The sequence below is a fragment of the Oryctolagus cuniculus genome, chromosome 10 (genome assembly GCF_964237555.1).
Source record: "Oryctolagus cuniculus chromosome 10, mOryCun1.1, whole genome shotgun sequence".
In the NCBI taxonomy this organism is placed as follows: domain Eukaryota; kingdom Metazoa; phylum Chordata; class Mammalia; order Lagomorpha; family Leporidae; genus Oryctolagus; species Oryctolagus cuniculus.
Genome location: NC_091441.1, coordinates 53,297,037 through 53,352,067, shown reverse-complemented (window position 1 = coordinate 53,352,067; position 55,031 = coordinate 53,297,037). Strand labels below are relative to the sequence as shown.

Below are 55,031 nucleotides of genomic sequence, written 5' to 3'. Positions count from 1 at the left end.
TTATTAATCCTTTATCAGTTGCATAGTTTGCAAATAATTTCTCCCATTCTGTCGATTGCCTCTTCACTTTACTGAGTGTTTCTTTTGCTTTTATCTTTGTACTGTGCCTCTGTAGATTAGTGGGGTGTCTGCTTTCAGTTAATATCTAGAGGCATGTAGTGGGTGTGGCCATGGAGCTCTGTTCAGTTCTCCAGGGTGAAGGGCATGTCTAAGGTGACACACCCAGGTTTGGCGTGGTAATTTTTTTTTTTTTAACATAGGATCAGAGAGGAGGTTTATTCTACCCAGCCGAGCTCCTTTCCTCAAAGGAGACCAGTGCTTGAGCACTATCCCCAGTGGGTATAATTTTCGTCTGCTCTGCCACAAGGACCACACAAAGGATCTGTGCAGACCTCAGTGTAAGCTCAGATTTCCCAGAAGTGTCCCTCACCAGGTTACCACGGAGCCCTGAGCCCTTGGATTCTTGCACATTGACTGGCCAAAGTCCCAGCCACACCCTGAGCCCTCCCACACAGCCTCAGTTTTTTTACAGTCCCAGCACAGAAGCCTCCCACAGTCAGAAGCACCCAGCCCCCTGTTAACTCTCCCCACCAGATTCAGGCGTCTCTACTTAGCTGGGTGCAGACACGAGCTGGTGCAGCTGTTACATATGTACAAAGTGGTACTCTAGTGGCTTGTTACAGGATGCCGTTGCAGGGTGAACTGGGGAGAGAGAAATGTGCCCACCCCCCTTTTCTCTAGTTTTGCAGGTACACTGTCCCCTGTGGGGCTCCAAGCCGGGTTCCCTCTAGGCTCTTCCTGCAACTTTATTGCCAGTGGCTTGGGCTGCTGCAGTCTGGTTTCACCTCACTCTCCAAATGCTGGTGTGGAAGCTCATGGCTACTAGGATCCTGAGTTGTGGGCATCCATGTCCTTCATGTAGGTCCACCGTCAAATTTGTGTAGTGTTTTGTCTTCCATTTTCTTCTTAACTCTTCTCAGACACTGCACTCTCTCACTTTTTTAAAAACTATCTTCTCCTAGACTAGGGCAGTAAGCTCCCTCCCTACTCCACCATCTTGGAAGCCCCCACTCCCCAACTTTAAGCAATTTATTAATTCATTAGGAGTCTCAAGAGTCACAGCAAGTATATAATTACTACAACAAAATTCTAATCAATTTCTGTTGATGTGATAGTAACACAAAGAAACAGATTCATCATAGGTTTCATGAATTTCATAGACATGATTCCAAGAATATAATGGTACTTTTCTCCCTCCTCCCTTCCCTCCTTCCATTTTAACTTTTGTTGAAAAACATTTTCAATGTTCCTCTAAACAAAGAGCTAGGTAAATGAAAGGTATATAGACCACTGTACTGTAGGGATGTAGACAGGAGTTACAGGCAACAGTCAAATCACAAGATATCTGTTTAGCCTGATATTCATTGAGGGTTTTTGGTACTTCCCTTCTTTCTTCTCCCCCTCTCTTCCTTCTTCCTTTGTTTAGTTTTTGAGATAACATTTTTAATTTACATTATAGTGAAAGATTTAATGCTCCACTAAATAAAGAATTCAACAAATAAAAAGTAAAAAGACCTTAGTTCAGCAGGAATAGGCAATGGGTATAGCAGTACTTAAGTGAAAAGTCCATTTTGCTCATATAGTAATTTTTAAAATAATCATAGATCATTAAAACTATAGTGTGTGTATATGTATATATATGTCTATATAATAAATGTATAAACTACCATAAATAAGTGAAAATGTGAGATTTTTCTTTTTGGGTCACTTTATTTCACTTAGCATAATGATCTCCAGTTGTATCCATATTGTTGCAAATGTCAGGATTTCATTTTCTTAAGGTTGAGTACTATTCCATCATGTACATATATCACATTTTCTTTGTCCAGTCATCAGATGATGAACATCTAGGCTGGTTACATATCTTAGTTATTGTGAATTGAGCTGCTATAAACATAGGAATGCAGGTAACTCTATTATAACTGCCCTATAGTATGTCTTGACATCTGGTATTGTGATGTATCCAGCTTTGTTTGTGTTGTTTAAGATTGATTTGGTTATTCAGGGTCTTTCTGTTTCCATATGAATTTTAGTATAATTTTTTCTAGAAAAGAATGTCCTTGGTATTTTGATTGGGATGGATTGAATATATAAGTTGCTTTGCTTGGATGAATTTTTTTAAAGATTTATTTATTTGAAAGAGTTATGCAGAGAGAGAGAGACTTTTTTTTCTTTTTCTTTTTCTTTTTTTTTTTTTTTTTTGACAGGCAGAGTTAGAAAGTGAGAGAGAGACAGAGAGAAAGGTCTTCCTTTTTTTTTCCGTTGGTTCACCCCCAAATGGCCACTACAGCCGGCGCGCTGCACCAATCTGAAGCCAGGAGCCAGGTGCTTCCTCCTGGTCTCCCATGCGGGTGCAGGGCCCAAGCACTTGGGCCATCCTCCACTGCCTTCCTGGGCCACAGCAGAGCTGGACTGGAAGAGGAGCAACTGGGACAGAATCTGGTGCCCCAACTGGGACTAGAACCCAGGGTGCTGACGCCTCAGGCAGAGGATTAGCTAAGTGAGCCATGACGTTGGCCCGAGAGTCTTCCATCTGGTAGTTCACTCCCCAATTGGCCGCAATGGCTGGAGCTGCACCTATCTGAAGCCAGGAGCTTCTTCTGAGTCTCCCACGTGGATGTGGGGGCCCAAGGACCTGGGCCATCTTCTGCTGCCTTCCTAGGCCATAGCAGAGAGCTGGATCAGAAGTGGAGCTGCCAGGTGTGAACTGGCATCCATATGGGATGCCGGTACTTCAGGCCAGGGCGTTAACCCGCTGCACCACAGTGCCGGCCCCCGGATGAATGTTTTGATGATACTCTTCCAATCCATGAACATGGAAGACTTTTCCATTTTTGTATCTTCTATTTCTTTCATTAATGTTTTATAATTTTCATTGAGATCTTTCACATCCTTGGTTAAATTTATCCCAAGGTATTTAAAAATTTTTTGTAGCTATTGTCAATGGGACTGATCTTACAAGATCTTTCTCAGCCAGGTCATTGTTGCTATTGATTTTTATGTGTCAATTTTGTATTCTGCAACTCTGTGGATTTCATTTGAGTTCCATTAGGAGCATGTCGCATAATCATATGAGTTTTATCCTTTAATTTGTTGAAATAATGTATCCCATTTATTGATTTGTGTGTGTTGAACCATCCCTGCATTCCTGGAATAAATCCCACTTGGTCTGGTTGGATGATCTTTTTGATGTGTTATTGGATTTGGTAGTGTTTTGTTAAGGGTTTTTACATCTATGTTCATCAGGAATATTGGTCTATAGCTTTCTTTTTTGGTTGCATCTTTCTCTAGTTTTGTAATTAAGGTAATGCCAGCTTCATAGATTGAGTTTAGAAGGGTTCCCTCCATTGAATAATTTAAGAAACATTGGAAATATTTCTTCCCTAAAAGTTTGGTACAATTTAGCAGTGAAATCATCTGGTCCTGGTCTTTGCTGGGAGGCTCTTTATTACAGATTCAATTTCAGTCTTGGTTATTGATCTATTCAGGTTTTATTATGCATTCATGCCTCAATTTTGCTGAATTGTGTATTTGAGAAGTGTGTCCATTTCTTCTAGGTTTTCCAATTTGTTGACATATGCTATTTGTAACAATTCCTAGTTCTTCGTATTTCTGTGGTATCAGTTGTAACATCTCCTTTTTTATTTCTGATTTTGGTAATTTGGGTCTTCTCCCTTTTTGATTAGTTAGGCCAATTTGGTTTATCAATTTTGCTTTTTTTAAGTCTTCATTTCTCTGAACCTTTATACCATTTTTAAAATTTCTACTGTGTTTCTTCTCTAATTTTTATTATTTCATTCTTCCTAGTAATTTCAGGTTTAGTTCTTCTTTTTCTAGGTCCCTTGAGGTTTATTGTTTGATCATTTGATAGGTTTCCTATTTTTTTTTTAGGCACTTATTGCTATAGCCTTCCCTCTTGTCATCACTTTTCTGTATCCTTAAGTTTTGATATATTGTTTTCCTTTCCACTCAAAGAATTTTTTTACTTTTCAGTTTCATCTGTGACCCACTGTTCGTTCAGGAGCATATTGCTCCATCTCCATATATTTGTATATTTTCTTATTTTTGTTGTTAAATTCTAACTTCATTTTATTGTGGTCAGAAAAGATACATGATGAGATTTAAAATTTTTTGGATTTGAGACTTGTTTTAAAGGAATAGTGTATGGTCGATCCTAGAGAACATTCCATGTACCAATGAAAAGAATGTATATTCTGCAGCTGTGGGATGAAATGTTCTATAGATATATATTAGGTCCATTTGATCTATAATGTAGGTTAGTTTTATTATTTATTGATGTTTTGTCTGGTTTATCTGTCCACTGATGAAACTATTATTAGAGTTTATGTCTTCCTTTATATCTATCAACATTTATTTTAGAAAACTGGATGCCTGGCATTAGGTGCATCTACATTTACTATAATCACCTCTTCTTGTTGAATTGACCCCTTAAACATTACATAATGACATTCTTTGTCTCTTTACAGTTTTAAAGTCTGTTTTGTCTGATAGGAAAGTAGCTAATCCTGTTTGTTTTTTATTTCCATTTGCATGGAACATCTATTTCCATCCTTTCACTTTCAGTCTATGTATCACTATTGGTGGAGTCTCTTGTAGGCAGCATATAAATGGGTCTTTTTTTTTTTTTTTTCATCCATTCAGCCAATCTGCATCTTAATTGGAGATGTTATTCCATTTACTTCAAGGTTGTTATTGATATGTGTTGACATGGTCCTGCATTTTTTCTATGAATATTCCTGTTGTGCTTTGAATCTCCGTTCGTTCTGTTACTAGGAGGTTTTCTGCCTTCGTATCCTTGCATGATGATGAATGTCTTTCTCTACTACTATATGTAGTACATACTTAAGGATTATTTGCAAGGCTGGCTGGGTCAAATTCTTTCAGTTTTTGCTTGTCTTGGAAGGGCTTTATTTATTTCACCTTTACTTACGAAGGAGAGCTTCACTGGGTAAAGTATTTGGGGTTGGCAGTTCCTTTCCTTTAGGATTTGGATCTGTTAATCTGTTAGGAGATCCTTTAAAAGGGATCTGGCATTTCTCTCTTGCATATTTCAGGGTATTCTGTTTATGTTTTACTTTTGAAAGTTTGATTATAATGTGTCATAAGGATCTTTTCTGATCATGCCCATTTGGGCTATGTGCTTCCTGTATTAGATGTTCATATCTGTGTCCAAATTGGGGAGATTTTTGTTATTTAACTGAATAAGTTTTCTAAGCCATTCTTTTCCTCCCATATCCTCAGGAACTCTTAAGACTCCTATATTTGGTCATTTCACAGTATCTCCTAAATCCTGAACACTAATTTCTATCTTTCTAATTGTTTTTTTCTTTTTTCTTGTCTGACCAAGATATTTCAGAAGACTTGTCTTCAAGATCATATATGCTTTCATCTGCCTCCCCAAGTCTGTTGTTAGGGCTTTCCACTATATTTTTTGGCTTATAGAATACTTCATTTTTCATATTTCTGTTTGATTTTCTTCAGTATCTGCCTTTGCATAGTTTCTCATCCATGTCATGTATTAATTTCCTTATTTCATGTAACTGTTTGTGTCCTTGAATAACCTTAAAAATCATTCTTTTGAATTCCTTTTCAGGCATTTTGTCAGTCTCCCCTTCTTCACAGTCCAACATTAATGTATTGTATTCTTCTGGGAAAGTCATATTGCCTTCCTTGTTCAGATTTCTTGTGTTTCTGTGTCAGTTTTAGACATCTGGGGGATCTCTCCTTTTTACCTCCTTGGGGGATTTTTTTAATTGTAGGTTTTGTTATTGGAGATGCGCCCCTTTAGGTTGGTGGGATCCCCGAGGCTTATGCTGGAGTTCAGAGGTCTGTGCGGGGTGGGGCCAGCACACTGAAGCCTCCATTTGTGGGTGGTGTAAGAGTCCTGAGTGACGGCCAAGTTGACCTTCACATATAGAGATGTTGGAGCTGACTGGTGTGTTTACAGTCCCAGGTCTTCTCTGTGCCAAGGTGAACCAGCTGATTCATAGCCTAGAGTGAGTCGACAATGTCTGTGTACTCCACCTACCCAGCCATGCACACCACTTTAGGGAACACAGACCTACTTTATGCTGTGTTCCCAGAGCCCTCCATGAGGTCTGAACACAGTCGGACTGCATAGACGCAGAGGAATCCAGCCGCAACCCGTGTCCCTCTCAGCTCCATGGCCTATGGCCACAGTGTTCACCATCACAGGGTGAAGGGAGTTTGCTGCCTGCCCTGCCCCCAGCACAAGCTGCCTGCCATTCCCCGAGCCAGGACAGAGATCAGCTATAGCTCCACCACAGCAAATTGAGACTGGCACTTTGGTGATGGGAGAGCAGAGAAGAAACAGAATAAAGTAGTTGCTCAGCCCACTGCCAGTTCCCAGGCTGGACACAAAGCTGGTGAGGACTGTGGAATTCTCCCTCCATGAGAGCCACCAGCAATGTAGGCTGTAGCGGCCCCCTCCGTCTTGCCTGGGAAGATGGTGCTTCCCATCAGGGACCAGCCATGAATGTGCAGGAGTCACAGTGTTGCATGGCCACCAGTTGTGTGTCTGTCCTCTGTCTTCCTCACTGTTCCAGGAAGTTTCAGTTCTGTCCATTCTCCACTGAAAATTCTTCTCAGTCCCCTGGGAACATGGTCTTCCCGTTGTTTTTCTGGTATCTGTTTGTGTACAATTTCTCCCTCATCAGCCCTTGGTATCTTCCCCAGCTCCACTCTTGACTCAGGCTTCCTGCTAACGTAGACTATGGGAGGAAAGAGTGGTAGCTGAAATAATTGGGTTCCTGCCACCAACGTGGGAGAGCTGGATTGGATTCCCAGCTCCTAGCTTTGACCCCAGTCAGAGGCTATTGCAGCCATTTTGGGAAGGGAATTGTCAAATTTTAAGTTATAGATTTGTGGTTTTCATTTAGATCTATCCATTTTTAGTTTTTGTATAATGTATTAAATTTAATTCAAAGCTCCATTTATGGAAGTGACAGTTTAAATTGAAGCTTTTATTGATAAGTTTTCACAGAGCCAACACAATTATGTAATCAACACTTGGATGGAAATAAAGGACAATACCAGCACAGCACAATTCTTGTGTATGATGCAGTCATTACCTGTTCCTCTCCCTGCCAAGTCACCCCTTCCCTGACTTCTGACACCAGAGATTAGTTCAATGTGTTTTGATCTTTATGTAAGTGGAATTGCACAGCATGTGCGATAGTAATAAAGCTGCTGCCTGCTGTGCTGGCATCTTATATGGGTGCCAAGTTGAAGTCCTGGCTGTTCCACTTCCGATCCAGCTCTCTGCTATGGCCTGGGAAGGCAGTAGAGGATGGCCCAAGTCCTTGGGTCCCTGCACCCATGTGGGGAACCTAGAGGAAGCTCTAGGCTCCTGGCTTTGGATTGGTCCAGCTCCAGCCATTGAAGCCATTTGGGGAGTGAACCACAGATGGAAAACCTCATTCTCTGCCTCTGCAATTCCACCTTTGAAGCAAACAAATCTTTGAAACAAATGCATAAGGTATTATAAGTGACCTAGATCTGATTAGAAAACATGGGAGAATGTATGTTATATGCAAATGCTATACCATTTTGTGTAAGGGACTTGTGTGTCCTCAGATTTTGGTATCTGTAGGGGTTCTGGAACCAACCCCCTCTGATGAATTTACATTGTCAACTGGATTAAGGAATACCTGGGAGCTGGGAAAGGCAAGCATGATTTTGGTTACATCTGTGGGGTGTGTGCTAGCAAGGTTAGAATGTGGGCCTGAGTGGACTAGGTGGGAAGCCCTGGCTTTAATGTGGGTGGGCACTGTCAGTGAGCTGGGGCCAGGAGAGACTAAGGGAAGGTCACTTGTTCTTAGAGAGGACTGGGACATATGCAGCTCCTGCCTTGGATGTCTGATTATAGCCTTTGTACTCTAGAACTTACCCCTGCAGCTTGCCTGCTGGCTGGCTTTTGGCCTTGAACTGAGACTCACATCCTCAACTTTCCTGGTACTGAGGCCCTTGGACATGGACGGAGCTGCCAGCATCCCCGGGTCTATGTTGTGGGACTTCCTAGCTGTCACAGTTGTATGAGCAAAACCCCCTAATAAATCCTCCTTCATATGCCTACATATGTATCTTATCAATTCTTCATCTTTATAGAACCCTGGCTAATACACTGGGGGACAATTGTAGTTGGACCTTGCATGGTCCAGGATAATATTGGCTGTGTACTAACTGTGGTAAGTGGTAAGGCAAACAGGAAGAAAGCACCAATGGGAGTAGCTGAAGGAAGTTGTCCAAAGGCATGGTGCTAATGAGTGAAAAAACAAACCCACCTGAGATACAGGGTCTGAGGGATGGCACTGGTATGATGATCAACCTTACAGTTTAGTTTTCCACTAAAAATTTGTTAAGAACTTTTGCATAGAGTCAATGAAGGGATGGTGTGGCTGGTGTGCAGGGGGCTAAGACAAGAATCTTGTGAGATGAGATGGAAAAGGTAAGCAACAGCTCAGTCATGAGGGTTCTTCCAGATCCTGATAAAAAGAGCAGTGTGAAACAACTGAAGGATTTTAAGCAGAAAAGTGATGCGGTCAGTTTGCATTTTGTGGAGAGAACTCTGCTTGCTAGGTAGAGAATAGGTTGAAAGGTAACAAAGTGGATGATGAGAAACATTTAAGAAGCTATTGCAGTGATGCTGAGATGATGATGGGTTGGACTAGGATAAAGGCAACAGAGATGAAAATTTGTGGATGGGTTTGAAAAATATTTAGGAGGCAAAATAAGAATCTGATGATAGATTGGATAATAAGGAGAACCATATTCTGATGCATTTTCATAAATATACCTATTGGCTTCCTTGGTTTATTTTCTGAAGTTTCCTTTGGTACTCCTCTTTCATGACCAAGAAGTGCATGAAAAGATGTTCTATACCATTAGCCATTGGGGGGGAATACCAATCAAAACCACAGTGACAAAGCACATCATGCCTGCTGGGATGAGCATAATGACAGTATTAAAACAGATCATGTTGGCAAGGATGTAGGTAAATTGAGACAATTGTACATTAAAAAAAATTTGACACAGAGAGGAAGAGAAATTGTCTGTCTACTGGTTCACTCCCCAAATGGTTGCAATAGCCAGGGCTGGTCCAGGCCAAAGCCAGGATCCAAGGTCTCCATCTAGGTCTCTGCCACATGGTTGGCAGGGATCCAAGTACTTGGGCCATCTTCTGCTTTCCCACACACATTAGCAGCGAGCTGGATTGGAAGTGGAGCAGCTGGGACTCAAACTGTCACTCTGATATGGGTTAGGCATCATAAGCAGTGGCTTAACCTGCAGTGCCACAACGCTACCCTCAGTATCACTGTACTTACTGATGAGAACATGAAATGGTACGGTTGCTTTGGAAGACAGTTTGGCAGCAGTTCCTCAAAACATTACACAGGGTTACCATTTAACCCAGGTTATCATTTAACCCTTGGCTAAATACTCAATAGGAATGGAAATATAAGGCCCCACAAAACTCATAATAAAATTTTTTCAAAATAGCTAAAGAAATGGAAACAACTAAAATATCTGTTGATGGATGAGTGATAAAATGTGGCATATTGGTACATGGAATCTTAATAACAAGGATGAAATGTTAACTCACGCTACAACATGGATGAGCCATTGAAAGAAGCCAGTCACAGAAGACCGCGTATTGTAAGTTCTTTTTCATATGTGGTGTCCAGAATAGACACATCAGTGGAGACAGAAAGATTTGTGGTTACTCTGGGAAAGAAGAAGGGGGCTGGGGGGAAGGGAACAGAGAATGACTTAATGGGTATGAGGATTCTTTCTAGGTTGACGGAACTATTCGGGAATTCAGTTGCAAAACCAAATATATCAAAACCATGGGGTTGTTCACTTTCAAAGGGTGAACTTTATAGTTTTTTAATTATACCTCTAAAAAGTGAAAAATGAGGATAGCTATATGTGACTGTCAACATGTTGGACAATGGTTTTATAAAACATGGTGTCAGAGGTTCCAAATATTATTTGTGGAGTGCATTCTTTAAAATATATTTTTAATTAAACTATAAAATCAAAGCAGACTGAATAGTACACGTTATATCTGATATTTGAAACAATTTCTTTTGTAAAAAATACTCATTTGAAAGGCCAGAGAGACCCTGAGGGAGAGGGAAAGACAGATGAAGAGAGATCTTTCATCTAGTGGTTCACTTCCCAAAAGGCCACAATAGTTGGGGCTGGCCCAGGCCAAATCCAGAAGCTCCATCCAGGTCTCCCACAAGGGTGACAGGGACTCAAGTACTTGGGCCATTTCCCACTGCTTTCCTAGTTGCATTAGCAGGGAGCTGGATCAGAAATGGAGCAGCCACTATTATGGAATGCCACTGTTGCAAGCACAATTTTAACCACAAAAATGGCCCCAGCATTGATTTCTGAAAAGTTAAAATGATTTAGAAGTTTAAGCATGCATGTAGTTTTACAATATTATCTGTAAGAGAAAAATGAATCATTATTTTAGCAAAGAATTTACTTTTAAGAATAATGTTGTGAGTTCCTTTGGTTTTATATCAATATTTTGAAAATGAGACCTAAATATGTGCATTTATAATTGCACACACCTGTGGAAGAGTGAATGTAGAGTCTATTTTACAAAATGAGCTAGCATATTGTAGGCCTGCTTTAGGGTTATTCCATGATATGTAATCTCTATCATTTGTTTCAATAAAATTATTAATGTTGTGTACCTGGACATTAACATTCGTAATTCATTCTATAGAAATTTGTGAAAACATAAATCAACTAATATACCAGAAAGATTATAGGGTTTTGATATTTGGGAAGTAGTTTTTAATGAATGACCACTAGTAAACTTTAGTAACAAATTTGTATGACATTCAACTTCCAATAACATGTTCATTATAGGTTTCAATAATTTGTTTCAAAATCCTGATGAACTTCCTGTCTTATGTATATAGTATGCTACATTTATGCAACTGGAAATCTTCATGCCAAATGGTATTTGTGGTTTGAAAAAAAATGTGTCTCAAAGATAAGATACACATTACACAGAGAAGTATGACTTAAAATGGGGCTGATTATTTTCCTATTCATTTAAAGTATTGTTAATATTTGTATTTTATTATGAAAATTTCTGGTCTTTTCCTGAAATCCGAATGAATTGGAACTCAATTGCCATTTCCCTCCAACTTCGCTTTTCTTTGTATCACTCATTCTTCATTCCCTAAAGAGAAGTATTAGGATATTTTTATATTCTTTCATGAAGTCCCCTCCCAGAATAGCTGGTGTTTATGCCTAGTCATTTTTTTCTTCTTAAATTTGTAGTTATTTATTAGAGACAGGCAGGGAGAGGGAGCCTTGCCTTATTAAGGCATGGCTATGTAAAAAGCAATGTAGCAGTTGTTCTCTGCAGTTTCTGCAGCCCCCAAGAGAGTGGAGCCCAGCAAGAGAGAGATGGGAAGCACAAAGTGGCTGATAAGTATGTTGCTGACTGTGTGCGTAAGAGAAGATGCGAAAGTAAACTGGCTGCAACCATCATAGGTGAGATTGCAAAGGGGTGCTGGGGCTGTCAGACCAGAGAGTCGTTGGGTATTGCTTCTTGGGCCCGTGTGTGGCAGTCTGCAGTATTTCTGCAATGTGAGATCAGAAGTGAAAGCCCCTTGGCCCTCCTGGGTACCCTGCCTGGGGCCCTGGCCTGGGGGTGGGGAAGCCTGATGCAAGTGGGCTACCAGGCAGAAACCGTTGGGGAAAAAGAGCAGTGACGAGTCATGGGGGTCATGTTTACTCTGTCCTGCCTTGTGTGAAAACAGGGTTGCTTAGATGCAAAGCTCAATTCCATGCTAGGTATTCTACTTGAATTTACCTAAATGTACTGAACCTCACTACTAAATGTCAAATCTTTTTCTAACTTGTATGGCAGGGCCTTCCTTTCTGTCATACTTGCTATGTGTCTAAATGTTTATTTTGAAATATCTATGACACTTCCAAAATTCAAATTCTGTAAAGAAAAATATAGAGTATCAATATCCTCCACCCTCTGACTGTTACCAGTAATCTTAATTGGAGAGTTCATCGTTTAGCACCAACTGTTCACAGAGATTGATCCAGAATCATGGACTTCAATGTGCAAAAGACCACAATGAAGGCCTTCATATACACCAATTACCAGTTTGCTACTATATAATGAAATAAATTAGTTTCTTCATGATCCAAGGTCTTTTGGCATTGCTCACATCCTTTAACTTAATCCGTAGAATATTCCATAGTTGTTTTTTTTTTTTTTTTTTTTTTTTTTTTGACAGGCAGAGTGGACAGTGAGAGAGAGAGACAGAGAAAGGTCTTCCTTTGCCAATTGGTTCACTCTCCAATGGCTGCCGCTGCTGGCGCGCTGTGGCCAGCGCACCGCGCTGATCCGAAGGCAGGAGCCAGGTGCTTCTCCTGGTCTCCCATGGGGTGTAGGGCCCAAGCACTTGGGCCATCCTCCACTGCACTCCCGGGGCACAGCAGAGAGCTGGCCTGGAAGAGGGGCAACCGGGACAGAATCCAGTGCCCCGACTGGGACTAGAACCCGGTGTAGCCGGCGCCGCAGGGGGAGGATTAGCCTGTTGAGCTGCGACGCCGGCTGAATATTCTTCCATAGTTAAGAACAGAAGTAAACCTCTCTTTGACCAGTCACAGAACAGCACATGCAAGGCAATCAAACACTGAGCCAACCTGCTATAGTTTCAAGAGGGACATAGCAGGAGTCTTAACTCCACCTGTCTCTGCCTGCTGGTCTCCAGCATGTTCCATGTCCCTCCACAGGTAAGGGATCAAACCATCTCCATGCAGAGGTCCCATCTTCCACTACTTTCTAGGCTCCTTAGCAGGGAACTGGATTGGAAGCAGGGAAGGCATGACTTGATGCAGGACTCTGATAAGGAATGCCAGCATCGCAAGTGGTGGACAATCTGCTTCTCCACAACGCGGGCCCCCACCATCTAGCTCTTGACTGTTGTTTTTCTGCATTTAACTATTGTTTATCCCTCCGTCATTCATGGAGTTCTGGAGAATCAACAAAGGTATGTAAGAAGTGAAGAGAAATTCAGTGGACCTGATTTGTCTAAAACCTGCCTATTTCAAAAAAGTTTGGCCCTTGATCAACATTTAAGCTCTTGGAATAGAGGTAACATTTAAGCTCTTGGGATAGCTTGTTAGGTTTTTTTAAAAAAATTAATTTTGAAAGTCAGAGTTAGAGAAAGAGACAGATCTTCTATCTACTGGTTCACGCCCCTGATGGCCGCAATGCCCAGTGCTGGACCAGGATGAAGCCAGGAGCCAGGAGCTTCATCTGTGTTTCCAACCTGGGTGCAGGCGCCTAAGCACTTGGGCCATCTTCCACTGCTTTTCCCAGGCAGCCGGATCAGAAATGGAGTAGCTGGGACACGAACTGGTGCCCATATGGGATGCCAGTGTTGCAGGTGGTGGCTTTACCCACTATGCCACAGCACCGGCCCCTGTTTTGTTTTTTCAACCTGGGACCTTTGCTACCAGTGTGATTTATAGTGGGGGCCTTGAGCCATGGATAGCAGTTTGATGTCTGGAAGAGCTGGAGACTGATTATCCTGAGCCACGTGGGCACTGTGTGCCCGAACTTCAGCGAAACCCTGGATGCAAGGGCTCAGGCAAGCTTCCTGTTTGGCAATACTTAATGCCTGTTGTCACACATCATTGCTGGGGGATTAAGCATTGTCTGCATGACTTCTCAGGGAAAGGACAACTGGAAGCTGTGCATGGTCTCTCTTAGGCTCTGATCCATATGTCTTTTGCCTTTACTGATTTTAATCTGCGTCCTTTTTCTGTAATAAACACTCAGGTTTCTGAGTCCTGAGGCCTAGGAAGTCACTGAACCTGAGGATAGCCTTGGGGACCCCTGACAGGAGTAAGGTAGCTCAGTCTCTCTGGCTCTCCCTTGAGGTCCTTTCTGCTGGGGCGAGGTAGTGTGGTTTGAGCAGGCACTTATCACCTGTAATACTAGGTTGATGCTATGAGACATGGAGTTGGTTCCAGTCAACCCAATAGCTTCCTGTTATAGCTAAGGGTATGGACAAACAATTTTTTTTTAAATTTTTTGACAGGCAGAGTGGACAGTGAGAGAGAGAGAGAGACAGAGAGAAAGGTCTTCCTTTGCCATTGGTTCACCCTCCAATGGCCGCCGCGGCCAGCGAACTGCGCTGATCCGAAGCCAGGAGCCAGGTGCTTCTCCTGGTCTCCCATGCGGGTGCAGGGCCCAAGCACTTGGGCCATCCTCCACTGCACTCCTGGGCCACAGCAGAGAGCTGGCCTGGAAGAGGGGCAACCGGGACAGAATCCGGCGCCCCGACCGGGACTAGAACCCGGTGTGCCGGCGCCTGGACAAACAATTTCTTACCTGAATAACCTCTGCCAGAAATTCCAGGCTCACTATAATCTGCTTTAACTATGAGTAGAGACAGATTTTGCAGCCAAACATGCATATAATTGTTATTATAGAGTAGGGATACTTCTATTACTTGACGTGGCTTAGCTTGTCTCTCTGCAGGTGTTTCAACCCATAGGGCCCTTAGATGTCTGGGGTTGGTGAGCCTGTCATTGTCACATGACTCATGTTTATGATCCCAAACACCAGGGTATGCTGTTCTGGAAGCCTATCTTTCCATTAAATATTAACTCAGCACACATTGGTAGTAAAAACTAGGACATATTTGTCAGCTTCGTGAGCTGGACTTGGGGCTTCTCACAGTAGTGTGTGAACTTTGAGATTCCTAGTCCCATTGGCCTTTAGAATTCCTACTGAATCTAACCTAGGAGTTGGCAAACTAGTCTATAAAAGGGTCAAATTGTAGGTGTTTTAGACTTTGCAAGCCATTTGGTCTTTGTTGCAACAGGGAGCAAACCTTCATAATGAGCTTTCTCAACTAAGTTTGAACTTCCCCCTGGAATACCCTTCCCCCTCCCAGTTGTCACCATGTCACCAGCTCCAGCACTGAGGGCACAATGATCTTTGTCACATCCCACTCACTCTGTAAAGATGAGCACCCACCCTCTGTCTTGAGTTAGGCTCATTTTGCCCCTTGGTGTCTTTGCTAATAGACCTTTGTCCATGGTAGCACTGGGCGGGACAAGGCATGTACCCTCCAAGGATATGACAACAGGATTATAGCACTCAAATTCAAAGCTCTCACCTGGAAACCCTCAAATGTAACCAATGAGGCAGACTCCATCTCTTTATCTACAGAGTCTCTAGCAATTATCAAAGAAAGGTCAAAGGACGACAGTCACCATTACTCTTTGCTATAGGAAAGACCTTTCCAATTTTAACCAGCGTTCATGGTTCCCAGCCCGTTGTCTTTGTAGACCTTATTGCTGTAGCTTATACCTCCTGATTTGCTATCTGCCAGTATCTGCACTTCTCTGCCCCGTGGTTTTCTTTGGTGGTCAGAGACCACTGTGCCTGTGCATCTCTGGCTGGAAACGCTCGAGAATTAATGCCACCCTCAAACCCCAGCAGTCTCCAACCAGTGACTGATGGCTCCCTCACAACCAAGCGAATAACTGTGGGGGCACCGTCTACACTGGCTTCCAGAGGCTCCCGGTGGGATTATGCTTCATGTAACCCGACTGGCAGCTTGCTTGACAACGTACCCTTAGGTGGTGTTCCTCTGCCCACTTCCTCAGTATATCCTGGAATCACCTACCAATGATCTGCTTCGGGGTAACACACATTAAGGGAGCTGTTGGTTTTGATTATGTACTGCTTCCCAGTGCCTACTTAGGCAGCTCTTCATGGTAAGCCTTCATATACAAAGTCTGGGCCCAGTGAGGTGGAGGGCAGAGTTGGTGCTGCACCACTGGTTTTGTGACTCTGCCCTTTTGGGCTACACCAGGAGTGTGCCCTTACTGCACAAGCTTACAGAGATGGCCCAAGCAAATACTTTCTCAGCCTTCATTTTTGTGTTTTTCTTCTATCTCTTGCTTGAAGTTTTATTTCTTCAGCCTTTCCTTTACTAAGATTTTTCTTCTTCCTATCAAAGAGCTCACATTTTATTGTATTGCACATTGTTTAATCATGCAGTTTTTAATAATATGTATATTTCATGAATTTTTAAATTGATTTTTATAAGATTTATCTACCTATTTGAAGGGCAGAGTTAGAGAGTGAGAGAGAGAAAGAGATCCTCCAAGCATTGGTTCACTCCCCAAATCACCAGGCCAAAGTCAGGAGCCAGGAATGCCACCCAGGTCTCCTGCGTGGGTGACAAGGACCCAAGTACTTGGGCCATCTTCTGCTTTCCCAGGCACATTAGCAAGGACTGAATCAAAAGTAGAGCAGCCAGGACTTGAACCAGCAACCATATGGGAAGAGGGTGCCATAGGTGGCGGCTTAACCCACTGCACCACAACACTGGCCACAGAATCTTGCACTTTCTGCTGTTTCTCATAAGTTGCCTGCTTTCTGCTAAGAGAGAGGAATGCAAGTGCTGGTCCTAGGAGAGAAAATGTCTGTGTGTGTTGGGGTGGAGGTTGTGGGGGGCAGTAGGGGCAGAGGACATGCAGATGAGAAAATGTGGCTATACCTGTTCTTGTCCTGTGGTCTGTGGAATCTAAGTGCACTAGTGGTAACAGTTAGACAGAGATTAATTGCTAAAGAAGACTCATAGGGACCAAAATGACAATGCTTACAAATCTGTGGCTTATTGCAAGAAAAGCATCCACTATGATATTGCACCAGCATTGGAGCAAGGAAATGTATCCCAGCCAAGGCCTACTTGACCACCAGGGGTCTAGGGAACCCAGGTCTGAGATCCAGATGTCCTCTCTTTGTTAGCATCACACATGGGGTCTTCTTTTTAGGACCAGGGACCATTGACATATGCATGGAACAGCTGGAATCCAGGGGGTCCCAGATGGAGCTTCAGCTGGGATTTCTCACACCTTGCTGATCACACAGGCAAATTCTTGCTACATATGCAGCTCCAACAGCAGAATCAGCTGGGGTTTCCTGGAGCCCAGGTGCAAACCATCAATCTCACTGGTAACCATAAACAATGCTGAAAGCTGGAACAAGCTGCCCTGGAACTCCTCAGACCTATGGCTACAAAACAATACTACTAATCAGTGCATCTTATGCCTCTACTAGAGAGCAGTACCTTGCAGGTATGTTAACTAAACAGTGAAGACAATTGCAGACCTTCTGTAATTAGCCCTTATAGCATATTTCATCCCTGCACTCTGCCAAATCAAGATTAGAGCCTTTGTAAGGCCAATGGCTAACTCTTGGTTTGACAGCAATTACTTGCCTTACAGCATCATGTAATCACATAGACAATCAAATCAACTATATGACAACTATATGGTTGGCATGGGTTTAGCAGACATCTGTGATAACTGGTGAGAGGTTGGTATAGATTTAAGCAGGCAGCTGCAAGCAGGCGTTTAGGGCAACTGTTAAGATGCCTCTTGGGATGCCCATAGCCCATATCAGAATAGCTGGGTTCAAGTTCCAACTCTGCTTCCAATTCCTGCTTCTGTTAAGTTGGCTCAAGTACAAAGGTCCTTCCTCCCCTTGTCGGGGACCTAAGTGGAGTTCTAGGCTCCTGGTTTCAGTTTGGCCCAGCGGTGACTGTTCTGGGCATTTGGGGAGAGTGCCAACAGGTGGAAAATCTGTCTTTCAAATAAGTAAAAATAAATGAAAAATGTAAAGAAAAAAAAAAACCCAGGCAGCTGAACAATACTAGAACAAAATAGGACAAACTTTCTCATATTTTAGACTAACTCTGTAGTCTTTTGCCTCCCTGATTTACAGTGATCTGTACTAGTTGTCACAAAGTGCTAATTATCATCAAGTCTAGATCTTCTTTGGGCTAATTTTCTTCCATTGGGATGATAGTGTGAGGGGGTTTTCATTCAAACTCACAGAACATTTGCCAAACCATCTAGTATTGTCATAAGTTTCCTTAGTTTCAATTATATATTGTCTATGCTTTCTATATTATTTCATACAAAGTATCATAGTACTCTGTGATATGATAGCAGTCAGACTTAATTATATATCAGTTTTCTTCCTCCCAACAAGAATCAACCTTTTCTCCCAGGAATATAGGTTAGAGGCCATATCTCTGTCCCTGCAGTATTCCAAGTCTCCTGTAAACATAGTCAGCTTCCTTTTCTCTCATTCTGCAGTCTGACAGTACTTCCTCATTAGAAGCCCTGTAGACATGATGAGCATTTTTCCAACACTCAGCTCCAACTTAGCAAGGTGCAGGTAACAGAACATTTCTCCTTTCAATCCCTGTGAAATCGTTGCATTTAGGTTTCCTGTATTTGAGGAGGAAAATGGTTAGAACTCAGCAGTGGCACTAGTCTTGTGACAGAGTGCCTTGGTGGGTTGTCGTCTCTGATCACAAATCTCTATAGACTGAGCAGCCCTTTGGCCTCTCCTAAGTGCACAGGCTGAGCTCCTGCTGTGGGAAATTCCAGCCGCTGGGCCTGGGATACTTTGACCTCCGTTTGGACCAAGGTATCTAGTACTGCAGCCATGTGTCCATGCAAGCTCACTCTCAGCACCTGGTTTGGACATGCTGTCCTAGTGTCTGGTCTAATTGCAAGACCTGTCTTATCAGCATTATGTCACGATTCCTACCACCATCCTTGTCCTTCCTCCTGAGGGGAGGATGCCTTGGAGAGTCCTCTTGTGTGCCAGACATCTCCCCCATCTTGCCCTGCAAATATGCCTCCCCGTTAACGGTGAATTTGTCATTGATTACTATCTGCCCAGCTCCAGATTCTCTTAAGGCCCTCTCATTTCAAGCAGGATGATGCCGTTGAATCCATCAGACCTCTTGATGATCCTGAGTACCTCGTTATGGTTAGGAAAATAAACTCAGGCTCCACAATGTTGACTCCCTCAGGCTAAGATCACCTGCATAGTAGTCGCTGCCAAATGGACTTTGGATTGGGCAGTATGGCGTGCCACAGCCAGTCATGTGGAATTTCTTCTGGCTTTTCATTCTCAGTAATGAGAAGCCATCAAGTCAGGCCAATTTATTTTTCTTTTTTCATTGATCTAAGTGTCTCAATTATCCCTCTATCTCTTTATGCAAGAAAGCTAGTTTTACACACATTATTTTGACAGATGAGATATACAGCAGACTTCAGCAAACTTACACCTTTATCACTACACTTAAGTTCCTTCCTTATACTTTCATCATCACAATTAAGTATCTTCCTTATAGCTTAATCATCACAGCTGGCAACACTGGCATCCCATATGAGCACTGGCTCATGTCATGGCTGCTCCACTTCCTATCCAACTCCCTGCTAATGGCCTGGGAAAAGGTGATGACTCAGGTGCTTGTACCCCTGCTACCCATGTGGGAGACTTGGATGAAGCTCCTGGCTCTTTGAGCAGCCATCTAGAGGAGTGAACCAGCGGATGGACAATCTGTCTCTCTCTCTCTAACTCTTTCAAACTAAATAAGCCTTTAAAAAATCATCATCTTAAGAGTCGGTGAACTCAAAAGGCTTCCATAGCCTTGGAAACTCATGACTGGTGCATAGGGAGATTACTGATGCCATAAACAGGAGTGTCAATTTGTAAAGTCAACAACAGGAGTCACTGTGCACTTACTCCTCATGTAGGATCTCTGTCCTTAATGTGCTGTACATTGAAACTTAATGCTATAATGAGTACTCAAACAGTATATTTCGCTTTGTGTTTCTATGGGGGTGCAAACTGTTGAAATCTTTACTTAATGTATACTAAACTGATCTTCTGTAAAAAAAAAAAAAAGAAGAAATTATCAATTCCCAACTTGACTCTCACTGGGATTAAACATGACAATAGGTCTGATCTGATTTCATCATTTAAAAAATCATCTATTATTTTTCACTTTATGTTTGTGTGGGAGCTAACTGTTGAAATCTTTACTTAATGTATGCTAAACTGATCTTCTGTATATAAAGAGAATCGAAAATGAATCCTCATGTGAATGGAAGGGGAGAGGGAATGGGAAAGGGGAGGGATGCGGGTGGGAGAGACGATATGGGGGGGAAGCCATTGTAATCCATAAGCCGTACTTTGGAAATTTATATTCATTAAATAAAAGTTAAAAAAAATCATCATCTTCACAATTAATGCAGTGTGCTTTCAGATTAGTATCAATGTTTTCCAGATTCAACTGGATACACATTTCCACACTTTGTTCCCTGAGGCCTTCAATAATAGCTCTGTCCTGTCCAAGGGGACCTAAAAGGCATGGCCACATCAGGATTGTTTCACAGTTCCAGTCAGTGCGTCCAGCTGTTCATTCATGTTGAAGACAGAGACCACTCTTGGAGTACATGCGTGTTCACAGTGCTGGCTGCTGTTCCACTTACTTCTTGGCTCATCAAAAGAGAAGGTTTGGAAAAACAAAGTCTTTCACTCCAAGGGGCGACTGAATAAAAGGTAAAAGAGAATATATTCTTCTTCTGAGGGGCCCTTAAGACATCACCATTAAGTTACGATTTTCCCTTTTATAATTCCCCTTTATTAACCACTCTTCTTTCCACCACAATTTCATCTTTGTTCCATTTATTCTGAATTTGAAGCCAAACATTTCCTTCAAGCAAGCTCTGCTGGTGAAGTTATGAGGCTTAGTGTGCATTGCTGGTAGCAAGATGATGCAGGCCAGGGTTCCCCTTGGGGTTCAATCCCAATCACAGGGGGTCAGATGGGATGAATGTAGAGAAATGGGATTGTCCTTCTCACAAGTCAGTAAAACACTGCATGGTTAGTTCTAGCTTGGCCAGGTGCAGGGAACAGAAAACGATCTTATCAATCCCTTTGAAATTTTTGCATTTAGCTACAAATATACATATGATCTGCTTTGGGATATTGCTAGACTTGGGATCCTTAAGGAGAGTCCTGTTTTCAGGGACTACTAGAGTCACTATTAAAAAGGAAGATTGTGTGACCTAGGGAAGACTTGTATGTAAATACCTGTGTCACTTCTTACCACTTTACCTCTATTTTTTTTTTTTTGAGTCTGCAAACTATTCTTTATTTTGACACTATAATTCACATGTTTGTGGAGTACAATATGATAATTCAATACATGTATAAAATATATAATGATAGAATTAGGGCAATTAGCAATTCCATCTCCTTAAACTACACACTATTTCTTAAAGGGCTAATATATTAGTTGATTTTTCATTATGGCAATGAAATACCTGAGGCTGGGTGAGGTTATCAAAAAAGAGGTCGACGTTGGCTCACAGGTCTGGGGGTCCAAGGTTGAGGGACTGTGTCTGGTGAAGGCCTTTTTGCTGGCAGCATTAAGGTGGTAGGGCACATCACAAGGCAGGAACAGGGCGTGCAGATGTTATGTCCTCTGCAATCTCTCTTCCCCACCCCCCTTTATGCAGCAACCATGACCCAATCATTAGGGCTCTGTGCTGATGAGCGTATGTAACCCTGATTACCCCCCCACAACCACCACACACACAAGGGCTCAGCATTGAACACCATAGTTGGATTAGGTTTATACCCTATTATTACCTCACAATGAGAGGTTACATTTAATCACAGGTACCCTCAGGGGCAAACCCAATTCCTAGCAGCCAGATAGAGAACATTTTAGGCTTGCTTAAGTCTTGTAGGTGTCTGATACAACTACTCAAATCTGCTGTTGTGACACCAAAACAGCCATAGGCAATATGTAAACATATGTCTTACCTAATTCTACCAAAGAAGTAAATCATTTAGCAGAACCACACTTTTAATCCCCTCACTTTAAATTGCCAAGCACAATACTGGGGGTTTTTAGAGCTGCCTTTTGCTTCTTTGCCATGTTCATCTTCTCTAGCAGATGTTTTGGTTACTCATTCCGATTTCTATTAACCTGCTATGTTGAAAGAAAGGTAAGGGGGCCAGTGTTGTGGCATAGCGGTTAAAGCCACCACCTACAGTGCCAGCATCCCTTATGGGTGTTGGTTTGAGTCCCGGATACTCCACTTCTGATCCAGCTCTCTGCTATGGCCTGGGAAAGTGCTTGGGTCCCTGTACCTGCATGGAGACCCAGAAGAAGCTCCTGGCTCTTGCTTGCAGATGCAGCCATTTGAGGAGTGAACCAGATGGAAGACCTCTCTCTGTCTCTGCCTTTCAAATAATTAAAAAAAAAGAGAGATAAATAGTCTACTAAGTATGAATTTGATGTTATTTAACTCACTGTGGTCTGCCTGAGCAGTGAACTGAGGGTCTTTTTTTTTTTTTTTTTGACAGGCAGAGTGGACAGTGAGAGAGAGAGAGACAGAGAGAAAGGTCTTCCTTTTGCCATTGGTTCACCTTTCAATGGCTGCCGCAGCCAGCACACCACACTGATCTGAAAGCAGGAGCCAGGTGCTTCTCCTGGTCTCCCATGCGGGTGCAGGGCCCAAGGACCTGGGCCATCTTCCACTGCACTCCCTGGCCACAGCAGAGAGTTGGCCTGGAATAGGGGCAACCGGGATAGAATCTGGCGCCCCAACCGGGACTAGAACCCGGTGTGGCAGCGCAGCAGGTGGAGGATTAGCCTATTGAGCCGCGGTGCCGGCCATTGAGGGTGTTGACCTGAAGTATTATAGGTAGGGAGGTCCCCATGCTACTCTTAAGTTTCTCTTAGGCCTCAGGGGCCAGCACCATTGCTCACTTGGTTAAACCTCCACCTGCGGCGCCGGCATCCCATATGGGCGGTTGCTCCTCTTCCAGTCCAGCTCTCTGCTGTGGCCCGGGAGGGCAGTGGAGGATGGCCCAAGTGCTTGGGCCCTGCACCCGCATCGGAGACCAGGAGGAAGCACCTGGCTCCTGGCTTCGGATTGGTGTAGCTCCGGCTGTGGTGGCCATTTGCGAGGTGAATCAACGGAAGGAAGACCTTTCTCTCTGTCTCTCTCTCTCACTGTCTAACTCAATCTGTCAAATAAATTCAAAAAAATACAATAAAATTGCATGTTAGATAAATAACTGGAAAACTTGTATGAATTTTAGTAAAATTATGTTTTATGAAAAAGCTTAGGAGAACATTTCTCTTAGGCCTCAAGTAGGGGGGAGGGAGGGAGTGGGGAGAATCTCAGCTTGCCCCCTGTTCATCAAAGTGGGTTGTTCTATGGGAACTGGCATCTTTCTGGTGGTGAACTTTAGGCTGAAGACAAAGGTTCTGAACTCAGTTGTAATTGTATTTTTATCCTTAAGAACGTTTCCTTGATATTGAAGTGCATACTTGATAAACACATTTTGGCTAGAATTTTTCCATGAAAGAGTGCCAGACTCAAGTTAGCAAGTGAGAAAACTTTTTCCTTCCAGTGACATTATAAAGAGGGGGATATGTAATCAATTCCTATTTTTCTTCATTTCAGTGTATTTAAAAGCAGTACAAATGAGACTAATAAATTATGGAGATGTAGATCAAGAATTCTTTGTAATTCAATAGACTAAGTAGATCATGTAGCATTAATATATAAGAAGTGTTTTAATATAATTTTTAAATATACAATTCTAAGATAAAAAAGTGGGTGAAATTAATGTATGGTTTTCTTTTTTTTTAAACTCATTTTGTTTTCATTTTTTTGGAAAGAGAGAGAGAGGGGAGGAGGGAGGGAGAATATGTGTGCGTGTGTGTGTGTGAGAGAGAGAGAGAGAGAGAGAGAGCGCGCTTCGATTTCTGTTTTACTCCTCAGATGTCTGCAACAGCTGGGGCTGGGCCAGGCCAAAGCCAGAAGCTAGAAAGCACATCAGAGTCTTCCATGTGAGTGACTGGGACTTGCTGTCTTCCAAGGTATGTGTTAGCAAGAAGTTGGAAGTGGACGTGAAGCCAGGACTCAATCCCAGGCTCTCTAATAGGCATGCAAGCATCCCAAGTTGCAACTTAACCAATGTACCCAATGCATACCTCCAATGTGCGCTTTTTGATGTCAGGAGAAGACTCACCCTTGAGAGTTAAACCTGGGAAAGGGAATTTTTGAGATCTGAAGAATCCTTTATTTTGCCTTTGTTTATGAAAGATATGTGTACCAAGTGTAGGCTGCTAGGTCGACAGCTTGCCTTCCAACGCCTGAAAGATGTTGCAGCCACTGTTTACTTGCTTGTGTTGCTTCCGAAGAGAAATCTGCCGACATTCAAGTCTTTCTTACCTTGTATGTTGTGTGTTGCCCTCTGCCCACAGCTGCTCTGAGGATTTTTCTTTCTAATGTTGGTTTTGAGAAATTTTTTTAAAGTGCCTTGTGTAGTTTTCTATGTATTTGTTGTGTTTAAGATTCATTAAGCTTCCTAGTTCTCAGTTTTCAAATTTTGAGTTTTGGGCCATTAATTCTCAAAGTTTTTTCCTGTTTCCTCCTCTTATCTTTCCTTCAGGGACTCCTCTCAGACATAATTAGGTTACTTGAAATCATCCTATAACTTAGAGATGTTGTGTTAATTTTCTAGAATTCTTTTATTTCATTTTCACTTTAAGAAAAAACATTTTTGTTTAATTTGAAAGGCAGAGGAAGAGAGGGAGTGGGTAGAGAGAAAGAGAGGGAGTGTGGGAGAGGAGCCGAGACTCCCATGGGGTCTCCCATGTGGGTGGCAAGGATCCAAGTACTGGAACCACCCAGGGTATGCATTAGCAGGACGCTCAGTCAGAGTGGAGTAGCTGGGACTTGAACCACACACTCCAGTATGGCATGTGGGCATCCCATGTGGCAACTCATTTGCTGACCAGATACTGATCCCTGTGTTTCCTTTTGAGTGGATTTTACTGCTATAAGTTCAAGTTCATTAATTTTTTTCTTCTGCAATACTGTATCTCTAATTCTTTCTAACATGTTTTCAGTTTAGATATTCTAATTTTCATTTCTAGAAGTTTAAGTCTTAAAAAATCCTCAGAATATTTATCTTTATGAAAATATGAAATCCTTGGACAGCTATCATGACTGTTTTTTAATATCCTTGTCTATGAATTCTAATATCTGTGTCAGTTCTGGATTGGTTTCAATTGATTGATTTTTCTCTCAGTATCTGCCAGTTTCTTGTCAGGCCTGATTTTTTTTTTTGACAGGCAGAGTGGACAGTGAGAGAGAGACAGAGAGAAAGGTCTTTCTTTTCCGTTGGTTCACCCCCCAAATGGCTGCTCCGGTGGCGTGCTGCGGCCGGTGCACCGCCCCGATCTGAAGCCAGGAGCCAGGTGCTTCCTCCTGGTCTCCGATGCGGGTGCAGGGCCCAAGCACTTGGGCCATCCTCCACTGCCCTCCCGGGCCACAGCAGAGAGCTGGACTGGAAGAGGAGCAACCGGGACAGAATCCAGCGCCCTGACCAGGACTAGAACCTGGGGTGCCAGCGCCGCAGGTGGAGGATTAGCCTAGTGAGCCGTGGCATTGGCCAAGCCTGATCATTTTTAATTGGATTCCAGAGAAGTTTTACCTTGCTGGGACTGAATATTTTAATGTTCTTGAACATTCTTGAGCTGTGATACAGCTGTGGTTAAATTACTTGGAAACAGTTTGAACCTTTTAGATCTTGCTTTCCGTATTTGATAGGCATGACCCATGATGAATTTAATATAGGACTACTATTTCCAACTCCCAAGAGAAGATTCTTGCAAATATATTGCCCAGTGCCCCATAAATTGTGATTTTTTTTTTATATCTGGTTGATGTGAGCAGGCACTATAATCATCCTGTGGGCACTGGATACTGTTCTTTCCAATCTCTTGCTTTTTAAAAGTTTACCTGTTTTTTTGAAAGGCAGAGCGACAGAGACAGAGATTTTCCATATGCTGGTTTACTTCCCCCATTGCCTGCAACAGCCAGGGCAGGTCCAGACGGAAGCCAGGAGCCAGGAATTCCATCTGGGTTTCTTACAAGGGTAGCAGGATCTCAAATGGTTGAGCCATCATCTGCCGCCTTCCCGGAGTTCACTAGCAAGAAGCTGCATTGGAAGCAGAGGTGGGAGTCACTCCAGGACCCTGATATGGGATGGCATTCCACGTGGTGGCTTAACCCACTGTACCTCAAACCCTAACCCTGAGTCTTTGCGTGACTCTTTCTGCTGCCCGAGAGTGTCTCCTTGCATTGTGCTGGTCCGTCCTCTGCGCAGTACCTGGGGGACCGGGTTGAGGGGCGGCAGCTGCAGACTCCAGAGCTCTCCCTCAGTGCATCTCTGCAGCTCAGAGTCCTCTCTGCTACCCTGGGCCCTCAGCTCCAGCCCCCCATTCCAGGGAGTCTGTTGGACTCTGCTTGGATTTCCCCTCCCTGCCTACACCCCGAGACCTGGGGCCACTGCAGGCCTCACCTTGCTTTTCCCTTCTGTGGGACTCACGGCCCTTCACCATCTCATAACCAATGCCTTGAGAATGACTCTCCACTTTTTGATTATTTTTAGATGGGATCATAAAACTCAGCCCTGTTACCCAGTATGGCCAGAAAGGGACTTTTTTTTTAAGAAAACATTTATTTAATAAATATAAATTTCAAAAATACAACTTTTGGATTATAACGGTTTTTCCCCCCATGACCACCCTCCCACCCACAAACCATCCCATCTCCTACTCTCTCTCCCATCCAGAAGGGGACATTTAACTGGATCTAGGTTAGCTATAAAAATGAATCTCATTTTAACCTATGAACATGTCAGTTATGTTTTCTAGTATTACATAATAGCGCCCTGTTAATAGGAGATGGATGAACGATATTTGAATGTTTAAGAGATGAGCTGGCGCTGTGTTGTAGCAGTTCAATCTGCTGCCTGTAGTGCTGGCTTCCCATGTGGGTGCCGGTTTGAGTCCTGGTTGCTCCACTCCAGCTCTCTGCTATGGCCTGGGAAAGAAACAGAAGATGGCCCAAGTCCTTGGGTGCCTGTGCCCACATGGCAGACCCAAAAGCAGCTCCAGGCTCCTGGCTTCAGATTGGCCCAGCTGCAGCCATTGCAACCATTTGGGGAGTGAACCAGTAGATGGAAGACCTACCTCTCTCTCTCTGCCTTTCAAATAAGTAAACCTTAAAAAAAAAAATAGAATGTTTAAGAGAAGGGGCCAGAGTGTAGCACAGCAGGTTAAGCTATAGGCCACGACATTGGCATCAGAGTGCTGGTTCAAGTCCCAGGCGCTTTGCTTCAGATCCAACTCCCTTCTAACGTGCCTGGGAAAGCAGTGGAAGATAGCCCAAGTGCTTGGGCCCCTGCCAACCCTGTGCGAGACCTTCGTGGAGTTTCTGGCTCTTGGCTTCAGCCTAGCCCAGCTCTGGCAATGTTGGCCACCTGGGGAGTGGATGATCTCTCTCCTTTACCCCTCCCCTCCTGGCCCCCTTTCTCCCTCTCTCCCTCCCCCTCCCTCCCTCCCTCCCTCCATCTCTGTGTCACTCTTTCAAATAAAATAAAATCTTACAAAGAATGTTTCAGAGAAAACATTTCCCCATTTTTGGCAAGTACTTGTTTCTGAGAGTCAGTTAAAGGGAAACTGTTACCACAAGTTTCCTTATCAGGAATCAGGAAGTACTAGGAGATCATCTTGAGATTAAGGAGTTGCTTTAAAAGTGGGAGAAAGCACATTCTGGGCATCTGGCTGGGCTACACGCGACTCAGGATTGTCTGGCGGGACTCACTTGCTCCTGTGAAGCTCTTCTTTTAGTGCGATGTCCAATACTAACAGCACAACTCACTTATCAAGCATTAATATTGCTTTAGCATTTTTAATGTCCTTACTAGCTTTTTTTATAACGGTAGGAAACGCGGTGGTCATTTTAGCTTTTGTAGTGGACAAAAACCTTAGACATCGGAGTAATTATTTTTTTCTTAATTTGGCCATTTCTGACTTCTTTGTGGGTAAGTTATATCTTTATTTAAAATATTCTTCCAGTTATAATTTATTTCTGAAACCATAAAATGCACTGAATGAGATTGGGGAGGGTGAAAACAAGAGCGCTCACTACTGAAGTCTTGGGAGGACTGTGTGGCCTGCTAAGGGTGTGCTATGAATGTGAGAGCCAGTGTCGGAGGGGATTTTCATCTGAACACAGTTTATTCTTTTTATAGAATAGTCCAGAATAATTTTTATAAAGTCCAGAATAATTATAAAGATCCTGAATGTGAGAAGCACTTGTTTCTATAGGTATTTTCTTGTATGTGTAGATTTAGAAATGTAAGCATCCCTTAGTTTCCTCAGTATCATAGTGTTGGAGTAATAGGAAATATGTATGCTGGTAACCATAACAAACAGAAATCATGTATTCAGGTAAATTAAATACTATGGTTAATAGTGTTATTTTATGATATGCAAAAGTATTACAAAATATACCCAACACTAAGCTATCTCACAATTAACAAGAGTATCACAGTGTTATATATGGGTAAAGAGACCATAAAAATAAGAGTAATCTTCCTTTAAAAACACAAACTTTATAATTTTTCATTGCCTGATTGTTAGCATTTTTAAGCAATGCTTACCATAATGAGCAGAACTGCAGAAATGTTAGGTATATTGTTTTATATGATGTTGTAACTATTACTTCACTTAAGATTATTTTTTTATGTATTTAATTATTTGAGGGAGTGAAAGAGAGCAAGCGCACAGGAGCATGCAAGTGGTCCCATCTGCTGGTTCATCCCCCGAAGTCTGCAATGACTATGACTAGGCTCGTGCTGAAGCCAGAACTGGGAATTTAATCCAGTTTTCCCCCACAAAAATGGCAGGATCCTCATTACTTGACCCATCACCACTGTCTCCCAGAGTTTGCATTAACAGAAGGCTGGCGTCAGGAGCTGTAACTGGGAAGAAGCCAGGTACTCTAACATGGGTTGCAGAATCTTAACCAGCATCTTCACCAGTAGGCTAACAGCTAGGCTAAATACCCCCCCCCCCCAGTATTATTTAATCTGGCACATTCAGATCATTTTTGCTTATTGCTAATTAAGCTTATATTTATCTTAAAATGAAACTTACGGACTATTTTGTTCATTGCCTAGAACACAGTTCTTGTTCAACAAATACTAGCCCCCTCTTTTGATTTCTCAGCAATTATGTCACTCCAAGCCAAGATCTCAAACTCTGTCACAGTACCTGCCATCCCTAAGTGCTGTCCAGTGTGCAGACGCTATTAGCTAATTGGCAGATCTATTGGACAGTGTGTTAGCTTCTTCTTTAGTTTCTTTTTCAAAGTAGTGGAGAGGATAAGAGAAATTCATAAGTGACAGTGAGACTCTATGAAGACCTACCACATTCTATGGGTACTTGGAAGCAGGGGTAGAAACACATTTAGTTAGTGGCTAGTGGCATTCAAACACACTGTGAAGGATATACAGAATTTCCATTGACAGATGGGGATGAGAGAACATCCCAAGAATCAGCAGTGAATGCTGATTAAAAAAAATCATTGTTTCAGTGCTGGTGTTGCGACATGGAGGATTAGGTCAAAGGTTGCAATGATAGCATCCCATATGGGAGTTCTGGTTCAAGTTCTGGCTATTCTGCTTCTGACCCAGCATCCTGCTAACTTACCTGGGAAGGCAATTGAAGATAGTTCAAATACATGGGCCCCTGCTGCCCATATAGGGGCTGGTGTGGAAATGTTTGAATGGGAGCATCAGGGGATGAAGCTGGAATTTACACAGTGAAGGCCTGTGAACACAACAGCGAGGCTGCATTGGAGTTTATTCAGCAGGTGATGTGGAGACGTAGAGGTGCAAGGGTTGAAGCTTTCCTTTAGAGGCAGAAGAGCTGTCGGAGGTGGGAAGCTTCAGTATGTGGCTGCATGGTTTCAGAGAGGGTCCTGTGGCAATCTAGGGAGGAATCACGGGTAAGGTTCTGAGCTAGGGTGAGGGCAGAAAGAGAGGCCAGCAGGTGGAGCTGCAAAGGGTGTGGCCACACAGGGGAAAGAGAAAGATGAGCTGAAGGCTGGACTTCTCAGGCGAAGAAACCATGGCACTCTTAATAGAAATAAGGAGCCTTGTGTGGTTTTGATGCCGCATTGAACGCTCTGTAGGAAACATCCGTGGAGAGACTGGCTTAGGAGTCATGGCTGGCATGAAAATGACAGGGCTGCAGGTAAAAGTGATCAAGCAATATAGATATGTCAAAGAATGCAATGATCTCCCCACTTCTCACATCAATTCTTTCCCTCCAGGTAACCAACCTTTGCAGCTTGATGTAGATCCTTCCATGTCATTCTCTGTCTTAATGGACCTGTGCAGATGTACAATATTTGTGAATATAGAGACTATTTTGCTATAATGTACTTATCAGTCTCTTCCTCCTCAGAATTGTGGGACTTTTAGTTGATGCCAGCACTTAAAATACATGATATTGTTGGATTCACCCAGAGATGGAGGGCTTGACTGCCCTGTGGTAGGAAGGAAGAGGTGGCACAGATTACAGAACATGGGACCTGAAGCTTAGGGACAAAGGTGGCTCTAGGCAAGAATGAATGTGTGTGCCTGGCCAAGGTCGGATCCATGGCAGCCCCATCGTCCAGGGCTAAGCAGCACAGGCAGAGCCAGGGCTAGTTTTTTTTGAAATGGCCCTGCTGGGGAAGCAGTTGGCCTCTTGGCGTTCCCTCCCCACCAGCAGGTGGATGGGAAAAGAATGGGCTTCGCTCCAGAAGAGAGGAGTCAGGGGCAGGTCAGACAGCATCTCTATTAATCTACCAATATTTACTTTCCTCTCCCCCTGCACACTGTCACTGTCACCCCCAGCTTTGCTTAACACAAAACTTGCCGTGGCACAAGAATTACAACAAGCCCCAAGAGCTTTTTGTAACGAGATTCAAGTTCTCTGCTAAGGCTGTGCTTTCACGTTACCATGCTTGGAAGTGGCCCTTTTGGCTTCGCGCACAGAGGGACACTTGGAGATAGTGGAGAGGACAGGGCTCATGAGAGGTTTTTTGTCACTATAAGCCAGCCTTTCTTCATGTGTGGGTCAGGAGAACAAGAACTCCAGAACCATGTAATGATGGCAGGGCAGATTAGAACCTCACACTGGCTCAGTCTGGTCATGGGCTTTCTGGCCAAATGCTGCCCCCCCCCCCAAAATCTAGATTTGTGACATCTGAGTAGCTAGCTTCCCAGGTTTACATCTGCAAGGTAAAGAATTACTGGAGAACAATTTCAGGACCAGTTTCACCAGATATTGGTTAAATATGCCTCATCTCTAATTGGGAAAAATGTACCATCCATATCCATACTGATATACTGATAAAACCACTATGACTGATCTGTCTTCCTAGCTGTGCCTTGTTCACATCTGCATCTGTGGCCTCAGTAGCATCTTCAGGGGGAGAAGGTGGGGGCTGCCAACAGAGCCTGAACCAAGTTCTCAGGATGGTAAAGTGTACCTTCATACCTGCATATCCAAGTGAGGGCTCTTCTCTTGCCTTCCGCATTAGTCTCCTTGGGCTGCCATAAAAAACTACCAGAGGGCCGGCGCCGTGGCTCACTAGGCTAATCCTCCACCTTGCGGCGCCGGCACACCAGGTTCTAGTCCTGGTCGGGGCGCCGGATTCTGTCCCGGTTGCCCCTCTTCCAGGCCAGCTCTCTGCTGTGGCCAGGGAGTGCAGTGGAGGATGGCCCAAGTGCTTGGGCCCTGTACCCCATGGGAGATCAGGAGAAGCACCTGGCTCCTGCCATCAGATCAGCGCAGTGCGCCGGCCGCAGTGGCCATTGGAGGGTGAACCAACTGCAAAGGAAGACCTTTCTCTCTGTTTCTCTCTCTCACTGTCCACTCTGCCTGTCAAAACAACAACAACAACAACAAAACAAACAAACAAACAAAAAAACAAACTACCATAGACTAGTGACAAGCAGCAGAAATGTATTTCTTAGAGTTCTGCAGGTTGGGATGTGCCAGGTCAGGGTTGTGGCCAACGTGGTTCCTGGTGAGGGCGCTCTTCCCAGCTTATAGATGGCTGCCTTCTCACTGCGTCCTTACATGGTCTCTCTCCAATTGTGTGAAAAGAGAATCAGCTCTGATATATCTTCCCCCCTCCCTCCAAAAATGTATTTATGTATTTTGAAGAGAGAGAGAGAGAAAGAGAGAGACTCTTCCATCCACTGGCTCACCCTCCAAATGGCTACCACAGCCAGGGCTGGGCCAAAGCTGGGATCCAGGAACTCCATCTGTGTTGCCCAGATGGCAGGGACCCAAGTCCTTGAGCTATCATCTGCTGTCTTCCCAGGCACATTAGCTGGGAGCTGTATCAGAAGCTGAGCAGCTGGAACTTGAACTGGCACTCTGATATGGGATGCCATGTGACAAGCTATGTCAGAAGCAGCAGCTTGTGCTACATTGCCATCCACTGATGTCTCTTTTTAAAAAGTGTTATTTGGCAGAGCAACAGAGCGATACACAGGTATCTTTCGTCTACCTGTTTACTCCTCTAATGACCACAACAACGAGGGCTGGGCCAGGCTGAAGCCAGGACCCAGCAACTCCATCCAGATCTCCCATGTGTGTGTCAGGGGCTCAAGTACCTGGGTCATCTTGTAATAGAGCAAGTCACCTAAAGTCTTAACAGGACTTAAAGAAAAGGGCCACTTCTCAAATACCCTCAATGGCCAGGGTCAGGTCAGGGCCAGAGCCAGGAGCAGGGAACTCATTCCAGGTCTTTGATGTGAGTGGCAGGGACCCAGTTACTTGAAGTGCTATCTGCTGCCTGCTAGGGTGTGCATTAGTAGGAAAGTGGATTCAGGAGTGGAGCCAGGACTCAAACCCAGGCACTCCGATATGAGATGTGACTTCCTACCTGGCATCTTAACTCCTCCCCCAAGAAATCTGATTCTCATTCTCCTTCCCTTTCACCTTTTCCGTTGCCTCCTTCCCTCCTTTCACCTTCTTTTAGTATAGTTTGTTTTCCATCACTTTAAAAATCTTCAGACATTCCAAGGGCTTATTATTCTCTTCCAGGAACTGGTTTTTAGTTTTATGAAAGGACATCAAGAAGTTCACTGAAAAATTAATTTAAAGAATCAATTTATTTTGATGCAAAAAAATTGAAATTCAGGCATAGTTTTTTGTAACACAAAATTTTCCTTGCATTTTTGAAGATTCCTCACACATACCAAGCCTATTTGGCCTGGAAGCAAAATACCAGAGTAGACATTATAGAGATATTCAGGAATGTCAAAAGAACAGTTAACTTTTTTTTGAGAGAGAGAGAGAGAGAGAATATGAATCGATCTTCTGTCTGCTGGTTTACTTCCCAAATGGCTACAACAGTCAGGGCTGGGCCAGGCTGAAACCAGGAGCCAGAAACTCAAGTCTCCCACATATGTGGCAGGGGTCCAAGTACTTGGACCATCATCTTCCGCTCTCCCAGGTGGTTTATCAGGGAGCTAGATTGGAAGTGAAGCAGCTGGGACTCAAACGAGCACTGTGATATGGGATGCCGGCACTGACATAGCAAGTATTGGCTTAACCAGCTGTGCCATGATGCTGGCCCAGATAGTAGAGTCACTTTTTGAAAGTCCTTTGGAGTGAACCACAGACATTACACCGCAAGACAGAGGCACTGAGCATGACACTTGCATAAAACGTCACATAGAACGGAGGGTGGCAACACTGTTTTATGAAAAAAAATCGAAGAGCTAGAGCAAAACCTGTTTGAAGCTAACCACTCAAGCATTGCTAAGGTTTTTAAAGATTATCTATCTATCTATCTATCTATTTGAAAGGCAGGAAGTGGGGAGGGAGAGGGAGAGGGAGAGGATCTTCCATCTGCTGGTTCATTCCCCAAATTGGGCTCCTTTCTCATCATGTTATTCAGAAAGTGTGTGAAAAAGGGCAGCTTAATTCACACTCTTCCCTATCACCTTTTCCTCGGTGGGTTCTGCAATTCAAGCGACTACTCACCGCCTCACTCTCTTCTCTCACCCTGGGTCAGATATGAGTGCAGGTGTGGGAAAAACACACATTGCAAGCATTGGGAAGCACAGCTATGAGTCAAAATGTAAAAAAGTCGTCAAGGTACTTTGATTTGTCTCACGTTAACCTGGTGGCCTTTTTTACATCATAGCCACCCTCCCCAACACACACACCTCATTGATGAGATGAACGGTACTATTATTAAACTTACTTATTAAACATACACTTATTCTGGTTCAGACGGCCACATCGCATACTGGAGCACCTGAGTTTAGGTTCTGGTTCTGCTCTGGATTTTAGCTCTCTGCTAACATACATCCTGGGAGGCAGCACGTGATGGCTCAAGTAATTGGGTCCCTGCCACCCAACACATTCCCCTTCTTGTCTCAATTGTGTTCCTAGCTTGTGACTTTGTCCTGGCCCAGCCCCAGCTGTTGTGGACATTTGGGGAGTGAACCAGTGGGTGAGCATACACACTAGCTCTCTGCTTCTCAAATACATGAAAATTTAAAACATAAGGAGATATTCAGCAAAAATCAGACTTCAATGGAGCTTCCACTTAATCCTATCATCCACAAGTAGGGACACTGCTCTGAATTATCAATGCAATTAAAAACCCATAAAAGCTAAAGATGAAAGAGCCCAATTTAGCCATTTTTCACAGGCAGTTTCTATGCTGGACTCAATCACTGTGGTAGAGTTTATCATCTATTTGTTCATTCAGTGAAGGTTTGTACTTAAAGTCAGGGCCTGTGAAATCAAACTGCCTGTGTCAAATCCAGTCTTTTGCATTTACTAGCTAGGAGAAAATAAGGTTAACAAAGTTAAGAGGGTAAATGGGGGCTGAGTGTAATTGTCTAATTGGACTAATTATGTCTCCTTGTTGAACTTCAGATTCTGTTATCTCAGCATGTTTCCTCCCTTACAAGTTTCTGTGAAGATTAAGTGAGGCACTATTTAAAATGCACACAGAACAATGTCTGGCATTTAGTATTTGTATAATAAATTAAACTTACTTATTAAAAAAAGAATTGCTCTGGTTCAGATGTCCACATTCCGTTCGAGAGTGCCTAAGTTCTGGTTCCACCCTTAGCTGTCATGAGTTTCAGTGAAATGTGTGAGTCTTCAGTCAATGTTAGATGTTGTAGGAGATACAAACATTGACTTACAACCTGGTCCTAATTCTCTGGAGAGACAAATTAGAAGGCCACTATTATATATGAAGTCACGCAGTTGTGCCCAAGAGAAGGGTGCAGAGAACAGGTACTCAATATGGAAAGTTATGAGGACACATGGAAGGCACATCGTTTGTGACAGCTATTATGGAAATGGCATTTAAAGGGGAAATCTGTCCAGAGATGCTTGATGAAATAGGACTTCGTAAGCTTTATCCGAGCCATTTTTAGTGAATTCAGATACGTCATTGTGTTGTGTATCCAGTAAGAAAATATTTCTTTGTATTCGTTATTGTGGGCTATTTTTTTAAAACCTTTATTTTTTTCCCTGAATAGGTGTGATTTCCATTCCTCTGTACATACCCCACACTCTGTTTAATTGGAATTTTGGAAAAGAAGTCTGCCTGTTTTGGCTCATCATTGACTATCTCTTATGTACAGCATCTGTGTATAACATTGTCCTCATCAGCTATGATCGATACCAGTCAGTCTCAAATGCTGTAAGTAAAACTGTTAATTTATCTTCCTTAGAAGACAATATAAATGTCAATTTTAGATCTCCTAGCAAAAATGCTTTTAAGTATAAGTTTTTTTTTAATTGACAAGCCTTAGAGGGGCCCTATCCTTTTATCTGCTACAGAGTTCTCATTAGCACTTACTTTGTAAGATTTGGGCAAGTTGCCCCACTATATGTTACTAAAATGGGAAGGTATCAAAGAAAAGTCAAGGTGAGTCATCAGAAATGTTGTAGGGACTGGATAGCAGACTGGCTGTACAAGAGATTCACAAATGTATCAGTTTCACTCTATAGACAAATCCAGACCTAAATATGTTCCTGAAGTTGAAAATTGATGGGCAAGTAGAAAGAATTCAAGACTTTTGAATGGGATTACAAAGTCAATTCTGAAGCTCCAAAGAAAACAGGTTATGTAATGAGACCAACCAGAAAGACCAAGACCTAATACCAGTTTAGCATCCATGCCAAGAAATCTGAACTCACTTAGATCTGGAATAGCCTCATTAATGTATGTATTAGGCCTTTCATTATTGACATAAAATGCCTGATAATTTTATAAATAGAAAAGGTTTAATTAGGTAAAAATTTTGGAGGTTCAAGTCCAAGATTGCATGGCCCCATTGCTTTGTTCCCTGGTGAGGATGGCAGATGGCAATGGTGGAGCACATGTGGAGGAAAGGCCACACGATGAGCCAGATGCAGAGGGAGTAGCTGGGCCCAAACTCAGGTTTTTATAACAACCCTGTGAGGAGAACTACTTCCCAAGGGCAGGCAACCAGCGACCTAAGGACCTCCCACCAGGCCATTTCCTAAACACCATATTTGGTTCAACTTGCATCCTGTTAGTACCATTAACTTTGCAGTGTAAGGCCCTGAGTGAGTTTGGGGAACAAATCACATTTAAATTCTAGCCATGAGTTATTGACAATTCTTAAGCAAGTAAAGTTTCACAGCAACTCCCAGAACAAAGGAGAAAATAAGGTTGAAATAAAGACAGGGAGGGTGAAAGGGGGCTTACGAATTCAGGGCAGGGATCGGAACTCTTTGAGGCCTAGATGGGAAATGTCCTTCCTTCCCACGTCCCAGGTGTGGGGAGCAACTCGGACTAGACTAAGTTACTGGAATTAAGACTTACTCTATGCATCTGCTCTCCCACAATATGGCGCTGGGAGAGGAGTAAACAACTTTTACACAGCTGCCTCCAGTTCGACCAATAACCTGCAGGAGCTGATCCTGCTCCTGATTGGAGGAGAGCAGCGTACTCGGCGTGTGGGTAGCAGAGTTGGGATTGGTGGAAGAGGACTATAAAGGAGGAGAGAGACAACATGCACCAGGAACATCTAAGGGGAACACCTGAGGAACACCTGAGCAGCCCCCAGAAGCCCCCAAGAGAGCCGGCCGGCGGTGTGCCGCTCCCCCGCGGAAGTGGGGAAAGTGGCAGGGGGAGCCGCCCTTCCACGGAGGTGGAAGGGATCGGCAGCCCACCCGGGAAGGACCAGCAGCAAACCAGGGAAGGGCCGAGCAGACAAAAGAACAGCGCAGGGTCCTGTGTCGTTCCTCCACGAAGAGGGGGAGCGACACCAGGGACCCCATCCTTTGGGGGACTCCTGTATGACAAGCATCTTGCCAAGTGCTGCAACACAGAAGGGAATAAGCAGAGTCTGATTTTGAGGAGCCTAAAAATCTATGTGGAGGCAGATCTGGAAAAACATGGGTTCAGGACCACAGACTGAGCACTGTGCTGGCGGCACTGGAGGACAGGCCCACACTGGCCTGGGAGGACTGTGTGTTCTAGCATCCAACAGGACTCGGAGGCGGTGTTAGATAAGACGAAGGACAAGCTGCTGGAATAAAGAGACTCCAGAATGCTGAGCCTCAAGCAAGACGGAAGTTTCTTTTGTTGCAGGCCAGTCCAGGAAAGGTGGGAGGCTGTGCTCCAGAGACCCCCACCAACAGAGGGCTTCTACATCCTCTAGTGTAGGGAACGGCAAAATTTTACACTGAAGGATCAAATAGTAAATATTTTTGGCTTTGCAGGACTTAATATTCTGTTGCAACTGCTCAACTCTGTGCCATTGTAGCACAAAAATAACCACCCATGATATGTTAAAAAAATGTTCTTGCCTATGTTTCAATAAAACTTTATTTACCCAAACAAGTAGTGGGCCACACTTGTTGCATGGGCAGTAATTTGCTGGCCCCTGCTCTAGGCCATGGTCTTTCTCCACGTACGTTCAGGTTGTCACACCTAGTTCTAGACAGGAGGAGTAAAGAGCGAAAGTTGCAGGCAAGGGATTTTCTTTTAAGCAAGTAGTGCAGAACCGCATAATCATCTCTGTGTTGAAGCAACTTAGACCCATGGTTCCATCTCACTGCAAAGGAAGCAGGCAAACAGAAGCCTCTAGTTGGGCTGTCATATGGCCAGGAAGAAGGAGAGAATGGACATGGTAGGACAGCCAGGTTCCCCTGCACTTGGCATTGGGAACCTCATGGATGCCAGGGTCCACTATACTGTGCATTGGTCAGATCAAGGAGAAAGCGCCAACAAATTTGGATCAATAATTCAGGTGTTGATAATCTTATATCTTTAAAACTATAAGTCGAACAATTATTAATCCTTAAAGTCAATTCAGTGAGCTGTGACCATTTTTTTTTTTTAATGAAAAAATATGGAATGGAGCAGTGGAGAAAAATAAACTAGATCAGAAAAAGATCTGAGTACCTGGTGTATAATTGAAGTATTGCTACAAATGCTTCTGTCTATGTACTTGTCATCACAAAATCATTTCCTTGCTTTAAGTCACAGAGATGTTTGCAAACAGTGCTCTGATTCCAAATGTTTCACATTTGCACTTTAAAACTTCCCTTTCTTTCTGGGCGAACATTTCCTTTTCATCTTCAGCGAGTGGCTAAGCTTTTTGAATCTATCCTCAGGTTTGTGTTGCAGAAAAGGGGCAACTTGCCCAGCTAGAAAAAACCCTTAGAGAAACGAGGAGGGATGCCCAGGAGGAAAGCGAAGTTTGTTTCATCTTCTTCGTGCCCAGAGGATTTCTTCTGGCAGTGCAGGCTGGGAGGGATGAGGTCGACTCAATCTGGTCCCTAGCGCACAGTACAGTGTCAAGTTGGTGATAAGGACTCCCCAAGTGAATGCCTGCCTGCTGGCCCGGGAGCTCAGGCAGCACCTGCAGCCCTGTATGCTGTCGGGGGCAACCAGAAGGACACCTTCTAGGACCACTGGGTGCTTGGGGGCAGTGACCGTGGGGAAGATGAACTCTGGTTTTTTTTTTTTTTTTTTTTTGACAGGCAGAGTGGACAGTGAGAGAGAGAGAGACAGAGAGAAAGGTCTTCCTTTGCCATTGGTTCACCCTCCAATGGCTGCCGCGGCTGGCGCGCTGCGACCAGCACACTGCGCTGATCCGATGGCAGGAGCCAGGTACTTCTCCTGGTCTCCCATGGGGTGCAGGGCCCATGGACTTGGGCCATCCTCCACTGCACTCCGTGGCCACAGCAGAGAGCTGGCCTGGAAGAGGGGCAACTGGGACAGAATCCGGCGCCCCGACCGGGACTAGAACCTGGTGTGCCGGCGCGCAAGGCGGAGGATTAGCCTAGTGAGCGGCGGCGCCGGCCGGGCGCTGGGAAGCTGAACTCTTACGTAGATGCCACGTGGTTGAAGCAAGAGTGGGTTGAGAAGGACAGCCAGGCTAGGGGAAAGCCCGGAGGGCTTGGCAGTCAAAATGCAGGACGAAGAGGGCGGGCATGGCATTTCTGTACCAGTGAAATCAAGATGAGAGCAATACTGGGGCTGGGAGCCCTGGCTAGGGCACCGTAGCAGTTTCCTTTGTGCTTCGAACAACAAGCATTTGTTCTCCCCTGCTTCCAACAGTTAGGAGTTTACCATCAAGGTGTTGGCAGGGACATCCTTTCTCTGAAGGCTCAAGACGAGGATGTTCCATGCCTTCTCTTAGCTTCTGGTGGTGTTGGCAGTCCTGATGTTCCTTGCCTTGAAGATGCTTCACTCCCACCTCGGCCTCCGTCACCACGTGGTGCTCTCTGCATGTATGTGTCTCTTTCTCTTCTTAGAAGGACCCTGGACTAATAGGAGCTCATCCTACCAAAATGATATCCACCAAGACTGTATTTCCATATAAGGCCACAATCACTAGTATTGGTGGTTAGGACTGCTATATATATATATATATATATATATATATATATGTATATTTAATATATAAATATAGAAAATATAATATAAAATATATTTTTTGCCAAGTAGAATTAGACAGTAAGAGAGGGAGAGAGTTATAGACAGTGAGAGAGAGAGACAGAGAGAAAGGTCTTCCTTCTGTTGGTTCACTCCCCTGATGACCGCTACAGCTGGCACTGCACCAATCTGAAGTCAGGAGTCGGGTACTTCCTCTTGGTCTCCCATGCGGGTGCAGGGACCCAAGCACTTGGGCCATCCTCCACTGCCCTCCCAGGCCACAGCAGAGAGCTAGACTAGAAGAGGAGCAACCGGAACTAGTACCCGGCGCCCCAACCGGGGCTAGAACCTGGGGTGCTGGCGCCGCAGGCAGAGGATTAGCCAAGTGAGCCACAGCACTGGCCCGTGGACTGAAATATATTTTTAGAGGAACACAATTCAACCCACAAGAGGCACTTAGAATGGGTGCTGGAATCTGATTCTTAACACCAGGTGCCCTGCCTCACAAAGGAAAGCTGGGTGGCAGAACATTTGGGTGTTTCCTGGGGTGGAGAAGGAAGCTGGGTGAGAAGAGATGGTATTCTGGATGATGAGCGCAGCCTCAGTGGGTGAGAAGTCAGCCACTGCTGGAATTGAGGGAGGCACTCCCACCAGCCTGGGTCTGGATTCAAGCAACACTTGAACTGTCTGTCAAAAACGCTTTCCACAAGGGCAGGTGTCATGACACAGCAGGTTCAGCTGCTGTTTGTGATGCCAGCATCCCATATTAGAGTGCCAGTTTGAGTCCTGGCTCCTCTGCTTTTAGTCCTGTTTCCTGCTAAGTGCCTGGGAAGGCAGGAGATGATGGCCTGAGTAGCTGGATTCCTACCACCCATGTTGGAGAACTGGGTGGAGTTCTTTGCTCCTGCCTTTGGCCGTGTGAATCAGAAGGAAGAGCGCTTGCTCTCTTCCCATCCTCACCCCTTTGTCTCTCCCTCTTTGCTAAACTGCCTTTAAAATAAATATTTTAAAAATTTTTCAATGCTTCCCACAGATGATAACACTTGTCTCTTCTTCTCAAATCCCTTGGCTGTCTATGATCTCAAATGACCTATGCATGACGGGAGAGAGGTCCCTTACCAGCATATGCTTTGTATCATTACAAAGGCTGCATAGAGCAATTAAAACACTAAGTGCAGTTTTATGGCCATGTGGGCATTGTTAGCATCTTGATAACCATTAGACTTCGTGCAGGAGATGTGCTAATGAATGGCCCAAGAAACAGAAGGCGAAAAAGTTTGTCATGCACAGGAACTTGCAGTCAACGTGGGAGGTATGTGAGCCTGGCTTGAGAAATACTAGTTGTTCAGAGTAAAACAGCTATACTTCCGGTAATTAAAAAGGAAATGACTTGGTTTCTTTGCTTTTATTCTTAATCAGCTCCCTCTGACGTCAAGCTGTTAGTGAGCCCTTCTCAGCACGTACAGTCTTCCAAGAAAGACAACGCAGGATAATGTACATCTGTGTGAAAACACTGTAGAATGAGACTTAAAAACTCAGAAGATGGCATGAGAAAGGGCAAAGGGACTGGTTTAGATCTGTAATTGATGCACAGTTATTCTTAAGTGTTGAAAATTAACTGAAATGTGATCCCTGTTGAACATGGTGGTGGGAATGGGAGAGGGAAGAGATGTATAATTTGGGACATGCTCAGGCTGACTTGCCCCAAGTGGTGGAGTTGGAAGCATACCAGGGGATTCCAATTCAATCCCATCGAGGTGGCATGTACCAATGCCATCTCACTGTTCCAGGTGATCAGTTTCAGTTCACAGTTGGTCATGGTGGAGGGACTGGGAGTCAAAGGGAGCACATAGACAAGTCTAGTACCTGCTAACGCTAACTGATGGAGTAAATAAAGGGGAGAGTGATCCAACATGGGAAGTGAGATACTCAGCAGACTCATAGAATGGCAGATGTCCTAAATAGCACTCTGGCCTCAGAATCAGCCCTAAAGGCATTCGGAGCTGGCTGAAAAGCTCATGAGAGTATTTCAGGCATGGAAAGCCAAGACACTCTGGCAAAAGATCTCTGCGAGTGAGATCCCAGTGGAAAGAACAGGCCATCAAAGAAGGAGGTACCTTTCTCTGAAGGGAGGAGAGAACCTCCACTTTGACTATGACCTTGTCTAAACAAGATAAGAGTCGGAGAACTCAGAGGGCTTCCATAGCCTTGGAAACTCATGACTGGAGCATAGGGAGATTACTGATGCCATAGACAGGAGTGTCAATTGGTAAAGTCAACAACAGGAGTCACTGTGCACTTACTCCTCATGTAGGATCTCTGTCCTTAATGTGCTGTACATTGAGATTTAATGCTATAACGAGTACTCAAACAATATATTTCACTTTGTGTTTCTATGGGGGTGCAAACTGTTGAAATCCTTACTTAATGCATACTAAACTGATCCTCTGTAAAAAAAAAAAAAAAAAAAGAAAGAAAGAAAGAAATTATCAATTCCCAACTTGACTCTCACTGGGATTAAACATGACAATAGGTCTGCTCTGATTTCATCATCATTTAAAAAAATCATCTATTATTTTTCACTTTATGTTTCTGTGTGGGAGCAAACTGTTGAAATCCATACTTAATGTATACTAAGCTGATCTTCTGTATATTAAGATAATCGAAAATGAATCTTGATGTGAATGGAAGGGGAGAGGGAGTGGGAAAGGGGAGGGTTGTGGGTGGGAGGGACGGTATGGGGGGAAAGCCATTGTAATCCATAAGTCGTACTTTGGAAATTTATATGCATTAAATAAAAGTTTAAAAAAAAAAAAAAAGAAAGGGCAAAGGGAAGCACATTCCCATTTTCTGAAGGCCATTTCCTTTCCCATAAGTGAGGGGACTTAGGAAACGTGAAACAGTAAAGCTGGAAGGAAACTTACAGACCTAAAAGAGGTTCCGAGAGGTTGGCTTAGAAAAGCCAGAGAGGTCCCCTTAAAAAATTCTTGATTTGTACATTTATCTTTCATGTAGCGTGGTTGGTATTAGGTGTCTTTTGATTTAGAAGATTTTTTTTAAAGATTTATTTATTTATTTGAGAGTCAGAGTTACACAGAGAGAGAAGAGGCAGAGAGTGAGAGAGGTCTTCCATCTGATGGTTCACTCCCTAATTGGCCACAATGTCCAGAGCTGTGCCGATCTGAAGCCAGGAGCCGGGAGCCTCCTCCAGGTCTCCCACGCGGGTGCAGGGGCCCAAGGGCCTGGGCCATCTTCCACTGCTTTTCCAGGCCATAGCAGAGAGCTAGATTGGAAGTGGAGCAGCCGGGTCTCGAACCGGCGCCTCAGGCCAGGGCATTAACCCGCTGCTCCACAGTGCCGGCCCCAGAAGATATGAAGGATTTCAGGATTGGGGCCAGTTGTTGTGCAGTAAGTTAAGCCAGCACTTGTGATGCCAGCTTCTCACACCAACGTGCCAGTTGGCTGTTCTTCGGATCTAACTGCTAGCTAATTTTGTGCTCAGGAAGGCAGCAGAAGATGGTACTTGGACCCCTGCTACCCACGTGGAAGATCAAGATGGAGGTCCTGGCTCCTGGCTTTGGCTGTTGCAGCTATTTGGAGAGTGAACGAGTGGAGGAAGATCTCCACCTGTCAATCTGTCTCTCTCTGTTGCTCTACTTTTCAAACACATAAATAAATCATTAAAGTTTTCAGGATTGACACAAGGATACTGGGTCTTGTGGATGGGGGGCAATTCTCACTCATAGAACGTCATTTTCCCTTATGGAAGCCTGTCTTTGTGACCAAGTAGAGCTAGAACATTCTCTACCCTTAAAGATCATGGCTCTTAGCCCAGTGCAGTCTTTCAAAGCGTCTGACTATCGCAGCTTTGTCAGCATATTTGTGAAGTGAGAACACTTGGGGAAAGCAGTGACTTGGCAATGCTCAACAGCTGTCCCACTTCTCGGCAGCAGGTTCAACGTTTTTTTGTTTGTGCTGGATCTTCTTGGGAGTGATACCAGAGTTCTCCTTCCTCCTCTTGACCCCACTTTAAAGTCTCAGCTTAGACTCCAGAGCAGATTCTTTCCGAGTACTGGAATCAGTTAAGGCAGTGGCTTTCAACCTTTCTTTGACTTTGCCTGCAGTAAGATATGCATTTTACACTGTAACCCAGTGCCTGCATTTCCCTCTCGCTATGTCCATTTTCCCACAGATAATGTGACTTTATTTGGTGAAGTATCATCAAACAATGCCTATCCTTGCTAAGTGTGGTACATTCTGACATTGGTTGTTCTATTTCATTGACAAGACATGACCTGGTCTGCAGATTAAGAAATGCTGTGATAGGGTGCACCCGATTTCAGTAGGTTAGTAACTCAGATTGGTGTCTGTGGATTAGGAAAAATTGCTTTCTTCTTTTAGATATTGGCCTCGACATCTTCTGTAGTGCCAGAGGTTTCACCTCAAGGGTTATAGTCTTTCCCTTGAAAATCATAAAGAAATTTGCATTTTGGCCCAGGCTCCACTGAAGTTGAGTCTTTTGTCCTGACCCAAATCTTGATAGCCAGGTTAGTTACCACTCCCATCTCCTGCACACCCCTGAGACTTCTGAGGACCTATGGGATGCCCTATGCAATCAATATATGTTCATTAGACTGGAAACAGCTTCTCTGATCTCTTCTAGGTATCTTACAGAGCTCAGAACACAGGGAGCCTGAGGATTGTCTTCCAGATGGCGGCTGTTTGGGTGCTGGCCTTCTCAGTGAATACGCCGATGATTCTAATTTCAGAGTCTTGGAAGAATGGGAGTCAGGCGTGTGAACCCGGATTTTTTTCAACGTGGTACATCTTAGCCATCACATCACTCTTTGAAATCCTGGTCCCAGTCATCTTCGTTGCATATTTCAATGTGTATATTTACCGGCGCCTAAGGAAGCGTGGCAATGTCACTAGGGAAGGTGGCCATCCTAGGCTCCCTGCTGTCCCTTCCAGTGTCTGTGGATACCTACTCAGATGTAGGCTACTCTCCAGGACATCTCTTCCCCCATCAGAGGAAGCACGTACATCCCTTCATTCAGAGAGACAGGGGAAAAAAGGCAGCCTTTTGACTTCCTTGCAAACTCAGACAAAGAACAATATAATTGCTTCTAAAATGAGTTCTCTCTCCCACTCAGATTCCTTATCCCTCCACCAGAGGGAACATCTCAAACTGTTTAGAGCCAGTAAATTAGCCATCCTCTTAGGAGTTTTTGCCGTTTGCTGGACTCCCTATTCTTTGTACACAATTGTTCATTCAATTCACCCCCAAGCAGTGCACCCTAAATCACAGTGGTACAAAGTCACATTCTGGCTTCAGTGGCTCAATTCCTTTGTCAATCCCTTCTTGTACCCATTATGTCACAAGCATTTTCAGAAGGCTTTCTTGAAAATATTTTGTCTGAAAAAGCAACCCTTACCATCACAAACTCTGTCATTATCATCTTAAAGATAATGTCATCCCTTCTGTAAATTTGTCTCCCTTTCACTTTGGTGAATTTAAGCTGGTTTTCACTTTACCCTCTGATTCTGTGGAACTAATCATAAAATTGTAACACCTGAAACACTTTAAAAATTTGAAGCTGGAACTCAATGGAAAAGCATTCCAGGGCATAACCACCCTATACTGATGGACAATATTTTGGTAAACCCATAGTCACAGTAGTACTATTTTTTTTTTTTTAGCTGTCACCTCTTCCTCTCGAGATCTTAATAGAACATTGCTTGTTAAAATGAGTTTTGTTTTCCTTTCTAGGTTCAGTGTTTGTGGTACATTCTATATTCCTCTTTTATAGTAATATGCACACATCCCATCTGACAATCATTCCCTAACGTGTACAATAGGGAAAGGCACCTCCTTGCTGGGGGTGGGCAGCTCTGTTGGGGTTTGAGTTGGCGAGAGCGGGGAGCTGGAGTGTGCTGAGGTGAACTCACGTGCATTTCCACACGGTGCCCCTGATCCCAGGAAGGAGGAAGCACAGTGAGAGAGAGAAGAGATGGTCGACCGGGCAGCTCTCAGATGTCCTCGACATTATGTCAGAGGCCCCTGTGGCCATGGGGTGCAAGGGGAGGGCCCAGCAACGCTCACCAGTGGTTGAAAGGATGGTTTGTCTTCTGCCTGCCCCCTTCCCACTTCCACATCAGCTCAAACTTCCCTTCGAGAGCAAACTGGGAGAAAGTGCAAGGCTAAGACATGGTGAAAGCACTGTATTGAAAATAGTTGGACTAAAACATTTTGGTGAAAAAATTTTTAAATTCATGAGTACTTTTTTCATCTTGCACATTTTCCATTAACTTTTCAAATATCCCTTGAATGCATGGATTTTTATTTATTTTTTTGCATCAAAATAAGTTTATCTTTTAATTTCATGTTCCCATGGACATTTTAAAGTGGCCTCATTGTTAGGGATTGAGTAAGGTTTGTCTTCCCAAAACTTTTGCAGCTGTTTAAACTCTGGTGTACTAATGTTGATGGATTAAAGATGGAGGCTTGGTCTAATTGCGGGGTTTTGGAGGCGGGTCTGGTGGGAAGTGTTTGGGTTGTCTGATCCTGAACTGTGATCTCCAAAGCTGTGAGCTGAAATAAACCTGTTTCCCCCCAAGAAACTCCTCTCAGGTACTTTAGTTAATAATAAAAAGCAGACTAACACACATGGATACCTGGCGTAGCACTCACTGAACAAGTAGATGCCAATAGTTATTAACAAATAATGGTCGTATTCCTTAAATGTCTATCTCATTTGTCCAATATTTTACATGTTATACACAGGGCTCAGAATTATTCCCCTATTTTAAAATTTTCATAAGTTATACTCTGAGGATTCACATTTTCTTAGCTTGGTAATGTTTGTACGCTTTTTTTCATTTTATTCTTTTTTTTCATGTTAATTCTATCTCACCTATAAGGTTTTACCAGTGTTTCCCCTATAATTATTCAGTTTGTGTACAGTCTGGCCATTTTTGTATTTCTTAGGTATTTTACACCCATGACTCATTTCAAACAGTAACATAAGAAAATCTTTTATGTACATAGCTTTTATATGCACTATTTCCATACATTAAGTTCAATGTAAGAGATACATGTTTAATATTTATTGGTAATTTGAAAAATCCAAGAATTCTTAGAAATGTATACTTTTGAGAACGGCACTACTTGTTGGCTGTTGGTTTTTAAAAAATATTTATTTTATTTATTTGAAAGGCAGAGAGAGAGAGAGAGAGAGAGAGAGAAAGAGGTCTTCCATCCACTGGTTCACTCCCCAGATGGCCACAACAGTCGGAGCTGTGCCAATCTGAAGCCAGGAGCTAGGAGCTTCTTCTGGGTCTCCACGCAGGTGCAGGGGCCCAAACACTTGGGCCATCTTCTACTGCTTTCCCAGGCCATAGCAGAGATCTGGATCGGAAGAGGAGCAGTCAGGACAAGAACCGGCGCCCATAAGGGATGCTGGCACTTCAGGCCAGGGCTTTAACCCGCTGTGTCACAGCACCGGCCCTGACTGTTGGTTGTAACATATAAACTAGTGGCTGTAGATCTCACCTCCCTGTGAAGGATTAAATGCTCATTGAGTGGAGAGGTCCTAAAACTTGTTCCATTTGACAATGGGGGAGAAGCATGCCTCAATAGTCAGATATTTTCTAAAGGATATATACAATTATAGGTTGTATTTTTTTTCAATCTAAGATGCTGCCAACTGTCACTGTGATAATATTTCTCACTATCAAAGAGAAAATGCTGCACATTGTAACATAATACTTTAAAATATCACGTTGATAGCAAGTCCCATTTTGATTGCAGAGTTGAGAAGAGAGCAAGGTGTGTCTTGGAAGTGATGAATTAGAAGATGTGTTTGATACATGAACCAAAGCTAATCCTCTATAAACAAATATTGATCACATATTAGCTTCTTATGGTAAAGAGGCCTCGAAGCCTCGCCAATAACATTAGATTCTCCAGGAGCAAGAGTTTTACTCTGAGTTTCTCCTAGTGCACTGCGAGGTATTCCTGGCATGTGGGATAGACACTAAGAAGTACATCCTAGGCATTTTCCTTAAAACAGAAGGTGTAGACAAATGGCATTTTGTCAGGCTAACACAGAAAAGGAAACAATCAACAGTGTGCAGAGAAAACCTACAGAATGGGGGGAAATATTTGCAAATTATTTATCTGACAAGGGGTTAATAATCAGGTTATTATAAGGAACTGAGACAACTCAATAGCAAAACTACAAAAATCCAACTTAAAAATAGGCACTTGGGGAAGGCATTGTGGTAGACACCTACATTCCATATCCAAGTGCTTGGGTTTGATCCCCAGCTCTGCTCCCGACTCCAGCTTCCTGCCACTACAGACCCTGGGAGGCAGTACTGATGGTTCAAGTGATTGGGCTCCTGCCATTCATGCAAGAGACCTGGATTGAGTTCCTGGCTTCTGGCTTCAGCTTGGGTCCTTTGTAGGTATTTAAGAGTGAATCAGGGGATAGAGTTTTCCATCTCTCTTTCTCTCTGTCCCATTGCCTCTGGAAGTAAAAAAAAAAAAAAAAAAAAAAAAAAGATTTAAACAGACATTTCTCAAAGGAAGACACACAAATAGACAATGGGTGCACAAAAAGATGTTCAACACCACTAATCATCAGGGAAGTGCAAATCAGAACCACAATCGACTAATTAAATTGGCAGTGATAAAAAAGAAAAATGATAACAATTGCTGGTGAGCATGGGAGAAAATCTTTGCATGTTATTGGTGGGAGTAGAAATTAGTGTTGCCATTGTGGACAACAGTATGGAGACTCCTCACAAAATTAAAATAGAACCACCAGTAGGACTGCTGGGTGTATATCAAAGGGAGTTCTATAGCCAAGGAGAGTTAAATCAGTCTGTTGAAGAGACTTCTGCACTCCCAGGCATATTGCAGCACCTTTCACAACATCCAGGAAATGGAAACCCTAAGTGTGGTGCATACACACCAGGGAGTCCTGCTCAGCCACAAGAGAGGCTGGAATCTCACCTGCAACAGCATGGATGGAACTAGAGGCCACCCTGTGAAGGGATAGAAATCAGACATGGAAAGACAGAGTCCGCATTGTCTCACCCCCACGTGGAATCTACAACAGTGGATCTTACAGACGTTCATGGTGGTTAGCAAAAGTTGGGGAGGGTAGGAAGAAGGGAGGGCTAGGGAAAGGCGGATTAATGGATATTAAGTTATAGTTAGAGGAATGCTCTGGCGTTCTATTGCATAATAGGGTGACTCTAGATAATGACAATGAACTGTTTTGAATGTTTTCACAATAAAGAAATGCTAAGTGGGTCTGGCATTGTGGTGTAATGGGTAAAGCTGCTGCCGGAGATGCTGACATCTCACATGGGCACTGGTTTGAGTTCCTACTGCTCCACTTCCAATCCAGCTCCATGCTAATGGCCTGGGAAATCAGTGGAGGATGGCCCAAGCTGCACCCACATGAGAGACACAGAAGAAGCTCCTGGCTTCTGCCTGGCCCAGACCTGGACACTCAGGCCATTTATGGAGTGAACCAGCAGATGGAAACACACTCTCTTTTAAATAAATAAATCTTAAAAAAAGAAATGTTTAATGTTTGAGGACATATTTGTCCTAATAGGACATTATATAATATATACAAATATCAAGCCATCTCATGGTACCCCATAAATATGCACAACTTTTATGTGTCAATTAAAAATTAAAAGCTAGGTAAAATTCATGTATTTTAAATTTTACCTGGAGGTTTGTTTTTCATAATAAAATATGTACTTATAAAATATTTGCTCTATACAAAATGCATAATGATTAGTTTGCTATAGATGTTTCTCCAGAAAAAAACATGATATAATCCCATTTTCTAGAAATTTATGTTTAGGTATCTAAACTATCAAACTTTTCAAGATATCCTTTGGTGAATCCTTTCATAAAATAGAGGCTAGAATGAGCAATTACCATTTTCTCTTGAAACAGAGCTAGTTTACAAAATTAGATATTTATTTTCTCATCTTAAATTTCAATCCAACTCCACTAGCATAACTGGTAGAAAATTCCTAAGAATGTTGGTTCCTAAGTGTTGGCTGCAGTGGTCTGTATAGAAACAGCCTCAGGAAGAGTGAGAAAGGACTTGGGGATATAAATACTGGATATGAATGACAGTTTGGGTCAAGTATTTTTTATAAGTCATGGATGCTTTAGACAACAGTAAGCAACCATAGTATCGACTTTACATAATGACTTTCGTGACTGTGGTCACAACTTTTCTGTAGTACAGACTTTGGCATTTTAATAAAGTCTTTTTCACATTATGATTTCATTAAGAGAAGATCTGGCATATGAAACATATTTTTATTCTAATAATTGCTATCAGTCAGCATTGCATCAATAGAAGAGAAGTCATGTTAATTATTTCATAAGGAAGTTAATATATGAGATTGCTTAGTAGCAGATATTGGGAGACCAAAGGGCGAAAAGTGGATGTTGACATAACCCAGAACTTAACAGCTTGAGATAGCAACTGTCATCTTTAGGGGAAGAAGTAGTATCAAGATCTTGGGGACGTCCTTAGAAGGCTGAAACTTGGAGCTCTGTGGTTAGGGCTTGGGCAGCCAATGGGGTGGACCAGCTGGTGTCCAGACTGCTGAGGGCAGGGGTAGCTGTGGCGTGGCTGTTGCTGGAACCTCGGGGTGGAGGGGGGAGGAGTGAGCATTGCTGCTGCGGGGATGGCACCTCCAGCCAGAAGCCCTGCGTGACTTCCTCCGTGAGTTAAACAGCACTCGTGCTGCCAGCCGCAGTGCAGTGTGCACAGCTAGACCAGCAGTTCAGAGACAACAAATAATTGACACTGGTGTCACATAGTTAAGCAAAATCCAGGAGAGATTTGTCCTTTAGGGATTAAACTTTACAGTTTCAATTGTACTATAGCCTGCCCATTCATAACATTGTGATTTGTGGTTTTCTTAAGACACAAACTCAGATCATGCACCATTAGGCTGATTTGTTGAGTGACTTGGCTGCTAAACCCAGCATCCCGATTCCCACGGAGGTTTCTCCATCTCTGCTCGTTACACCAGTTGCAATGCTTGTGACATCTGTGTTGTTCTGCTGAAGGTGCGAGAGAGAGAGGAATGAGGAAGTGATTCTGTAACTGGTCAGTTTTGTAACTGGTGGGTTCATCTCCTGTCTCCTAATAGGGGCTCAGAGGGAGCGAGTCACAGGTGTATCTGGTCTATGTGATGGGTTCACATCATCATGATTTATAAATCTGAGCACCTAACCTTAAAATTAGGATTTTCAGCTTTCTTTCTGGGACACCTGGCATATCCCACAACTGTGGGCCTGCATTCCCTCGAAGAAAACAACCTTCTGATCTGAATGGTGGACAGAGAGCCACATGTTGGCCCTCTGTACTTTCACCTTACCTCATGTAGGCCCTTTAAGATAGTTAATGTATTTGTGTCACAATTAGCAGGAAGCAGGAGCCAGGAGCTGGAGCCGAGCAGCGATTCGTGAAGCTGTTTTAGTGAGCACCGCAGAAGGTACAAACATTGCCCCTTCTGTCTGAAATTTTACGTTCTGGGAGCCCAGCAGGTAGGATTCCATCGGTTGCCAGTGACACACACTTTAAATCATCCATGCGAAAGTGAGTTCATGGGTTCACATGAACAAAATGCAGCAAGGTCCAGGGTTGGCTGAGCCTGGGACCTGGACAACTTCATCTCAGACAGCGTGGGGAGGTAGATGTGTTCTGTTTTTAAAAAATATATATTTATTCTTATTTTATTTGAAAGGTGGAGAGAGAGAGAGAGGATGTTCCATCTGCTGATTCACTTCCCACATGCTTGCAACAGCAGGGGCTGGGCCACGCTGAAGCACGGAGCCAGCACGTCCATCCAGATCTCCCAAATGGGTGGCAGGGACCCAACTACTTGAGCCATCACCCTCTGCCTCCCAGAGTACACATTAGCAGGACACGGAAATCAGAAGCAGAGCAGGACTCAAATGAGGTACTCCAATGTGGCACTGGGCATCACTAACAGTGCCTTAACTGCTAAGCCCTGTTCTCATTATTCTTAAGCAGATAGCAAGAGTCTCGCCTTGTAAAAGGAGGAAACAAATCAACCAAGTCCCCAAATGTTATCTTGTGCTTGTCCCTGCACCTGTCCTGACCTGGCTGGTGCTGCCCCTGTGTGACCAGAAGAGGGAGGAAGAGTTCACTCAACGAAGCAGTGCATGGCTACGGAGGCGGGGTGGAGATCACAGATGTGTCCCCTGTGGGCGTTCAGCAGCAGGACGAATCACGAGGACCTGAGGCTCATCCTCGCACACCTGTGTGGCCAGAGTTCTCCACCCCTTCCTGCAGCCCTGCCTTTGTGCTGCCTTACTCTGGAGCTCCTCCCATCAGAGGGACTGGCTTTTAGCCAATAGATGTTGCCCACAGGCAGCACAAGGGACAGCTTGCCAGCCCCAGGCCGGGGCCTCCAGAGGCTGCTACCCGTCTCCTCTGTCTTTGGGAGGCTTGTCCTGCTGAGTGAGCACAGCCCAGGACAGCTTGCTGTATGACAGCCCACGACTGCACAGGCAACCCAGGAGAAGCAAGGCCAGCAGATAGAAAACCGCAGTGTGGCCCAGACCAGAAGTGCTCAGTGACCCAGAGACTCCTGAGCAATGACAAGACTACACAGCTGTAGATAGAGAGAGAGAGAATGAATCAGTCTTCCATCTGCTGGTTTACTTCCCAAATGGCTGCAACAGCCAGTGCTGGGCCAGGCCGAAGCCAGGAGCCAGATGCTTCATCTGGGTCTCCTACGTGAATGGCAGGGTCCCAAGCACTTGGGCCACCTTCTGCTGTTTTCCCAGGCACATTAGCAGGCAGCTGGATCAGAAATGAAGCAGCCAAGACTTGAAATGGCACCCCTGTGGCATGCTAGCACTGCAGGTGGTGGCTTAACCTACCAAGCCACAACGCCAGCTCCATAGAATAGAGTTTTTTAAGATCATGGTTACTTCTCTACAGGATCATGTTCATTGCAAAATGACTTAGTGGTGAGAACTGAGTCTGATATATCGGAAATCCCACAACTTGACAATAGCAGGGTAGGTGCACCTGTGAGGGGGAGTTGCATTGCAGGCGTGGGAGAGAAAGGGAGTGGTGGGGACGAGCAGCTGACCCCAGCTGTGTGCCACCATAACTACCTCCTTCAGTCTCTCCACTGCTGTCTTTAGACGCTGCAAGCTAAGGAATGGCTATGCTCTTTGTATTCAGCAGTCTCTAGTTTATACAAAAATTAAAACATTTATTTGTTGGGGGGAGAGTGAGCAAGCCAGAGCTCGCATCCTCTGGGTCACTCCCCCAAATGACTCCCACAATAGCTGGGCCAGACTGAAGTCAGGAGCTGGGAACCAACTCGGGTGTCCCACACGGGTGGCAGGGACCCAGCCTGGAGCCATCACCGCCACCTCTCAGGGTCTCCATTGGCAGGAAGCTGGAGCCAGGAGCCGGCATGTGAACGGAGACACTGTGATGGGGCCGTGGGCATCTCAACCAGTAGGCTACATGACTGCTCCCAAGCCTCTCTCTCTTTTTTTTTTTATATGACAGGTAGAGTTATAGACAGTGAGAGAGAGACAGAGAGAGAGGGACAGCCAGAGCTACACCAATCCAAAGCGAGGAGCCAGGTGTTTCCTCCCAGTCTCCCATGCAGGTGCAGGGCCCAAGCACTTGGGCCATCCTCCACTGCCTTCCCGGGCCACAGCAGAGAGCTGGCCTGGAAGAGCAGCAACCGGGATTAGAACACGGCGCCCATATGGGATGCTGGCGCAGCAGGCAGAGGATTAACCAAGTGAGCCACGGCGCCGGCCCCCCAAGTCTCTCTCTAACAGGCTTTTCCTTGCTCAGGTCTGCAGTTGTTTCTTCAGGGGCTGAGACTTCCACTAGGGAGTAAGAAGGAAGAGGCGCTCACACCGAGCCAGCCAACTTGGTTCATGGCTGGTAGACCTAAGAAAGAACCCGTGCATGGAGTCGATTCCTTCTCTTAAGTTCAGATTACAATACTGCCTATTTTCTGTTCTTTTAGAGGTCATGAAGTCTTGCTCATAAAAAGAAAAAAAAAAAAATCCAGGGGCCGGTGCTGTGGTGTAGCGGGTTAAGCTGCTGTCCAAAGCATTGGCATCTCATATTGGCGCTGGTTCGAGTCCTGGCAGCTCCACTTTCAATCCCGCTCCCTGCTAATGCCCTGGGAAGGCTGCAGTGGATAGCCCAACGGTTTGGGCCCCTGCACCCACGTGGGAGACCCGGAATAAGCTCCTGGCTCCCAGTTTCAGCCTGGCCCGGCCCTGGCCATTGCAGCCATGTGGAGAGTGAACCAGCAGTTGAAAGATTTTTCTGTGTCTCCCTCTCTTTCAATGTAAAGAAATAAATCTTAAAAACCAGAATCTAGCAGAAGTTTAGAGTAACTGGTGACATTTTTTTCTGATGTCCACACCAACTTAAATTTTCCACAGTCAAGATAAAGACGTGAAAGATACGCTGCCTCTTCCACAGAAAGCATGGAACAGTTTCTCCTTGCAAACTGGAACACCAGTGGTTTTTAAATTACTTCTCCACCTTCCGGTTCCCTCGCCCCAGTCCAGGAACCGGGGTCAGGGAACCTGTGGGGCAGGGAGGTGATTGTTCTGCCTGTCTTGGCTGCCCGTCTGCGCATCCAGAGTCCAGTGGGTTTGAGTCAGCTGCCCGTGGGGTTTGTCTCTCCAGCTTCTCGTGAGGTCTGCGGTGCGGACGCGCACGCTCGGCCACACTGCTTTCCAGGACAGCTGGAGGAATGCGCTGCTCTGAGCAGGCATCGCCCTGGGGTTCCTACCGTCTGGTGGGCGCCGCGGGGCGGGGCAGGCAGACTCCTCGCCTTTGAGGGGCTTTATGCCTGGCGTGGAACCGAGGGGTCACGGACGGGACAGCACGCTGCCGGGGAGCAACGTGGGTGGACTGTTTGTTGTGCGGTGATGTTTATGGGGGATGCAAGAAAGGGCAGTGCCCCTCCAGCCGCCCTGCTGGGCCCTGTGTTTCTTTTGGGTGATTCCATCTTTCCCTGACAGAGCTGTTGGCTGCTCTCCTGGACACCCTGTGGACAAGGCTTTGACAAGAGAAAGCTGGAATAGGATTAGCCTGGGTGTGGACACGGCAGAC

The 55,031-nt window shown here is 44.2% G+C and overlaps 1 protein-coding gene across 1 annotated transcript; it reads left to right on the top strand.

Annotated features, from left to right (window-relative positions):
• The first annotated feature begins 27,627 nt into the window (after nt 1-27,627).
• On the top strand, nt 27,628-45,451 carry HRH4 (histamine receptor H4). Its single transcript, XM_002713460.5, has 3 exons — nt 27,628-27,916; nt 35,456-35,619; nt 44,501-45,451. Exons 1-3 carry the CDS (start codon nt 27,727-27,729, stop codon nt 45,299-45,301), a joined length of 1,155 nt encoding a protein of 384 aa, XP_002713506.2. The 5' UTR covers nt 27,628-27,726; the 3' UTR covers nt 45,302-45,451.
• The last annotated feature ends 9,580 nt before the right edge of the window (nt 45,452-55,031 follow it).

Bases quoted from the DNA above. Each gene is read 5' to 3' on its own strand.
- HRH4 (XM_002713460.5), top strand. From the start codon at position 27,727: ATGTCCAATACTAACAGCACAACTCACTTATCAAGCATTAATATTGCT. The intron at 27,917-35,455 runs GTAAGTTATATC...TTCCCTGAATAG, and splicing joins CATTTCTGACTTCTTTGTGG to GTGTGATTTCCATTCCTCTG. The intron at 35,620-44,500 runs GTAAGTAAAACT...GATCTCTTCTAG, and splicing joins ACCAGTCAGTCTCAAATGCT to GTATCTTACAGAGCTCAGAA.